The sequence below is a fragment of the Dreissena polymorpha genome, chromosome 3 (assembly GCF_020536995.1).
Source record: "Dreissena polymorpha isolate Duluth1 chromosome 3, UMN_Dpol_1.0, whole genome shotgun sequence".
In the NCBI taxonomy this organism is placed as follows: Eukaryota; Metazoa; Mollusca; class Bivalvia; order Myida; family Dreissenidae; genus Dreissena; species Dreissena polymorpha.
In genome coordinates, this window is record NC_068357.1 from 5486583 (window position 1) to 5558671 (window position 72089).

General features: G+C 35.0%; 2 protein-coding genes across 2 annotated transcripts; both read left to right on the forward strand.

Annotated features, from left to right (window-relative positions):
• The first annotated feature begins 11936 nt into the window (after nucleotides 1–11936).
• On the forward strand, nucleotides 11937–41197 carry LOC127875308 (probable G-protein coupled receptor CG31760). Its single transcript, XM_052420277.1, has 11 exons — nucleotides 11937–11950; nucleotides 17060–17212; nucleotides 24457–24627; nucleotides 24872–25036; nucleotides 33536–33668; nucleotides 34314–34640; nucleotides 35712–35786; nucleotides 36162–36271; nucleotides 37696–38049; nucleotides 40680–40785; nucleotides 40926–41197. The coding sequence occupies exons 1-11, from the start codon at nucleotides 11937–11939 to the stop codon at nucleotides 41085–41087; spliced, it is 1770 nt and encodes a 589-aa protein (XP_052276237.1). The 3' UTR covers nucleotides 41088–41197.
• LOC127872824 (uncharacterized) lies at nucleotides 29262–31080 on the forward strand. The gene is made up of 2 exons (XM_052416239.1): nucleotides 29262–30310; nucleotides 30511–31080. The coding sequence occupies exons 1-2, from the start codon at nucleotides 29566–29568 to the stop codon at nucleotides 31047–31049; spliced, it is 1284 nt and encodes a 427-aa protein (XP_052272199.1). The 5' UTR covers nucleotides 29262–29565; the 3' UTR covers nucleotides 31050–31080.
• Nucleotides 41198–72089: the final 30892 nt, after the last annotated feature.

Here is a 72089-nt window from a genome sequence, read left to right on the forward strand (position 1 = left end):
CACATAAATCAGTGAAACACCTACATCGTTTCCATGGTATAAGCCTGTCTGCTCAAAAGGAGATATTTCAAACTTGATGAATGGTCCTTCCCGCATGTATTCCGTTTTCTTTAAGTTCAATTGATCATTGGAACATACAGTGTTGATAAAAAGTAATTAATCGTTCCTGAACCACCAATGTTGTTGATTATTGCTGAAAAGATAATAAAAATGCAGCATTTTAATTTGGATAACCATAAAACATACTTTAGGTGATCACACAAGTAGCAGTCATTGGCATGTCATTTTCAGAATAGTAATATTTAAGTATTTGGGACATAATATACTTTTTTGTTGTTTGTTGGAGGAAAACATCATTACTTGGTCATAAAATTCAAATATGTTGTCCTTGATTTCCATGCATTTACAACACAATTTTTTCCTTGTATGGCATTTTTTCTTTTTCAAAATGAAAGCATTATGAGCCTGATTATGTGGTAAAATCACTGACAGGGTGCACTTTTCCTACAAAACTACTTTACTTCCATTATGAATAATGAAACTATTACTTGAAAAAAAAATGCATAATCCGTGTACCTTCCTGTTCCGAGCTTTGTGTTGATAGCAAAACAAGTCATTCCTTTCTTGAAAAGTTGAAGACTCTTCTTTACGTAGTTCTTCTTGAATGCTCTGTGCTTTTATAAGTACATACGTACAGCTCAGATCGGGAGGGTCAATAGCTGGGAGTTGGATTATTGCAACTATCTTCTTTACGTGGTTTTGCCGCACGATAACCCGTTCACATGGATACAGTCATCACACAAGCATAAATCCACTTTATTTCCCTTTACTGCTCACCAACAATATTAAATTTTGTGAGTGACACGGGTTCTAAACGTTATTCTTGACAGTGGTCAAAATTTTCAAGCGTTTGACATTCGTATTTCCAGGAATCGTTTTCTTCATAAATATCAACACTGCCATGCATTGATTATCATTAACTCCAGTCACATTAATATGAACAATAATACGAATTTTATTAATCTTTCTCTTTCAATATAGTAAATTGCTTTTTCTTTAAACGACCCAATCTGTCAGGTACAATGTCGGCCATATTTGTTGTCATTTTATTTAGCTTGCGGATTCCTACATTTAGTATTTCCTAGCGTATTTATAGAATATTCGTAGTTTTCCGCACATTCCCGGATAACGTTCGGAGTGATGGATATGTACGAAATAAGGCGATATTGCACGAAGTTCATGAGAGTGCTAATACCTTAAACAAGAAATATCTTTAAAAAAGATATACGGCGTTGATTGTGGTCGATGTTTATGAACGATCAAAAGTTATCCCTATGAGATAAAAAGTAGCGGATGCCTTTTTTCTGCGCAGTTCTTAGCTACATCATAAGCAAATCAATTACGGGGTGTTGCGCCAGATTTCGTGGCTTATTTTGCTTTATGTGATATTATTACTCAGATATCTATATTTACAGAATAGAAAAACACAAGAAACATGAAAATAAACGAGTGCATATAGGTCAGCCGGCAATACTCGAACCTTATTTAATTGCATAATTATAGTATAGTGAATTATTGTGCTCAAGCTTAATAAACTGGTCTAAATGGATAAATATTTCTAATTAATTTTATCAAAATTGGTCCTTATCATGCAAATGTTGAAACCATATTAAAAATCGATGATTGACATACCACAATAATATCGCCGAATATCTTTATTTAGTATCTTTCTGATCAAAACAGACTTCAAGTGCACAAAGTTTACGAGACGGCGTTTATATAAAGATTTCTGCAACTGACCGCAAACTGACCTTGATACCTTGCGGATTGGAATGCAATGCATTACAGTCACTACGTTATTGTCAGTAAGACCGGTGTAACACAATGATCGCAACCCCTTCTGCGAACTCCGGTGATGAACTGTATATAAACTCTGACTTTCACAAATGGCCGCGAATTGACCCGAAACCTCGCGAGTTGAAATGCAATGCAAGTAAGTACTAAATATGACAACATAGCCTTTAGTATAAACGCTTTTGTGATGGTAATTCTCTGAAAATAAAAGGTGAACGCACAAACTGTATTTATGTCGAAAATTGATTGTAAAACTGTTCTATATATTGAGCCTTTTCATTAGAGATAAAATTGTTTCATGCAGTAAAACAGTGTTACAAAGACGCGGATATGTTTCCAATGTTCTGGTGTTATACTCAAATCAGCCAATGGAATAAATGAAGTGTATTCATTCGTACCTAGCCGCGGGAAATTTTATTTGAGTATTATTGGACACTTACAAAGGTCAAGTCAAGGTGAAAAGCTGGCGTAATACATTTTACGCCGAAAAATGTATCAGTTAAAATTCTACTTACTGTCTCCGTAGACACTCGTATCTTTTCGGCCTAGACCGTCGAGTGAGGAACTTATTCTCGCATGAATATGCAAACAATAATAAAAACTATGTCGTAGCCAATGCTTAGCAATTTTGCTTCAATAATATTTTTTTACACGTTGAAGTAATGGACAAAGAGATTAGTTATATATGGTAGAGGCGATTTATACAAGAGTTAAAAAGGCATAGATTCTTAAGGGTATGTTTTTATTCTAACAAGTTTATTCCAATACCATACTGAGAATCATTACCTTAATACTTATATTATTTCAATATAAAATCTCAAAGCAAGCATTATATTAAAAACAAACCTCTTAACTGAAAAAAGTTTTCGCTTAAAAAAGCTGTTTAAAAAAAAATCATTATAAAAACACCCCGTGTTTACATTGTAAATCATGATCTGCATTTAAACAAGGGATGCAACTATGTCTAAGGAACTTCGATAGTGCAGGTGCGTAGCATGCTAACTAATCACACCTGTGCCCAAGATGCAGGACATGTTATATTACTTTATTCAAAGTACTTTTATTTAGCTAAAGTAAAAGCTATTAAAGACCGCTATTAATAATAGCAAAAATGTAGTAAAGAGAACGGGAGCACGGGGACTATATATATGATAAGTGCATATGGAATAAGACCCATTTTCGCATGACGAGTGTCATTAAAAAACTAATTGCGATATAAAATTACAATAATAAAGACGGTTAATGGGTGTAATTGTTGCTTGTTCTTCCACACATAGTTTCTGAAGATAATATATTACTTGTGTGCGAGCACTCTGCTTCTTGTACTAGCTGGGTGTTTTAAACTCTCGGAGTAAGATTTTTTTGGCCACGGCTTTTCTAGCCAGAGATTGTATTTCGAGTTTTAATTTGCGTTGGTTGTTGGTTCCCTTTGAAGTCAGCGTATAACTTCCCTTCAAAGGACCACGACCTTTCGACGGCACTGGGTCTATCGTGATTCCTAGGTGTTCATTCACAAGCGTTACGAATTTGTCTGTGACCGACACCGAGGTCAACGATTGAAGAATGGCCAGCTTTCGAACTGTTTTAACCACAATTCTTTGCATCGGCTAAACCAGAGACGTAGATAACAGAGATAAGCAGGTCGCCAAATATCGGCAAACTCTCGCACGTCGCGGGTTTCGGCGAGATAAGCGCGCAACTGTTTGTCGGTTGCCACGGTAGTTAACACGCTTATCAACATTTCTGAAACACGCTTTTGCGTTTCAGATTTTGCGATTTGAAACAAATAAACTGTTATGTAATATTAAAATGAGAATGTATGCGGAATTATCACACAATTGTAATGTGTCAATTAAAATAAATCACATGCCGCATCGTTGAATTTAGCGATTTTATTCGCCTCCAGTTTGAAAGAACACACACCATGATATCCGGTATTTAATGTTGGTCTTTGAAATACGATAAATTCCAATTAAGAATGGATCAGAATCTTACGTCAAACATCTAATAATTGGTTGTTTTAGATTTTTGTTTTTCATTTTAATTGCAGTGTTTAAATTTGATAAATCCGACTAGCTTATGTGTAGTATAATTTAAATAAAGCCCTGAACAAATTCGTCTTCTTATGGAGAGCATCTATTCTTGATCTGCTCTAATCGACTGTTTGTGTTCATTGTTCTCTTTAATTACCGCTAAATTCAATGCACGATTTTCAAGGGGGCCTGCGTATACGGGAGCTTACCGCGTTTAAGTGAGAAAGTTGTTGCAAAACTTCAAAGATGGCGTCGTTTTAGTGTTTTTCGTGAAGGAGTAGCGGATATTTTCACCCGGTAAGGCAGTTTATATTTCTTTTGAATGAATACGCCCTTCCGGCTCTCCGGTATTTGTGCTTCACTCGGTTTTTTGTTTCAAGATCGTAGACGTATGGATAAAAAAGTTATTGAAAGAAAACCGTTCACAAATCTGTTGTCTCCTTACGTGACGTTCAAGATATGGGATGTGCAAATATCATTTTCTCTTAAAATACACAGTATTGATGCACGTGTACGGTAAAATATAACTAAAACCACGATTATTTTATTTTTCCGATGCCGTTTTATCTCTTATAACTAATTTATTGCCAAAAACTATTGGTTTAACCCCTCTTTTTGGAACTTACTTCCCTTTAAGCACATTTGGGGACATGACTTCAAAATACACGAACTTTCTGTCGTGATTGAATTTACCATTGATATGAATGTTTTAAAGAACGTTTCCTCTGTTTAAATGTATACCTCTTTCATACTTTTCAAAGATACGAAACCTCAAGCTACATTACAAAAGATGAAACATAACTTGTATTGTTATAAACTGCGACATTATACGTGGGGAGCTTCACGTTTTTGCAATATACATGTACTATTAAGCAGCATAGGAAGGGATATTATGTCCTGATTTTATGTTAACTACTTACCGGTTCGGAATCCATTTTAAACTAATTGGCGAATGCACACAGCAGCGAATAATATGCAGGTCAAAAATAGATTTTACATCCGGTGATGCTGGTTTTGACACCCGACGCATATATACATTTATGAATGAAAGGCTTCATGAACGTTGACATCACTCTTGGTTACCAGAAAAATTCCCACGTACAGATTTCAACCGTCATTGTTTACAATCTATTAAGTGCACAAGTACTGAAATTTGTATAGCGTTTTTTTGAAGGTGTATGTCCAGCGCGTGTGCCGGGAAAGCAGGGCTTAATGTATTTCTTTGTTAAGCTCTATAATATTTATATCAAATCTGTATGAAAAAATGTCGGTGAACATTAATCCGGTGTTAATTTTTGAAAATATTGAGGCGTTCATTAGTTATGGATCTTAAACGGAGCATTAATCCGCATATTAAAAAAACACCGGGCGTATTGCATATTAGTTCGGAGACATGAAATTATTTCGAAAGAAAGCCATGAGAGGTTCAATTCTATATGAGCAAGTCTCGCTGCGCACGATTACGCTCTTGCTTCTCATATATATTTGACTCTTATGAATCTTGGTAAATACCTAGTGTTTTATTTTGCTTAATCTAAATTAAGTTATGCATCTATATGTACTTTAAGCAGCATACCATGACTTCCAAATGACCAACAGCTCTTTCATATGTGAAAGAGATTGACACGAAATACCTACCCATCTATAATAAAGTTTATATGTGTACTTCAATATTATAGTTTTATAGCATTTTATGTGGTGCAATATAAGTGTTTTCTTAATCATTTTACTGTAGAATTATAAAAATGTTGAACACAAAACCTGCCGACCAACTGAATCAATTTACCGATTTTAAAGAAGATGGGTTGTGGGGTGGCTGATGTACGAGATAATAGAATAGAATCAGCCTTTTCAGTAATATTTTTATTAATTAAATGTATTTTATGACGTGTCGACCTTATTCTGATATGAAATTTTCTTTGACCATTCTTTTACTGTCTTTTCAGATTACGAAGGTTAAAGGGCGATAATAAGTGCATCTTTCGTTGCAGTATAAAATTATGTAATTAGGAATTAAACATTAGCGGTGGACTGGGATACCATTCCCCATTCATGTACCACACGAGTTTAAATGTAGAATATGCAAGAGAGAGTCCTTAAACAGAGCCGGACTAAAACAGCAAATAAAACAAACGAACCAAACAAAAAAATGTACAGCTGATGTATTATGTGTTTTTTTGTTTGTTTTATTTTATTATTTCTACAAAGACAAGTCTGACATATAATTGCTATGAGTGCTACTTAATTACACGTTTTGTTCCGTATATGTCATGCTAGTTTCTCTCTTTTTTATGAAAATAAACCATTATGTGTGTTACGTCATTTCTTCCAACGATGTCTCTGCATACATTTTCAATTGTATTCAGCACTTACATACATGATAAAAAAAGTTTTGGGCGGAATGAATTCATTAATCATTTGACATATTAACCTACGATAAGAAGGCAATGTTAGGAACAAACGAAATAATCTTTCTATGTGAACCAATACTTTATTCCCCCAATACAACAGTCTTAAATATTATTTATTCACATATGTATAAAAGAGAAAAAAATACATGTATATATTGATCACTTCTACTGAAATCATATCGTGTATTGCATTTGCACAAATCTTTCTATCCACTACAAATTCACTTTTTGCGAAAATAATATAGTGACCAACTCAGAACTGGTTTAAAAGAATGTCGTCCAAAAGTTGTTACATCAAAGTCACATACATGTATCAGTATCGTTATGGTAAAACGTGTCAAATGCCATTGTATTTAATAAACAATTAATATTTAAGTTTTCATTAAAAAAAAACATCCACCGATATGCATCTTCTAAGCAGATGTCAGGTATTCCAAATTGCTTCATGTATTCCGAATCGCAACAATGGCAGTATTTGGTTACAGCAACCTTATACAAGTATCGAAACGGCTTAACTCTTTTCTGTTTTTTATTACACTTATATTTGTTTGATTGGTGGGTTTTCATGTACCTTTCGCTTTCTAGAGAGGTACACACTTCGTTACGCCGTCTTTTTTAATCTTGGCATCCTCGACATATATAACTGGCGTCTTGATATCTGTAAATAGTAAGCATTGTATTCCGTTTAGTAGGCATAGTATTCCGTTTGATGCATATTCAAACATAAGTATGTCCATATGTGTTAAAATAAACAGGTAAGGACTACACTGTGTTAATAATACCGTCGAATGTCTTATATTTTACACACACTAAATGTAAGCGTTAAGTACGCGATAAAACATACAATAATAAAAATTAATATTATAACAATTAATAAAAAAAGATAACTTGATTTCCTCAAGTGGAAATGATTTCCAAAACACTCGCACCAATGCGGAATTCATTCACGAAAGTTATTTCGCATAAAACCTTCTTACATAGGAAAGAGCTGTTTATCATTTGGAATTCAGGTCCCAAAATGCGCTTAAAAGGAAGTTTAGTTCCAAAAAGGGGGGTTAAACCGTTATAATTCGGCATTAAATGAATTAATAGACATAAAAACGCGTCGAGATAATAAAATAATCGTGATTTTTGTTATATTTTACTGTATACATGTACAAATACTGTTTATTGTGAGAGAAAATGATATTCGAACATCCAACATCTCGAAGGTCATGAAATTATACAACAAATTTGTCGACGGTTTTGCTTCAATAACTTTTTTATTCCGACGTCTACGGTATTGAAACAAAAACAAAACGGGAGCACAAACCGTAGAGACGAAAGGGCTTATTCATTCAAAAGAAATATAAATATAAACTGGCTTACCGGGTGAAAATATCCGCTACTCCATCACGAGTACACTAAAACGACGCCATCTTTGAAGTTTTGTAACAACGTTCTCACTTAAACGCGGTAAGCTCCCGTATACGCAGGCCCCCCCCCCCCCCCCCGGATTTTACCAGTTATAACATTACCACCTTGAATATATGTATAGAATAGAAATCTTAAGACCCGTATACTGTGCCATTCTCCGTAATTAAGCATATCGATCCAGTTATTTAGTTACTTTTCTGTGTCTCTTCACCATGTCTGTAACAGATTTTGTGTCATGGGATGACGAGGATTTAAATCTGGATTTACTTCTAGAAATACCGATTATGATGAATATTGTGAAAGTGAATTATGATGAGTATTGTGATTATTTTGTTCAGGACTTTACTCAGTCAGTTGTGTATGAGTGCCAAGAATGCAAAGTTAATGGAAAGAACATATGGATTCCGTATGTTGTAAAAAAAAACATAATCTAAACTTGAAAAGTATGTCCTTTTATGTACATTATGATATAGTAAAAGGAATGTGTCCCGGCTTCTACGGAGGAGCCTATGCAACCATTTTATCTGATAAAGTCTCTTTATAAACCTCTGTAGTAACAATTTTAGTTTGTGCAATTAAATAATGCATGAACATAGTTTTTACAGTTTAATGATATTTATCAAAACTTCATTATTCATGGACTATTCATGGACAAATATATCAATACACCTGGCATAACAAAACTTACTTAATTTATAAAACATAACACATATTAAGCAAGTTGTTGATATTACAAATAACATATTAGAAGAAAACAGCTAATATTCTGCAGTTATGCAGGCAACAAACATGTTAGCATAAAAGCCATTATCGTATGAGGCAGGGCATTAATGTTTCTGAAGAAAAATCATAATCAAATAAAAAATGTCATCATGGAGATTGGACTACAAATGTGACTAAGAGTGTTGACATATTTTTACTATTGCCATACAAGGAAAATGCCCTGTTGCCTGGCCATGTTTTTAAACCAACCGGAACCATTTTTGAACTTGTCCGAGATATCATTGGGACACATATTTTACCAAGTTTCATGAAGACGGGACAATAAATGTGGTCTCTAGTGTCTAACAGGTTTTTCTGTAGCCATATATAGGCATGTAAAGAAAAATTCCCCACCCCCTGGTAACCCCCTTTTTTTCAACCAACCGGAACCATTTTTGAACTTGCCCAAGATATAATAGTGACACGTTTTCTGACCAAGTTTCATGATGACGGACAATAAACCGGAACCATTTTTTAACTTGACCAAGATATCATTGGGACAAATGATCTGACCAAATTTCATTTAGATTGGACAATAAATGTGGCCTCTACAGTGTTATCAATGCAATTTTTTACGCCGCATAACACACGCCACACGACGGACAAAAGGCGATCACGAAAGCTCACCATTAGCACATTGTGCTCAGGTGAGCTAAAAGGCAAAAAGATAATCACTAGAAATTTGTTCCCACAAAAAATGGTCCTGAGCATTTTCCTAACCATGGACATACACAGTAGTGTGTCCTGCTTCATTAACACATACGTTCATACTTAAATATGTTTTGTCATTGCTTTGATATGAATGTAAACAGAGCATGTCCAGGTCTCTTGCGTGCGTATTGACAATATATGGTTTTGGATCACTTCGATTTAGAATGGAACACTCAACCCTGATAGACGCAGTGATCTCAACTTGACAGTCTCCAACGTCAGCTGAGTCTGGTTCTGTTGTTGACGATGACGAACCACAATGAGTTGATTTGTCTTCATACAGACATTTTTTTTCTAATTACCAGGTATTGTGTGGTATTAAGTATTACCTTAGCTAAGACACCTTATCAAATTACCTTCCGATATTATAAATTTATCAACAAGCACCTGTTTGAAATTAAATTCTTAGCTTTAAATTTCCTTGGTCACCGGATTAATATTAAATTATTAAAGTCTTATATTAATTATTAAATGACTCTTGTATCAAAACGAAATTTATACATTAAATCATATTTTAAATGATCAATTAATTAAAACCGTCCTTAACTTATAAAACTGAAGCACTCTTTAATTAAGCACATTCTTCAACACATTGAATGATTGCGAATGAGAATCAAGTTTACTTATAAATGTTTATTATACAAAAAGATATTTAATTGGGGAGGGCTAATATGAAACCATACTGTGCCTGTGCCTAGTCAACTTGAGATATATCCTGATAAGAAACATTTCAACACTCATATAGGTGACATAATTGGCAGTAATGTAGGGAACAATACACAACATTAGTAACTGGGGTCAATTTGACATCTGCCTTGGGAGATTGTTATGAATATTTAATAATAATCAGGCATATAACCATATTCATATTATACTTTAATATAAATTAATAAATTGTAATTTACATGCACAGGTTGAATTATATTAAATACTAGCCATAAACTTTGTCAACTGTCATCAAAATGCTTGAAATCAACATTTTCCCATAATCTTTGTCCTTGAATTGCCAGCATGAGCCCATATCTTTGTAACACATTTATTTTGTATTCATTTTTGTGTAATTTCAATCATATTGAAATATAGTTATTTATAAAAAAAGCAAGTTTGACACAGTCTTCAAGTTTTGTTGCAGAAAACCTAAAAAGCTGAATGAAAATGTCTGAAAAACTGGATCAATTAAAAATTGCACAATTCTGTTTTTTGAAGGAAAATCACAATGGAAATATGGGCAACCATAAAACTCAATCTGCACTGTAAAATAATTAAGTTTATGTTACAGGCCACCGTATATATTTTAAGTTTCAGTTGGTAAAACTATGAAGGAGTTGAATGGAAACTTTTTTTGGATTAAAACATGCACCTGCAACATGGGGTGTATAAAATATGGTGTATCTTTCTTATGCAAAGGAATATCACTATGAAACTGTAAACGCTATTTAAAGTACTATTAGCGCTTTTGAAAAATGTCAGTTATTATGTGAAGCAATGCACCCTTTTTTAGCTTTGGACACTCAAAATATGCAAGTTCTTTGCGGTAAATCTAAACGGCTGAATGCTTAATCTGAAAAACAGGATAAATCACCAATTCCAATATTTCTTTATTTAAAGGAATGTCAACATGAAAATATTGGCATACATAGCAGTTAATTGGCATTCTAAAATGATACCATATTTGATGTGATCCATAGTTTATATCTGATGTTTTAGTTGCTGCAACTATGAAGAGTTTGGATCTAAACAATTTTTGGGTTAAAGAAGTTAACTGCAAAGTGGGGTAAATAAAATCTGTTGTAATTTTCTTATGAAAAGGAATATCATAATGAAAATGTGAGAATATATAATTTACAAGTAGCACTCTTTAAATATATAAGTTATGATATGATGCGATGCACCCTTTTTAAAACTTTGGACACTCAAAATATGCAAGGTTAGTGCGGGAAATCAAAACGACTGAATTCAAATACATGAACAACAGGACAAATGAAAACTTGGATAATTTCATTATTTAAACGAATATCGAAATGTAAAGGAGGGCAGCCTTAAAACTCAGTCTGCACTTTAAAATGATACCATTGATGATATGATCCATAGTACATGTTGTCAATTTTAGTCGCTAGAACTCTGAATAGTTTGGATAGAAACAGCTTTTGGCTTAAAGCGTGCACCCCCCAAAAGGGGAAAATAAAATCTGCTGTAAGTTTCTTATGCAAAGGAATATCACAATGAAAATATAAGACTTAATAAATTACAATTAGCACTTTAAAAAAAATATACGTAATGATATGATGCAATGCACCCTTTTTTAGCTTTGGTCCTGCAAAATATGCAAGGTTTTGCGGAAAATTAAAACGACTCATGCAAATACCTGAAAAACGGGACAAATTCAAACTTGGATAATTTCATTATAGAAAGGAATATAAAAATGAAAAGATTGGCAGCCTTAAAACTCAGTTTTTTCTTTAAAATGATACCATTGATGATTTGATCCATAGAACATGTTGTCAGTTTTAGTCGCTAGAACTATGAAGAGTTTGGATTGAAACATTTTTTGGCTGAAAGCATTCACCCACAAAATGGGAAAAATAAAATCTGGTGTAATTTTCTTATGTAAAGGGATACCAATATGAAAATATGTGCAAAAAAATACAATTAAATTAGCACTTAAAAAATATCAGTTATGATATGATGCAACACACCCTTTTTAAGCTTATGTCACTGAAAATATGCATGCTTTTTATGGAAAACCAAAATGGCTGATAGCAAGTATGTAAAAAATAGGGTAAAATTAAATCTTGCACAACTTCATTATTTAATTGAATATTACAATGAAAATATAGGCAGACATAAAATCCAATCAATACCTTAAAATGATACCATATATGATGTGATCCATAGTTTATATTTGAAGTTTATTCGCCATAACTATGAGGAGCTTAAATAGAAAATCAAATGCATCGGCCAAATGGGGTAAATAAAATCTATTGTAATTTTATTATCAAACAGAATATCACTATAAAAAGATGTGAATTCATTAAACCGAATCAGTACTTTTATACAAAAATCAAATTTAATAATATCCAGGCCATATTTTCTTAGTTCAATGTGTCACAAGTTTACTGAATTTGGAGCAAAAAGTGTATTTTCCGAGAAAAACGTAAAAATGCAGTAATGCTTGTAACGATTCTTACCGTAACCCCCAGTGATGTTGCTTGTTTACTGAACTGGTCTGGTGAAAACATAACCCAGCAATTAAAAAATAACATATTCAGTCAATGTCAACAAAGTAATCGCTCTAAATTCGCTCTTTAGTTTGTAGCTTTTACCCGCTTCGCAAACAAAATGGCGTCGTCTATATTTTTCTTCAAGTCTCGCGAAATCCCGTAACGTGTGAGAACTTTGCACGCTTTATTATATAACATAGGCGACTTTCCAATCTCTCTTATGTCTCTAGCTAATCCAATTTATTTTTGGTGTGTTAAGTACAATTTTGTATAAATTGATAAGCCCTGTATAGTCAGATGTTTTGCGCTAAAATAAAAGACAATCGAATGGCTATTTTACTTCAAACCCTGGTGTTACTTGAGTTTCATCTTCGTATTTACACCACATGAACATGTGTTTTATTTATACCGAAATGTACAACAATTTTAACAGAATCATTATTTATTAGACATGTCATTGAACAACTAATTTGCGTATTTGAGATTGTGTGACATCCGACTCTGGCTTCTTCTGTAAAATGTATTTAATATAGTTAAAAGCATATCGTCTGCATTGAGATTTAGACATCAAACAAAATGTGTTTTCTTATTCATTACTTGTATGTGTCTTGAGATAAAATTATTAATTAAGCCTATGTTGCGCCTGTTAATGCCTTTTACCAGTAGTGAATACCCTTAATAATGTATAAATTACAATACAAACTAGCGCGTTAAACTTGCATCAGACATATTTTGCAATTAGAAGAACGCTCGATACTGATATCGCAACTTTAATGAGTTCCTTGCAAATAAAGCCAATCTGCGTTAATGACATATAATCTAGGATTGGATACAATGCATGTTGGTGGAAATATTAATCTAAGAATTCCATTCAAGTACATTAAGAAGGAATATTGCTTTAACCCAAGAATGTCGCATACTACGTATCCGGTGTTCATCCAACCAGAGAGTTATAATTGGTCGTTGCTGTGTGTTTTATTTTGGTTTTTAGCATAGGTGCGTTTACGCACCTATGCTTATGGTATATACCACATTTCGAAAATCCACATCGATCGGTTGCCCTTTATGAAGCCTTACCTGATCAAAAATCAGACGAAATATCTATTTAATTTAGTATATGATCATTCTTACAATTTTTTTTGGGAAACGTTTTTCTAACGTTTTCTTCCAAGAATATTGCTGACACCGTTTTTAGTGAATTTTTCTAAGACCGTTTTATGTTAAAAAATCTTTTTATAACCTAAAACAAATTTCGTTCGTAAAACAATTCTATCTGCACTATAAATCTCAATCTCCTACGCAGTGGCCTCCCTTATACTAGAAGTTACTGACCGGGCGAAGCAAGGGAAGTAACTTCTGTGAGGAGTTTCTATAAAAATCTGCATTCAGAAATCTGTAATCAGAACTCAATCTGTTGTGCACGTCTGCATCTAACGCTTACCACAAGTTTTACGACAAATTCTTGACGCAGACGAATAGGGTAGCGTCTATTTTCATTTGTGAAAAGAATAGTTCGATACAGATCTGTCCGTGCTTAAATTTTGAAAGGCTTGGGTAATTAATTTTCATAAGCGTTTCAAACACTGATGTAAATGGAAAGATTATCTATTTAAATAGTCGGTAATTGTTTGAAATTATTGATTTGAGAAATTCGCGGATGGCGATATCGAACTTCATTATACCACGTGACGCCATTCTTCCCTGTATCTTGCACCTATGCTTTTAACGCCATCGGCGCTCTCGTTATGTAACGGTGCTTTATAAATGTATAATTTTATCTGGAGTCTGTGCGAACTATGAGATTATATGGCGCAAAAACTGGTCAAACAACAATACATCATTGACCTTTGAAATTTTAGTTCAGCCCTGTAAAAGCTTTCGTTTTTTGTTTTGTCATAATGTAATGCAGTTTTCATTTGCTGTTATTAACGAAATTGTAGGAATTGTAGTCGCATTTGGTGATATATTTAGGCACCTGTTTTTCTTATTGGTAAGCAATACACCAAAGATATTTAATATAATCATGGTTGATCATTGCACATAAAAACGTTTAAACATTTGCGAGAGACAAGTATCAGATCAAACGCGGTGAAATGCATTGAAAACGTTTAAGAAATGGTACAGAAACACTTTGCGTTGCGCCATAGTAGCAAAAATATAGCATACACGTTTTAGATTGAATGGTTATGTGGTATTCAACAAGGAATTAATATTTTTGAAAGAATTGTACGTGGTTCTTACATGTCCAACGGCTTGTTGTCTTCGATGATTATAGACATATTCACATTTTTGGGGAATACTTCTGTCAGAAGAATTCCTGTACATTGTAAAGTAACTTGCAATTCCGTAAGAGCACACTTTCAAAATCTTTTATTCACCATATTTGTATATTAAGTTGAATCAATACATATTTCCTGTTGAACAACATCTAATTGGATGAAGGTCTCTTAAATAGTAGAATGTTTTACAAGAGCTGTTGAAAAATATTTTCCGACCGGCCTATTGAAATCAAGTAATTGATTGGTTATATCTATCAACGGTGAACATAATCAATCGATGAGTGAGAACTATTAGTCTGTTAAGTGCAAGAGAACCGGTGCTTTACTTTCATCACTCAATATTGGATTCCACTAAATGTTAAGTTGCTCTTTTAACTGAAGTTTTAATTGGGTAAAAGAGGGTTTGCAAAATAATTATACTTAATATAATACAAGCTTCTTTTGAAAATGATGCCGCATGTGTTACGGTTTAGATAAAATGCGTTATTTGTATCATATCATTAAAATAATCATGCAAATGAACAATCCAGAACATGTTTTAAATATCTGTACACAGATGAAACGTAATTATTATATTTGCGTTTATTTTAAAAGATTTGTGTTAATTTGTCGATTAATAAAATTCACAGCAACATAATGTGTTTGATTCAATTTTGTGATTTTTTTAGATAAGTGTTTTTGTCCGAACCTTGTGCAAACGTTCAATGACTCGTAAGTATAATATTTTTACACATGAGATGCAAAGTCATCACAAAAAATATTGGAAAAAGAAGTGTAATATGTTGTGTAAAATAATCCGTCCTTGTCTTGATTAACTGAACCGTGATCGGCAGTTTTCAACACTGTGTGCTTTCAATATTACACTATCTTAAAATAGTTATCACAACATCCTTGAACCATAATGTTTTTTATGAGAAATCAATAAATCATACCTCACTAAGGTAATACAGTAAAATATCGGGGACCGTTAGATTCTTTTAATTGCAAACGATGCATGGCAACTTTCAAAATCTGACGAATAAAGACCTATTTATAAATCATGAATGCATTCGCGTTGCGACAATATTTGGCACAAATCGTTTGCCATTTAGGGAGTAGATCCCGCTTATAACATGTATTTTATAACTTACCTTCTAATGAAAGTTGTTTATTGTAGTTGTAAGTCGTATTGACAACGAAGACCTGGTTGAACAAGCGTTAGAATACGTTTTTCGCATGAATGCCGCCAATTGCCACGAAGGAACTGGTGCAGTGTTGGATTTACAATTCGACGTAAATGTTTGGAACCAGTACACAGACCCCGCCATACGGTAAACTAGATATAAAACCTGCGTTTTGCGCTTATGTGTGTGTGTAAGCGTTATATTGGTGGTGTTTAATATGAATGTCAGGTTGGCACAAACAGGCGTCCTAAGCGTAACAGACTTATTTGGTCAACGTAATAGTAAGTAACGAACACCAAACTGCGATGCAACATAGCAAGGTGTCTGTGAAAGTCAAAATATTATATGTATGCATTATGCAATAGCATTGTTTTGCAATACGCATATTTCACGAATTTAGCAACTAAATGTTATGCACCAACAACGCCCTGTTTCAGTAGTAATTATGATTTATTTCAATTGTAGTTAGAATAAATGCATTACATTCGCCGATATATTAGAAACGCATAGTGAAACAGAAACAAAAACCCGAATCAAATATAAAATAGTATGTTATTTCGTCAATAAAGGATCATTAGTACCTGTATAATTTATGCTTTCTAGATTGTATGTATTTAACGTATAAGATGCTATATCTATATTTTTCTCATTCTGGAAAGTTGAAATACTTTCTGAACTTTACACAGGTGACTATTTCAGCAATCGGAAATCGTACAAAAAATCTATATCAAGGTTAAATGTCATTAATTGAAAAGTGACGAGTGTACTTATTATGAACATTTACCAGACAATTTATAGTATAAAGCCTTGACGCATAAACTTTGAAAACCTTCGACTGGTACAGAAAAGCATTAGCTTTTATTTTGATCGTTTGGTTTTACCTGTAATTGCGGTGATATAACACGTTGCATTATTTGTACAATGCGTTTATTTTCAAAAACATTTTTGTTCGTTTCAAATGTATATCTCAGCACTGTAAAGAAAGTTCTAACAACATGATGTTTATGTCTGAAGAAATACAGGTTTAACTCTCTGAAGTCGTACTGTTTTGTAACAAAATGGATTTCATAAATAATTAACAAGCTTTTCTCTAGCGAAAACGTGATACACCCAATCGTACTATATATTAATATGTTGTAATCGTGAATACTTGTTGGCAGTTTCAGATAAAAAAGAATTATTGCATAATATTGACACCTTGTATTCCAGAACAGCGAACCTGTTGACTAAGATTCTGGAGAATGACAATGGGTCGCTTGATTCACTTACAGATGACCTATTCTTCATGATGGTCCGAAACAACGTCCACGGAAATTCCCTCATATTTGGATCGGCCATTGCCATAGAAAGTCACGTATACAGGTAAGTAAAAACACAGCAAACGGGTGCGCTTCTTTGAAATGTATTATTACAATTTCGAATGCCAATCATTTGCACGTTAATTATTGCTATGGTGGTAAGTGTGACAAATAAATTAAGTTCATGTCATACGGGACGCTTATTCCCATGTATTATCATACTCAATAAAGTAAACATAGAGGATATTTGTTTGATGTCGGAGTATTAGGTAAACTATTTTTCGCAAGTGAAATTATTATTATTATGATTATTATGATTATAATAACTATTATAATAACAATTATAATTATTATAATAATAATAATAATAATAATAATAATAATTATTATTATTATTATTACTATTATTATTATTATTATTATCATTAGAAGAAGTAGTAGTAGTAGTAGTGGTGGTAGTAGTAATGGTATTAGTAGTAGTAGTATTAGTAGTATTAGAAGTAGTAGTCGTAGTAGTAGTAGTAGTAGTAGTAGTAGTAGTAGTAGTAGTAGTAGTAGTAGTAGTAGTAGTAGTAGTAGTAGTAGTAGTAGTAGTAGTAGTAGTAGTAGTAGTAGTAGTAGTAGTAGTAGTAGAAGGGTAGTCGTAGTAGTAGTAGTAGTAGTAGTAGTAGTAGTAGTAGTATCAGTAGTAGTAGTAGTAGTAGTAGTAGTAGTAGTAGTAGTAGTAGTAGTAGTAGTAGTAGTAGTAGTAGTAGTAGTAGTACTAGTAGTAGTAGTAGTAGTAGTAGTAGTAGTAGTAGTAGTAGTAGTAGTAGTAGTAGTAGTAGTAGTAGTAGTAGTAGTAGTAGTAGTAGTAGTAGTAGTAGTAGTAGTAGTCGTAGTAGTAGTAGTAGTAGTAGTAGTAGTAGTAGTAGTAGTAGTAGTAGTAGTAGTGGTAGTAGTAGTAGTAGTAGTAGTAGTAGTAGTAGTAGTAGTAGTAGTAGTAGTGAAGTAGTAGTAGTAGTAGTAGTAGTAGTAGTAGTAGTGTTGTAGTAGTAGTAGTCGTAGTAGTAGTAGTAGTAGTAGTAGTAGTAGTAGTAGTAGTAGTAGTAGTAGTAGTAGTAGTAGTAGTAGTAGTAGTAGTAGTAGTAGTAGTAGTAGTAGTAGTAGTAGAAGTAGTAGCAGTAGTAGTAGTAGTAGTAGTGGTAGTAGTAGTAGTAGAAGTAGTAGTAGTAGTAGTAGTAGTAGTAGTAGTAGTAGTGAAGTAGTAGTCGTAGTAGTAGTAGTAGTAGTAGTAGTAGTAGTAGTAGTAGTTGTAGTTGTAGTAGTAGTAGTAGTAGTAGTAGTAGTAGTTTTAGTAGTAGTAGTAGTAGTAGTAGTAGTAGTAGTAGAAGAAGTACTTGTAGTAGTGCCAAAATAGTAGAAGTGCCAAAATATATTAATAACATCATAATTAATACATATATAGATTTGGTATCTTCTAATAAGCTAATTATTATTTTTTATCCAAACTGTATTACAATTATTATAATGTTTAGCGCGCATCAATTTATCCATTTTTCCCAAAATGTACTTATCATGCATAATACTAATTAAACAAGACTATGTAAAATATAATGTAACATATGAATGATCGAAACATATTATTGATATAAATATCAGCGCATAATAAAAACTTATTAGGTATCATGCCAATATATGCAATAACTATTATAATTTATACTTTGAATGACATGTATCATTGTTGCTTATCGTAATGAATAAATGCTTTGTGTTGAGATTGTAGTTAAATAATGAAATATTTGTTTATTTTGGCTAATATAAATTGAGCCTTGCTATCTATCGAGACCTTATTTTCGTCTTTCTCTGTAGTAAATTTCCTTTATTGTTCTTTTTTGTCTGTAATGAACTTTGGGTTAAGTTTAATACTGCTATAGGTCAACACGATACGGAGTGTTAAGCTTATAATATATACGATTGTCGTAGATACTTGGAATACACATAAACAAAAAACCTGTACTTGTAATTACAGTTATAAGTAAACACATATTTATCGCATACTTATTCGTAAGTCATTCTTATACTTATTTTTCATTGATAAGAATACTCAAATTAAACGTATAATACAATTAATTTTTAACATGTCAAGCCTATTATATACGAGGAATAATAAAGATATATGTATACTTTTGTCGTACTATGAATCTTTTTTGTTAAGAAACAATCATATTGATGAATATTTACATTGGGCAACAACAATCTCTCTTCTCAAATGAGACACCGCAGACAATCCGGACGACTCCAATTAACCCATTTATGACAAGCGTCTAGAAAAAGGCCTTTGCAAACAGCGTGGACCCAGATGAGACGCTGCATGATGCGGCGTCTCATCTGTGTCTACGCTGTTTGCTTATAGTTATTTCTGTAAGAAATATTCTAAATATAGAAAAAAGTATACTAGACATCCCTAATTTTGGAAATACATTCATCCAATTTAGAAGGATGGGAGAGTCCACTAGGCATAAATGGGTTACATTTCATTGACGTTGTTGATGTCGTGTGTTTTTCATTCACTGTTAAGCGTATAATTATGCAATTTAAGTGCTCGTTTATTTAAAGAGGTTTTTAATATTTTTTTTTTAATAAATGGTTATAATACGTGTAATAAATTATGTATCTATTCAAATCTTCACAAAGTGTTTGATTCTATTTTGTTATTCTAATTCCGGGTTGTCTGTAACTGAATATTTTAGAGTAGCACATAATCCTTATTGGGGTTTGTTTATATAAATTAAAATATAAATTAATGCAATAAGCTTTAAGAACAGCTGTATTTAATTGTATATGAAAACAATACGTATTTGTCATTAGATTATTAACATGATTACACTTTTATTATACTTTACCGCCAAGTTATAAACACAACGTGGTGAAAAAGGTAAACATGGAAAAAGCATATTATTAATGCGAATGAAACCTTACACTTAATAAAAAAATTAAGTAGCCCACTCAAATGTCATTTTAATACTCGTGTATGGAACGCCATTACTGACTTCATATGACTGTTGTCGTTGTTTGCAGTACACTAATCATTATTTTCAGTGGAATATACATTATGCTTTGTTCAATTTTCTTTACGTTCGGTACATTCGTCATTATAAGCATTAGTTATAGCATTACGCGAAGTAGTAACAACATTATGTTCTGTCCAAACTTCTTGACGTTCTGTACATTCGACAATATGTGATGTAGTTACATTATAACGCACTGCAGCAATATCATTACGTGCTGTGATATATTCTTTATGTTCGGTTCATTCGTCATTATGGGCTGTAGTAACAGCATTACGCACAGTAGTAACAGTATTAAGTTCTGTGCTAGCTTCTTCACGCTCGGTACATTCGTCATTACGTGCTGTAGTTACATCATCACGTGCAGTAGTCACATCATTTTTTTGTGTGCAAACCTCTTTATGTTACGAACATTCAACATTATGTGCAGTAGTTTCATCATTACTTGATGTGCAAACGTCTACACGTTCGGTACATTCGTCATTATGTGCAGTAGTTTCATCATTACGTTCAGTAGAAACATCATTTCGTGATGGGCAAACTTTATTTACGTTCGGTACATGCGTCATTACGTGCAATAGTTTTATCATTATGCGCTGTACTAAAATAATTCAATGCCGTCCGAACTTCTTTACATTCGGTAAATTCAACATTATGTGTAGCAGTTTTATCATTATGCGCTGCGAACACGTCTTTACGTTCGGTACATTCGTCATTACGTGCAGCAGTTACATAATTATGTGCAGTAGTAATAACATTACGTGCTGTGCAAACTTCTCTCCGTTCGGTACATTCGCCATTATGTGCAATAGTTACAATGCGTGCTGTTATAAAAACATAACGTGCTGATTAACTCTCATTACGCATCATTATGTGCACTTAGCTATAGTATTACGTAGACATTATAGACATTTGCAATAAAAATCATAGTTAATGTTTATGAAGTTGTTTGTTTTATCTTATATTTATATTTTGAGATGTTAGACCTTTAGAATTACCCAGCCCAACACATTTTTTTTGTCAATGTGTGTAACTAAAGTCTTTGATTTATCTGTCTTGACACTTTGATTAATCTGTTTTGACACTTTGATAAAGCCTCATCAGGAGTGTGTATGCTTGATTGTAATACCCATTAATGGCACGATCCCAACCAGATTAAATTTCGATTTTTTAATAAATGTTTTTTTTTTTCTCAATTAAACCATTGTATTTTATTACATTGATTATCCCATCCAACGTGATTAAATAAGTAATTGTGATAATTTAAAATTCTAAGAATTCAATGAAATTAATTTATCGAATTCAATATCTGACACAGTACTTATATTAAAAAAGTAACCTAATAATATTATTTAAAACACATGCACAATTATTAATTAAAAAATACTATATTTTTCAATTTTATATGTTGTAACACAGTTTATAGAAAAATACATTGGTTGAATTGCATTTGACAAAAATCACAATGTCATCTTTCATTAACATACTACATTTTATTATTTTCACGTCAAAATTGTGTTGCAAAGTCAAAATTATAACCCCAAAAGATCTGCTAACAATTTATTTTCAAATATGACAAAAGCAAATGACACTAAAATCTCATGTAAAAATATCGGGGTGAATTGTCTTGGGATGAATTGTCTTTCGGGGTGAATTGTCCAAGGAAATCAAATTCTGGGGGTGAATTGTCCAGGGGGTGAATTGTCTTAGGGTGAATAGTCCAAGATCCTGTTTCACACTTGCGGGAAAATTACGTCATCCGGTGTCTCGTATAAATGTTCCCAGAAAGACCTATCCACAGAACGAAAAGGCGTAACTACCAAGCATAAAGTCGTTTCTATCAAACGTAACGATGTAACCAGTACGCGTAGTGGCGAAAGTACCGAATACTACGGAATTTGCACAGCACGAAATTTTAAAACTACAGCGCGTGAACATATAACTACAGCGCATAATGATAAATATACCAAACGTAATGTGGACAGAACATAATGTTGTAACTACTGCGCACAATGCTGTTGCTACTGCGTATAATAATAAATAAATACCGAACGTAAAACTATTCGGACAGAACATAATGTTGTTACTACCGCACGTAATGCTGTTACTACTACGCATAATGATAAATGCACCGAACGTTAAGACATTTTGACATAACTTAATGCTATAACTACCGCACGTAATGCTGTAACAACTGCACATACTGACGAACGTACTCAACGTAAAGACGTTTGCACAGTACGAAATGATGTAATTACTGCACAAAATGTTGAATGTACCAACCATAAAGACATTTGATGAGAACATAATACTGTAGCTACTGCACGTGGTGACGCATGTACTGAACTTAATGAAATTTGCAGAGCAAACAGCGAAGCTGCTACTGCGCGTAATATTGTAACTACCGCTCTTGATGAATGTACAGAACGCCAAGATCTTTGCACAGAAAAGAAGGAAGTTTGCACAGAAAATACAACTTTGTCCACGGAACGTAATACTGTAACTACTGCAAGTAATGCTGTAACTGCCGCACACATTGACGAATGTACCGAACGTAATTAAGTTTTGAAAGAACATAATGATGTAACTACTGCACGTAATGCTGTAAGTACTGCACGTAATAACATATGTAAAGAACGTAAAGAAGACCGAAACTAATATAAAGTCAGTTATGGCGTTCCATACTCGTGTCATCACTTGAGTCACAAGTATACAAGCAAAAATTACAATGAGACATTTGAAGATCTAAGTAGCTATCCGACAACCGACTGCCCAGGTCCAATCAGATTTTAACTAAACGACGTCTCGTTCGACATTTCAATTTTTGATTTTCTTACATATCATTTTACACCTGAAATGCTTTCACCGACTCCAAAATTAAACCTTCTCTGAGAAAGCAAAATATTTTCAACCAATTTTGTTATGTACGAATTGTTTTAAACTGTTAAGCCGGTAAAAAAGTTTTAATATTAAATGAATTAATTTTTACGTCCACTACAAATCCGATTTTAACATACAAATACTTGTTTTTTTTTTACTTAAAAGACACTGCAATTTGAATGCTACTATTTATTTTTGAATTTTTACTCAAGTTTGCTGCGATATTAATTTAAAGTTTTGATACAATCATCTTAAAATGCAAGAAGCAATTGCTGTTTTTCTTCAGGCTAATCAGGGACAACACTTTCGCTGTTAAGGTATTTTTCGTTTACAGAAAGTCTCTTCTTAGCAAAAATCCAGTTTAGGCGTAAAGTGTCGTCCCTGATTAGCCTGCGCGCACTGCACAGGCTAATCTGGGACGACACTTTACGCACATGCATCCCCCTTTGCACAGAGCACGGCTCATATGTATTGATTGTACCGCGATCTGTGCATTATGTCAATCATGTTTGTTGGGCGCACTTGTAATCCCGTTCAACCTGCTTAGGATACAAATATACCAGCACACCTTTTAGAAGGCGTGAACATGTACTGTCATCGTTCCTGATAGACGTGCACGTACTTTATATTGGAATGAACGTTTAATTAAATACGGAATACCGTTAGGCAATTGTGGTTACACATAAAAATCCAGGGGGCGAGAATGCGAGAACGCGAGAGTACGATGACGAGAATGCGACAATACGATGACGACAGTGCGAACATACGATGGCGAGAATGCGAGAACGCGATGGCGAGAATGCGAGAACGAGAGAGTACGATGACGAGAATGCAATAAAACGATCACGACAGTGCGACTATACGATGGCGAGAATGCGAGAACTCGATGGCGAGAATGCGATGATACGATGGCGACAGTACGATATGACAATCGCATGGTCGCCATTGTACTATCGCATCGTTGCGTTCGTATTGTCGCACTGTCGCAGTGTCGTCATCCTTCTATCGCGTTCTCGCATTCTCGCCTGCGCGTTCTCGCAATGTCGCCATTGTACCATCGCACTGTCGCCATTGTATTTTCGCACTGTCGTCATCGCACTGTCGCATTGTCGTTATCGTACTATCGCGTTCTCGCATTCTCGCCATCGCGTTCTCGCCATCGTATTGCCCCACTGTCGTCATCGCATTGTCGCATTCTCGTCATCGTACTCTGGCGTTCTCGCATTCTCGCCCTCTGGATTTTAATGTGTAAACACGATGGCACTTACGGTATTCCGTAATTAAAACTTGTGATGGAGACAATAGCTATTGTAGCATGTAACTGAATGAGTAGACCAGCAAGATAGTCTGACTATACGAAGTGTTTTCTTCTTTTCAGCAAGTATGCTATATTCTGTCCGTATGCGTACAAGAAGAACGGAACAGTGCGTTCACACGATATCTCCATATTTTATGACTATACGCACCCAAACACAGAATGGTACAACAAACTCAAAATTAAAACATGGAGAAACGTTACTACTGCAGTTGATGGCGTAAAATACAGAGGGTACATATTGCTTTATATCTTGATAAAACCGTTTTTATTCAACAATAGTTATATAAAATATACCATAGTTGGAGCAGTGCATCCACATTGCACCGTGACACGTGATAGTCCGTCTTTAATGAACGTAGAACACAAATTGTGTTTGAACAGCTGACAATAGCCTTTTATACACAATCAATCTGATTCCATTGTAATTATATATTAAATTTGATATTCATATCGGTTTGTTGACAAAAATTTAAAGGGACGACAACACCAGTCTACCCGAGGTTACAGAGATGTTCCCGGTTGCTGACATTGCAGATGGCCACTGGACGAAGCCTTATTTCGACTGCGGTGGAGGCGACATCTGGATGGTCACATACTCTTCGCCAATATTCTTTGTGGTTGGTGGTACGCCGATTTTCAAGTGAGTTTAATTTGCTTTGGTTGTAGACCTTTATCTGTATTCAACAGTACCGTAATAACGTTTCGGAAAATAAAGATTCGAAAATCTATTTTTTAAATATAGAAGTCCGCAAATGTAGAGACATTTTTTTTTTTTTTTGTCAATTATTGTATTAAAATAATTAAAATGTTTAAGTTGTACTCTTTCCCTCCCAGATATTAATTTAATACAAATTTACATTTTTTTCAATCTCTTACCTTAAATTTTATATGTTAAGTAAAACAATTAAACATACTGCTTCCTTAATACAATATCATTTCAAATGCTGTTTGGTTAAACATTTTTTTATTACCGGTATACATACCCAATAACGCAAATGAAATGGTCAGTTTCCCGCAGGCATTCATATGCCAGGTTTAATAACCTTAGTCAGGTTGTAAATACATACGATCGACGGTTCATCAGATAGACTAAACCAGGGCAGAAATCTGGTAAAAAAATAGCTGTAAAATAAAGTGTTCGAAACTTTAGTGTCATTAATTATGGACAAAAACCAGTATATCCGAAAAAATTAATAAAAAAAAAACAGCATAACTATTTTGGCTTAAAAGGAATAGTCCGAAAATTTAACTTGTCCGGAAACTTATATCGATTCCGGTTATTATGATACCGATAACAGTTTATTCACTACAAAACATTAGGGTCAGTTGAGAAAGTAGCAAGCAAACCTACCGTGTACCGAACATACCGTAGTCATATACAGCTCTGCTTGAGCAGGCGAAGCTGAATATTGGTTTGATGTTATCGGCGTCAGACGAAACATGGTATACTCAGACTATATCAAATAATGCGTGTCATGACGGACTTCTTTTCTTATTGATCAAAGCGGAAAAGCACATTCAGAGCATCTGATTGCGCAAACTCAATTGCGACCATCATCCAAATATATATTTTATATTTACGTTTCAGATTAAAAAAATCGTTTGAACAGAACAGTTTATTTGCGACATTAGCATTATAGCTCACCGTAAAAAACATAAAGCAATGATTAATACACATGCGTCAAAATATCAACAATTGTTTATGTATTTGTAAAAAAATTATAATTTTTGAAAGGATGTAAAATGTAGGAGAAGGCTTTTAATTTTTAACAATGTAATTATGACAGATAAAAGTTGGTAAGAACTAGGGACTACAACTGTACTTGTATTCAATGATATTGATCAGAGTTATACGTTTTTAAGAATTCGCAGTTATATTTTATGTATTTTGCGAAAAAATTTCATGTTACTCGTATATAAAGAATACATTGTTGGTGCCGAGATGGAGAAAGTTTATTCCGTGAGGCTTAGAAAAAGAAAATATTTTTCTTTTTCGGGCCGAACCGGATAAACTTTCTCCATCTCGGCACCAACCATGTATTCTATTTATTCTTCTTCATGCCGTTGCCACATTTTATCAAAGACAAATGATACATTGACATAATTATATAATTATTCTTGTCGAGCCTCCTACATGTACACAACATTCCAGACGACCGAATAACTACCGATTGTGTCACGTAAAAAATAGTTCCACTTTAAAACTGTTCCTTTATGAGAATTAGAATGAGAAGACATAAAAAACTAATCGAGAATGTGATATTTTTCTTAGGAAAAAAAGAAAAAAATGTAGCAGCAAAACAAATACTAAGTTTTATTTACCCGAATGACAACTTTAATCCATGACTTATAAGAACAAATTAACAACGATATACACATCCATTTTCTGTTCTTTCATCCCTTTGTCGAAATCCATTTTCTGTTTTTCCATTCCTATTATCGAATTGTATTCTAAACCACACTATTATTTTCATAGCGTTTGTATCGAATGCTATCCACTCTGACCCAAAACCCGATTTACGAAATCGTTATCCTGCCGTAGCGAATTATTTTATTCCTATCAAAATTAACAATTATGAATGACAAACAACCACTCCGAAATACGTTTATGATTCGTTCGATGCGTTAAAAAATACTGTTAAAATTACCATGTCAAAATTGTTGTCCCTAAATCCTGAGAGAAACTAGATAGTATGTTTCGTTTGAAAAATGACGTCACACAAGGTACGTCATAAATTGCGTAATCAAGTAAATGAAAATGATAAATACGGAAAGCTGGTTCTGTAATATATTTTAAAGAAGAAAAAAGGATGATAGATACATGAAATAAAACAATAACATTCATGATGAGTACCAATAAATTTCAAAGGTCAAATATAAGAACATGTTAATCGTCACAGCGCGCGTAGGAATACACTACTTCCTGTTGACCGGGGATAGGAAAATTTATTCGATCCTGCTTTATTTGGTCAATGTTTGCTACAGAAGCAGGAGAAAGATATCTATAGCGCACGTTATTTCTTTGACAGCATTAAACATGTCGGCGAGTAAACAATCACGTGTTTATGCCCCTTTTTTAAACGATATTTCGGCTGTTGTCGCCAGCTCACAGGAAGTCTTATATAACAATTATATAAGTATACCATAGTAGTGAGACTTTAAATTCAGGCAGTATACCTTACCCAAGGGTATGAGCTTTTATGATTGGCTGCAACGACAAGAACTGTGGAGAGTAAACTGTGTTTTAAAGGGATGAGTAAATTCACTTTAATCAAACAAAAAATAACATGAAGTTGATAACGTAACGAAATGAATTAAGAGCATACAGATATCATGCTAATAACAGGTTGGTTTCGAGTATCGCCTTAAGTTTTTAGAGTGCTGTTCATTGAACGATTATATTAATAAGATTGCAAGTGCTCTTAAAGAGGGTATATACGATTTTTTTTATATGTGTTTAATTGTAATATATTCATAAAATATGTTACAATAACACAAAATAGGCAAGAAAAATTATACATTAAAGCCGAATTTCATAAAATGCAGCAAAGACAATTTAGCGCCCCGAGCCGATAGTGACGTACATATTTTCCTACAATAACCGAAGCATTCGTCTTTGTATTATAAACCGTTAAACTACGAGGGGTGTTCCAGAAGTTCGTGGATTTTCGCTATAACTTATTAGTTTGCTGGTAAAAGTCAATGAAATTTACATATTATACAAACCAATTATCACGGACTTTATATATAAGCTAAAAATGCATGAATTCCATAAAGCGCGTTTGAAACGCGTTGCCATAGAGACCTCAGTAACGACATGCGGCGCACGCGTGTATTTTATTATAAGTATGAGCGTTAAGCGAATTTAAATTTGGTTTAAATGTCGTTGATAAACAGAATTTACGGCAAATTTCACGTTACAGCGCCTAAGTCCTCCTTACAGCCCGGATTTGGCCCCTATGGACTTCCGCGTCTTCCCGGAAGTTAAATCACAGTTGCGCGGTATTCGCTTTGCAAGTAAACAGGAACTTACAGTTGCAGCAAAGCGAATCGTGTTGTCTTTTGACGCTGACTGGTATAGAGACACTTTTGACAAGTGGGTTTCCCGACACATAAAGTGCATTCGCGTTGGAGGTGATTATGTGGAAAAGATTTGACAGTTGTTAACTTCATAACGTCATTGACGTTGAACAGAAACGTTACACGTGCGTCGGTGTGCGCATTGTGCACATGTTTAAATCTCTGATATATATTTATTGTTTTATGTATTTCCATGACATTTGGAGAGTAGATTTGGAAAGGACGAAATATTCTCAACATGCTTTGTGTTTGTCCATTTATGTTACCAAATGAAAGTTATATTGAAAATCCACGAACTTCTGGAACACCCCTCGTAAGTTTAGATGCACATCGTACATGTATGGTATACATGCTGGCGAATTTGGCTGCATAGCCGTTTTCAATTTCAGATTAAATATCTGGCTTATTTCGCATTTTTCGACACATGTTCTTCTTAACTTTTATTTTAATTTATATTGAAATATATATATAATAAGTTGTTTACACCGTTTATATAAATTCATAAATATTTGACAAAATCGTATATACCCGCTTTAATGGTTTGATTACAAGCAGAAAAGATGCATACATAGCGTCACGGCCTTTTCTCTTTATTATACGCATATTTTTTTTGTTTAAATGCATACCATTTGGAAGCATTTAACAGTTTAAACACATAAATAAAGATAAGTTATGCCGTGTTCAAAATGTACCGATACTAATATATGTTGTCTTTATTCATCGACCTTTATTCGAGTTTAAACGTAAACACTTTCAAGCAGACGCACATACTTGAAACATACTTCAGCGAGACATGCTTATCGCAAATCCCAAGAGTATCGATTTTACAACACGAACTATGTATATGCTATAAATAATCATGAATGAATACGCATTTCGGATGTTTACAAAGCATATGGCAAGTTTAAGTTTCAAATCACGTTAGTGATTGTATAACCGTACAAAGTATTTGAAAGAAATTACTCTCCGTGTTGACTCATTGTCATATTTCGCAATGTTATTTGCGGTTATGTCCACAAGTGCATAAGTCAACAACGGAATATGTGTTGTGTTTTAAGTCGTTTAAGTGTCTATTGAATGGATTACTAGATGGATAACTCGACACAGTGGAAGACTTTAACCGATGAAAAAGAGGACAGATGTATCGTAGAAACCCGTCAAGACACGGGGGACAAAAATCCTGATATTAAATATAGAAAAGATGACGATGAACGAGAACGGGATTCCACAAGAGATGACAGATTCGTCGAAACCGATGATCACCCTGAATTTCTGCAAAGTCGACAGTTTAAAAACATGAAGCCGTACTATAGTGGATCAATTCTAGACGACCGAAATGCCGAAATGAGAAAGTCAATTTATTATATCAGACAACATTGGGACGACTTTGGCATCTTTACAAAATGGCTTAAGGAACTGTTCTTGAACGACGAGCCTATTGCATTTAAAGACAAAACAACAGAAGAAGACTTTGAGAGACTATTTTCAAGGCAACGCAATTGGATGACAGAGGAAAGTGTACACACAGAACCAGTCAGTTTTGAAGCGATCCGCTTGTATACCTCAGACGAAGGGTATAAGCGTATTTATAAACTTTGTAATCACGTGTTTAGGGACGAACATTGCTTGATTTCAACGAAAGAGATACGTAGCGTTGTATTCCTTATTGAATTGATTAACATTGATTTGTACAATTATTGTTTGCTGCACTCTGAGAAAAGGGATTATCAAGGGACGGTATATCGCGGAATGGTTTTGAATGAAATGGATTTTGAACAGTTCAAACGCCTGCGACATGCACCTTCAAGCTCTCGAAACATTGCAGTTCCGCTGGGTAAGACATTTATTAAGCCGAATAATGAAACAAACACACTTTAAGTTATATACAAATATGCTAGCGAACGTAAAGACTGATGAATAACGTAATGTATGGGTAGCGTGCCGCATTTAGATTTTTAAAACATAACAAAAACCATTTTAAAGTTCATAGAATATATTTAAGCTCCATATCATGTCTATAGTTATTTGTTTCAGTACTCTTCTCAGCAAGTTTTGATGTAGGTGTCGCACGGAGATTCATTAAACATCGGCTGAAAGAAGCCAGCAAGGAGGGTTTAAAACTGCAACCTGTCGTATACAAAATAAACATAATAGGACTGAAACCCGAATTCATTCAACACTTCAAAAGTAGGTTTCCGAAAATGACGCTGACCTCCATGGGTGCTGTCGACATTCACGAGATTTCGCGGCACCCGGGAGAGAAAGAAGTCATCCTCCGAGGACCTTATACGTTGATTCTGGACATTTATGATGACGAGAAGGACTTGGTTGGTGTACCATGCAGTGTTCTGGAGGCATTGGTGATCACGTCTAATCGGGATCACATCACAACCTCCCAACCCGGGCCCGACGACGATTTAGCTAGGGATATGTATGGTGCCATGGTTATCGTTACCCGCAGCGAATATGCCGTGCAGTATTGTCGATCCAAGGGCTTGCACCGAGATGAGTCAGATTTTCAGGACATTCTTGAAAATGCAAGAATTCAGCTTGATAAACTGTGGAATTTATGATTTCGTTATTAATAATAAAGAGCAAATGTGATTTATAAGAACTTTACTTATTTATGCTATACAAATATGTGGTTAATGAAAGTAATAATGGTCCATCTTCTAATGCGTGTACTGTTTTGCATTTCGTCTTTGTATCGACACAATATCACGCACATATCTTATGACATGTTATTCCGTAATGAATTAAGGATACTCATTAATAATCATAATGATTGTGTCAGGTATTTACACGCAATTTGTCCATAAAGACTAGGTTAAATATAGTAATTTGTTAATGAAATAGAACTTGTCGTTGGCACTTGCTATCCATGCATTGCCTTGATATTTTTTACTAATGAGCACGATGCCCGTTTTTCTTAGTTCTAATGAACGATTGCAAAATCAGTCATTGACATCTAGAGTGTAAAATAGTGCAGGCACTGTTTTTATAATGTTCGCTTTCCAACTTCTTAAATTACCGTATATTCGGTGCAACAGAAAGAAACTGCCAAAACTACGTTACTTGAATTAATCCACGAGATAGAAAATTGACGTTTTCAATAGATTAAACGAAAATGATCTAATAAAACATATGTTCAATTGTACCATAATTTAGGTTAATATACAAATACTGCATATGTAGGTAAGATTGTTTCACTAAGGTGTTCGGTATAAAACGCGCGTGACTAATGGTATAACCTGGTCGCCCATGGTTCGATTCCGGAGAAGAAAGAATGTTTTATCTACATAATATGCGATTATAAATATCAGCTTAAATTCACGGATTTAATGATCTGTAAAGAAATTATGTTAAACTTGTCTTCAAATATACTATAACAATTTGACATGCAGACGGTCGGACAGACGGGCGGGTGGGCGGTCCAGAGGGCGGGCGAGAAGGCAGGTAAGTCAGCAGACAGACAGGCAGGCAAACAGACAGAAACACAGACAGGCAGGCACACGGACGGACAGATGGGCGGACGAGTGGGTGTGCTTGTTGGTCGGCAGACAGACAGAAAGCTACTTTTTATTTTTGAAAAAAGTTAGTTTTGCTTAAGTTTACGTGATATGCGAATAACTATATAGCTGTGAGCTCTTTATTTTTTAGCTTTGGTCATCAATCAGTGACGTAAAGTCCTTAAAATTGAAGCTTTGAACAATTAACATCGTTTAATCTATTTTTTCCAAACAATATATATGTTACGGTTTACAAATCATGATTTGGTTATCACAGTATTTGTTGTTGTTCTTTAAAGAAAGAAATTACCTCATTCTCTACATGATTCATAAGGAAATACAACGGTGACTCCCCATACACTGAAGCGTAAGGCCGAAACATTAATATCAAACATTAATACGAAAAGTACAGAAAACACCAATCAAAATCGATATACCTAAATATGGGAATAGTCATGAATATTTGGATACGATAATACTTCTTGCAAAGTACGTGCTTCAGAAACCTAATCTCGGACAAATCTTCATTAATGTTAATCTTGAGGTTATTTCGTCCGATTAATCACGAAAGCGAATAACATGTCTTAAACGTACCCAATAAAGAGCTCATTAGCTATTTTCTTAATGGGTGTCCTTTCATAAAAGGGCAAAATTGCGACATTTTCAAAAGAAACGGGAAATTAGATAACATCAGCCAATATCGTGCGTCTTACAACAGATCTAGATGCAATCTTTCCAAAGTTATTTTTTAAACAAAGACTTTCAAATTAGCCGTCTGGTATTATGAAAAACTAATTAATTTAATCATGTTAGAAGTGCAGTGAACATTGATTTGTTATTAACCAATCTAACGTTGAAGCAAAATGAACAAATTGTAAGGAACTTTTATTATTATTATTATCATCAAATACTAGTAAATTATCAACAATAATATTCCCGAGGTATTTCATACATTCTCGAGTAGAAGGTTTCTTATTTACTATTAAGACAATAAGTATGGTGAAGGTATCATACCAGGTTTTCTCTTTCGGCCAATTAAACTGAAATAACACTTGATGTTTTACTAAATTCAAGATATTCATATGACGTAACATTTGCAACTTAATTTCATATAACTATTTATAGTGTTTGTCCTGATTCAGGTGTTTAATTTGCAAATGTTAACTTTACATTAACAACTATATTGGAAAGTAATAAGGTAGTTTTTTGCGAAACACTATTACGGTTAAACCTCAAACTGTCTTATTATTAATAATTTAGTGTCATATGCTTCTTTCACAATCAATCGCCTCATTGTGTTTCCACATGAAAGAGACCAACAGACTTCTTAATGCAGCTGTAATATGGTCATATATTTATATACCAAAGTATTCACAGTACAATAACTTAAGAACAGTTTCGTGTTTAATGTGTCTTTGTGTGTGCGCATGCGTGATTTTTAAACTAAGATATTTACAAAAGAAACAGCAAACTAATTAAACGTTATCCGGGGACTGACTCAAGAGGTACATGTATATTTTATATAATTACACTTTTTTGTGTTTTTACAGAGGCGTTGCAACTATAGACATCGAGTTGACACACGTTGATATTAACCAGTGCGATGCTGAAGAAAAAGACACCAACAAAGGTTCCGGTCTGGACGTTTTTAGAGGCACACACATGTGCCAGCCTACAACAGAGGTGATTTGACTTCAATTTGGCACACCTCAGTCGTCAGTATTTGACTCAAGAGACATAATTTGGCATGCGTGTTTATATTTTCTTTATGTATAGGATTATATAATTAGAAACATTTCATACGCGTGTTTGATATGTGATTACTCTTGGGGTAAGGGTCAGATTCGGCCAGCCCAAAATGTTTGTATTGACCGATCTAAGGCAGTGACTCCAGTCTTGACCAATGCATGTTTAGAATAGGTGATCGGTTATAAAAGTAGTGGATAAAAACAGAAATTGCTCTTATGATTATGTTTCTGGATTTGCATTGATTGGTTTGACTCTTTAAATAAAAATTGGTATAAAAGGCAGAAACTGTCGGTTACGTACACGACAGAAAAAATACACACAATTGTAAGTGGTAAATAATACAGCCCTATTGAACAAAATTGTGTATGTACAATTTGATATAGGCCTAAGGACAATTTTTGCTTAGCTTTTTTAAAAGCTAGCGACTAAAAGCCTGACACGTGTGTATCTTTTTTTTCAAACGAGAATTTCAAGCGAATATTTCAGATACGAAATGTGTATTAATATATGCAAAATATAAAGAAATATGCTTGAATTGAAACCAACCATTATTGGTAATATTTAGCACTTATTTTTTAGTGTGTCCCAATGTATGGACAAGGGTTCGAACCTGGGGCGTACTACTGTCATTGCAAGAAAGGCTACTATTTCCCGAACACGGCTGAGTCCATAAAAGCATACACTGGTGTTAATATCGAAGGCCACTTTAGAAGTGTCGGTCATTTTGATGACGTCACATTTAGATGCGTTGCGTGCGCAGCTGGATGTGACACGTGTTGGGATTCGTCACCTTGCCTGCATGAACGTAACAGAGCACTCGTGATAACCATTTTGCTTTTGAATTGTATAACAGTTTGTGGAATTTTGGTTATCGCCATATTGACGTATTACTACAGACATGAAATGGTGAGCCAATTTGTGTACAATAAATAATATAGTTTATGTTATAATTAGTTAAAGGGGCCTTTTCACGTTTCGGTAAATTGTCAAAATTGAAAAATGTTGTTTCAGATTCGCAAATTTTCGTTTTAGTTATGATATTTGTAAGGAAACAGTAATACTGAACATTTATCATGCTCTTAAATATCCATAATATGCATCTTTTGACGATTTCAAAACCCGAAAATTATAAAGCGTTGCAACGCGAAACGAATTACTTATTTGGAGAGTTCTGTTGTTGTCGTTATATTTTGTGAAACTACGAGGATTGCGTATATAAAGTATAAAATACATCTGACATTGTATCCGGAAGGATGGCCGAGTGGTCTAGGTCGTAGACTTTTTACTCCAGGACTCCATAGGTCAGTGGTTCGAGCCCTGCTGAGGGTTACCTTTTTTCTTTTTTTTCTTGTTATTCTTGATTTTTTACTGGAGCTTTTTATATGCAATGTTTACATTTATCAATATAAAGCATTTAATGACAAACTTCAAAACATGCCAAAATCTGTGAAAATGCCCCTTTAAATTACGCCATAAGCATACGCGTGATTCTAACAGCCTTACCTCATTGGGGTGAACATTTTTTGGCCCGTTTCAATAACGTTGTACATAAACAGAAAACACACATATGCTCTCAAATGGAAATTGTTTAATCTGCGTCATCCCGATTGTGTGTTGTAGAAAAATGAGCACTTGCCCAACAGTATTACAGAGGACAGTAGTACACGGCAAACGTAAACGCGAAATTAATAAAACTGGGCTGAAATTACATATTTATAATTATATTTAATTTAAGCTTGTGTGGAAAAAGAAATTTGAAACAAGATTAAAATAGCTGGAGGAAAAAATACTCGGTTAACAATCTTTATGTTATTACTTTGCAATTTGTTTGTTACTTAAGTTTGAGTGCGACACAATTGTTACATTTATCAAAGAGTTATTACTTTTAATGTTTGTGTGTCCATTTCAGATTCACATGTTAACTTTACTGCCTGAAGGTGGTTAATATTGATTATCTGATGTTTCTCTTTTCGTTCATTTCAGATTATTAAATCTGCAAGCCCAATATTTTTAGAGTTATCTTGCCTGGGCGCAGTTTTGATTTGTATCCAGGTAAATAACTAAATTACAAAAAAATCAATATGTTAAAGCTCAAAGCTTACTTTAAGAAACGCAACATGTGTACATAATTGACTTAATATTTCGATTAGGTAGTTTTAGTTTTGTAAACAGGATATCAGAGTCAACGATATCATGACGTGAATAAATAAGACAAGCAACATTTAAGTATCATACACTATTTAGACGCCACTAGTTGGTAGAAATTTTGTGATTTAAACTTGTTTGTAGACTGGAAATAACAAATGGCCAACTGTAAGCGTTCTGTTCTTGATGCCCCGGTTTTACAAGTTTTAAACATGTAATGAAAAAAATGGATTTCAGAATAGGTCTATGCTACTAAAGCCTTTAGTTATTTCGTTTTCTTAGAATTTCTTCGAGTACTCAGACGCCACTGTCGTTTGGTGCAGCGTGCGGATCTGGCCTTTGCATGCTGGCTTCTTTGTCCTGTATGGTTCATTGATTCTCAAAACGTGGAGGTATTCATAAACGTTTGAAATATTTTCCCAGTATAAAAACATAGATGATATATTAATACATATTTACTTTAATTATCTTGTCCATTATTATGTATTATTATTCGCATGATACTTATGTTTTTGGATACATACGTTTCTTTAAAGTAGCGTTGCTGATAGTAATAACCAATACAAAAACACGAATGTGATATTAATCAATCTCTAGTTAAATGTGTATTCTTGGACATAAAAACGAAAACTGCATTTAAATCGGCAATGTTTTGACAAAATACTGGCTAGAGTTAGCTCCCTGTAGTAATCTGCTCCATGTACAATTTTCTCATAGTATCGGCCCTTCTAATTGGTTGCTCAGATTTGTTGCTATGCGCATGTGCTTGTTCTAAAATAAGTAACTTAATGAAAAAACGAAACTATTGCTCATGTTGATCTTAAAATATGTTTACATTTTATTCAAAAATAAGTGGCATATTAAACATTTGATAAATCTACTATTAATCCATAAAGAAACTAACGTAATTGTGTTACGCAATTAAAAATCATAGCATCACCCTGGAATAAATATGACCTACCTTCCACCGAACACCTGAAGTCATGAGAATGATCGTAATAATAGTCATGGATAGCCATCAAATAAATTACAACTTCTAACAATTGAAGAAAAAACAACAAACTTTTACAGCACTTCCTGAAGATTTTAAAGGCACGATACTATGAGGAGGACCGATACTATGAGAGTAAGGGATAACCGTGATTGTGCATTGTTGTTTGATTGAAGTTTGAGAACTGAAAGACATATTGATCAATTGTTATTATTTTTACTACCTCTGTATCAAACATAAAGATTGATGAGGAATGAATAATCAATTTTATTAGTTTTTTTAATTAGTATTTACAGGTAAAGGGTGATTATTTATGCATCAATTTTCAATTTCTAAACATTTCCGTACTGAATCAAATCTTATAAAAACAAACACTTCAGTCTTCAGATTGGCAATAACATAATGATTGATGACGCATAAAAGTATGGCTATACAAATGTGTTTGACATTGCTCATTGTTTGCAATATTTTTAAACTCTTTACAAATATAACATAAATTTAGCGTTGATTACATTCTCGCTTATAATGTCATACTTCCTGACTTTCAACTGAACGACTTGGCAGTGTGTGTGTCTCATATGTTCTGTATTTAAGTTACTGTTGAACCATATTTCTCATGATCACTCAGGATGATACAAATCGTAAATGTGCATAGCTTATTACGACCTCGTTTAAAATGGTTAACGATAAAAATTAGTATGATTTTTTCATCGGTCAGTGGTGATAATAGTGTTGCTGATGTTCTAATGCTGAAATGGTAGGTTTATACAGAATTTAGAGTGTGTTTTATTTCTATTGTAAGCTATTTGTTGTTTGATCAAATAGGATTTCCATGATATTCACTGTGGGCACTCACAAAAGGGTTCGTCTGCCAGACCAGGTGTTACTGCAACGCTATGCCTTGCTGGTCTTCTTGGTGTTAATCTTTCTCGCCGTCTGGACGGGCACGAAGTCGCCAACCGTCGAGGTGTTGGTAACATCGGATAACCTGAAGTTCCACTACTGCAACTATGGACCTTGGGAATACGGGATTATATCCCTTGAAATCGTGTTTCTTCTCTACGGTGTCTATCTGTGCTTTACCGTCCGCCAGGCGCCCCCTCATTACAACGAAAGCAAACATATCACGTGGGCAACGTACAACGCTATCATTTTGGGAAGCTTTACGTCGCTATTGTCGTGAGTGTTTATATCCATTTTTTGTTTTGCCTTTTTTACGTCGCTCTTGTCGTGGGTGTTTATATCCATTTTTGTATTGCCTTTAATGTGAGCAATATTTCGTTTGTATGAGTATGATCTTTACAATGCTTAGGATTCTATATCAGTTTTAATAGGAGATCAATTTAATTCATATTATTTTAAAATGAATTTTATTTGAAACTGCATCCTCATACGAGTACATCAGGACTATGGTATAATAAGAATAATCAACGAAATTGTCGTCGCCGACTTTTAACACTTCACTTGATGCAATTTGATAAATTCAGAAACTAGATCTACAGAGATAGCTGATGCGGCTGATTGGAACACAAGTATTTTCGCGAGTAATCACAAGTCATCAAGTGTATAAAAATCCTCAACACTTAATATGAACTGTGAAGTCAAGACAAGTCAAATAAATAATTTTAAATAAATCGGAAGTAATGTATTGATATACATGTATCTGCATTATTAACAAACTTAAAAGTTTTAAGTTAATTTTATAACCCTATACTATTTGTCTTTTAAATGTCATTTAACAAGAAAGAAGAAACCGAGAACTGGTCCGATTGATATGTTTGTAGCTTTGAACAAAGCAATCTCATGTTAGCTTGTGATCTCCTCTCTCCGTCTTCCGTTCTTCGTATTTAACCCATTTATGCCTAGTGGACTCCCCATCCTTCTAAATTGGATCAATTTATTTCCAAAATTAGGGATGTCTAGTGTATCTATTTCTATATTTAGAAAATTTCCTACAGAAATTCCTTTAAGCAAACAGCGTATTAAGCAACATGCGGCGTCTCATCTTGGTCTACGCTGTTTGCCAAGGCCTTTTTTTCTAGACGCTAGGCATAAACGGGTTAATACGTCAACATTTAGATTATAAACACGTTGGAGGCCATGTATATTACAAAGTCTTCATTCGGAATAACATCTTAGACGTCAGTGGGGTAAAGCACTTCGTCAAGATAAAAAGAAGACCATTTTAACTTTTTTCGACGTCACAAAATCTGCCCACACAAAGTGAATTTTTTCAAAACAGTTGGCTCAATATAAATTGCTCTGCTGCAATGAAATTGGCTTTAAACGATCGGGAGAGTTTTGCCTCGAGGCTTTAGAAGAAAATAGTAACTGAATATATACGGAATATTACGCTAGTCAATTGTTCCAAGAGGTTGTATTACTCGAGTGGCTTGTGTGATGACGTATCACACGAGAGGCGGAGCCTCGAGTGTGATGCGAAATAGCACAAGCCACGAGAGTGATACAAACTCTTGGAACAATTGACTAGCGTAATATTCCTTTTATTATATACAACAACTAACGAAAACAGTTAACAATTGTATTTTTTACTTTAACAAAACTGACAAAACAATGGCTAAAACGGTACGCCATAGAACAGTTTATGTAAATTAACCTGTAAACATTCGAACCGGGAAAACACAGGTTTCCGACACGCTTACCTTAATGCCATCGTTAATCCAATGTTTATAACAATTAAGTTGACAACTTTAAATTTTAATCCGATGTTTATAACAAAAACGTTGAAACGATATGCACTTACACTTCTATTTCTTCCATGTCTTTATCGAAACTTAGTTTTAAACCACACTATTTTATTGTATTCCTATCGAAATATACATTTATGCATGATAAACACACACTCCAAAATACGTTTTGAATTCGTTCTATGTTTTTACAAATAGTTTACTGTTAAAAAACACCTCGTCCGTCATGTCATTTAATTCCAGAGTTTAGATAAAACCATCGCGTTTCGTCACATAAATGACGTCACACGATATACTACGTAATATATTTCGTAATATAAAATATTTTCGGTGCGCGTAATGTGACGTCATTAAATGGGTCGAAGTAGTCCGGCTAGTATGGTAATACGGAATTGGAAACAGCGAGTAGCGTAATACGGGATTTTTATTTCAACGATTGATACAACCTGTATTTTGTAAAAAGCATTAAAGCAGGTATATAATAAAAAGCAGAATTGGTATGAATCAACCTCCTCTGAGGATTTCTGTCATGTTCAATTCTCTCAAAGTGATTAATACACCTAAATATACCAGGGGAATCACCATTATATTAGCCATTGTTGCAGGTTACGTATAAACAACAACGTCTTCGTACTTTTTGCAATAATTATTTCCTATCCAGCGTCCTTTACATGTATTATATTCATGTTCCTTTACTTGCTAAGAGAATATTGTTATTAACAAACTATCATTAGTTATGTGCAGTTTGTTGTATAGTCCATTCGGATGTATATACTCGTTTTAATCATTCAATTGTTGTCATAAGATCGTCTAAGGTAAGTACAATACGTATCTTGGAGCGGAAAACCTTCATATTAAAACACACAAAGCTATGCAAACATTCCTAACTAATAATGTTTCTACCATTATTCAGCGAGCGTGTCTTCGGTGATCTAACTATTGATTATTTGTAACATGTAGTCAATTTCTTACAATATTTCAAAAACATACTTATGTCGTAACATAATGTTGCTACAGATCCTAGATAAGACAGAGCTAAGAGAGTATTTCTACGAAGGACCAATGGCAATTGTAAAACACTTCATGTTTGTGATGTTTCAGGCGTTTATTTATTTCGGTGCTCGGGCCTGACCTGATGCTGCTGTTACAGATGCTACAGATACAGGTGTACACGACGATTACCGTGTTACTTATATTCGCTCCAAAGGTAACTTTGGAGTGTACTGTAAATTTTTAGTTTTAATAGGTCAAATGTCTTGCTAAATTGATAATTCAATTTATTTGAAATGAACCCATTCAACATTAATAGCATTAAAAAATCTTCGTCGTATCTTGTATATTTTTCAGTTTCATGCCTTAATCAAGAAAACGGCTGTGGAACAACAGATGCCAAACCAGTTTACAACTCAACATACAATGAAAACAATAACAGGGCGGACGAAAAAGAACCAGATTTTACCGATCATATACGTATCAAAAGCTCACAAGGGGACCCAAACTCTATACTAAAATATTTTTTTCATTCTTTAAAAAAAACGAGAATCAGATTAATTGGATAATGGTCATGTGCATAAAGTAGTGAATATGTGTTAACGATTATGATCACGCGAATCACAGCTGTTACGAGTTCTCCAAATGTCCACCAATCGTGTGCTATTGCTCCAAAACAATTAACTTAGCTTAAGCAAACGCAGCCAAGATAGTTTCATGAACATCAATTCCTTACCGTATCTCTTAACGGAAGCTCAAAAACTGTTCCTATTCCCTTAGCTATGCATTAACAAGTTATTCAACCTCGTACTCTCAAATTTAAATCATTGCACTCGTTGCTGTGAATACACTTCTAAGAATACTATACAAGTGGCATTTTAAGTTTACACAGTTCAAAACTATGTCATTTTGATTAGACAATTATGCCATCAAACGGCGCATGGAACACAAATATTTTTAACTCAACAACCTTCACGGAAAGTCGTAGCGTTTGATGAAAAAGTTACTTGTATTGAACTCTGGAAACTATAAAACTAAAATTAAAAAAGGATAAGCAGAATACGTACGGAACAAACCGTAAAGGCTCCTGATGGTTTTAACTATTAAAGTTTCTTTTTAAATTTTTGAACGTGACGGAAGTGAAAATATTATATTTTTAAATTCACGCGAATAAAAATCTCGAGTGATAGAGTTTAATTGTGCATTGACATCTCTCGCAAAGCACAATTTGTGTTCGGTTTCAAAATGTGTTGTCACTTGAAAAACCCTTTCGTGGTTCTATTTCTGGTTTAAAATCATATATGTGGATTGGTTTTTGCCTTCACACAAATCCTGCATATACATTTTATTTATTGCAACACATTTTTATAAATGTAATCATGGGCAAAATGCGCAAGGAAACCTAAAAGCTCATTAAACTGTATTCATGTAGGTAAAAATTAATGAGTGCGAGGGCTTTTAGATAATTACAATTGTGCATTTTTACCAAATGATCCGTGTGTTTTGTGGGCGTTCAACTCGTTGTTGTCTGGTACTAATTATGGTAACATAATAATTGAACATACACAACCTTTTGAAATAATACGCGTGATTTGTTGTGTACACCGTTAATGTAACTTACGGTTAACAATATCCGTTGAAATCATTAGCATCTATCTAAAAAGCATTTGCAGATGCTCTCACCTTGGAAACTAATGGTTAATCAACTGAAAACATTTGTTTATGAATAAAAGGTCCACTGTCATGCCCATAATACGAATCTTGAATATGTATCAGATGGTTTTCAAAGGGTCATTAAGATATAAACGTCCAAACCACGTCCTTGATGCTTAAAACATCGCAAATGTGATTGAATTTTTATGATCTTTATCTAATTGGACATGGTCAGAGAGTATCGATATGACGATTAACCCAACTTGTATTCATATGCGCAAAAGTGAAAGAACATTATAAATCAGGGGGCGACAAGCATTGGCTCGTATTACACAGCTCATTTTCTACAATATGAAATTTTAAATCGATACAATAAATCAAATTATCGAATAATTAGGAATTATTCTCGTGCTTTTGTTAAATTGTGTAAGTAAAATATTTAGTTTTATTTAGCATAAAATGTCAAAATGTGTTGACAGTCCGGATGACCGAATAATTAACGCCACCGTTTCTATTTATCATATGTTCTGTAGTTATGGTTGTCGGACGTTTGAACATGACAGCAACACAGTGTTTGTGTTTAAGTAGTACATTATTATTGAGGTCGCTGGAAGTCCTCGAAAGGATGACTTGGATAGCGAAGACGAAAGAGCATGGTGTTATGAAAAAGTTGAGCGGGGTATCCATCCAAGTCGCAAATGAGTACTCACTTGAATGAGAATCAGACATAGTAAAAGCTGTTTTTAAGGCGATTTTTGCACATCACTACAAGCTCTGTTTTACTTTAGATTCCATTCATGTTTGTTGACGATCTATATTACTTAGCAGTAAATATCTGGTATCACCTATATACAATGTGCTTACATCGGCTTATTCAAGAGGGCAAACTAAATATATTATGTAAATAACTAGAAACGAGCTGAAAATATTTTGTAATTGTTATTGTTTCTTCGTTTGCTTGCCTACGGTGTAATTGGCTAATTTATCAAAATGACACTAAAACTAGCTGATGCGCGTATATTACGGATCAGGTAATATCGTCATCTATTTTCGCCGTTCTCCTATTTTCGCCGATAACACTTGGTTCAATATAACCTATATATCGTCGCGCGAGATTTCACAGTTGACCTTGTCCGAGAATAAACATCATTGTCACGGATGAATACAGGGTGATTTAAAAAAAATGGTCATCCAAAATAAACAGATGAAAACTAACCTGCAACAAAATGCAAATTTACTTAATGCCCTTTTTCGTTCCTGTTACGTTCTATGTTATTATTTAAATAGTGTGACTTTGTTCATTATCTTACTTGTAAAATGTGCAGCAGAAACAGTATGACGTCACATTGGCACGATATGTCATTTTTTGTCAGCATATGTAAAGCCCGTGAAAAATGCGTGATATATCTCTTTATCACACCTCATGATTTACAAAGTCTATTTTAAGGCACCTCGTTCGGAAAGAGGCAGCTACCGGGCCAGTTATTCACACGATGATCTTACAAATGCGTTCAATATGTGTATTGAACAAGGGCTTCCTGTTGAGAGGGTTGCTTAAACGTTCGGTATTCCGATAGACACTTTAATTGACAGAGTTCGTGGAATAATTGACATAGACACTGTGAAATCTGGCCCATCCCCTTGCTTTGATATCAAACAGAAAACTTTGCTCTTTAAACATATTAAATCAATGGCTGAAATTTGGATGGGTTATTCTCTGGATGGATTATGCCGTTCATCTGAGAAACGTATGGGACAGTGTCTGATTCCGGCTGGTCCAATACCGACACCCTATCCTTAAACCTTGTACCTCATCTATGAATCATTCAAATGTCTTGGATGAAACTCATTATGAAGCTGACACCTCTGAGGACGATGTCGACGACTCTGAAAAGTGCTGCGTGTGTAAACTGTTCACACACAGAACTTAAATACTGCATTAGTCTACCTTTGGTAAAATGGGCACAATGTGACATTTGTGACAGTTGGATGCATCTAACATTTTACACACATGTACAAGTATTTAGGAGGGGTGATCAGTTGTTGTGCCAAAAATGTGCAAGCAAAGAAGAATAAACAGTTTTAAAATTGTAAATAAAATACAAACATAATATTTTGACACTTAATTTCGAATAACAGTTAAAAAATTGTACATAAAATACAAACATATTATGTTGACAGTTAATGTCTAATATTTACCTGTGCTTACTGTTACATTACTTGTTGAACGACCCCTATAAACCAGTTTATGTGTAACCGGCGAAAATAGGTGACGTGACTAACACTGATATTTATTTATAGTGACCTGTAAATGGATGTGTTTACATATTGAAGCCATGTAATAACTCAACAAAAACACTAAATTTTTGTTGGTAAGTAGTCTATATTCCTCTCAATTTTTTTGTTTTTCAAATTGTTTGTATTCGTTATTGTTAAAAAAAACAGTTTTTTCTTACATTGGCGAAGTTCACGTCTTTTTTTCTGACTTAAACATGTGTGTCTGCTGTGACCATATATAACAGAGGCCTTAAGCTATAAGATGCACATGATATTGTTTCATAAGGAGTTTTATTAAATAAATGTTAACTTTCTCTAGTAGGATAATTAAACAATTCAGGTGATTTTCTACTATGTAAAAAAGGCCGTAAAACGGACCAGATCTCAAATCAAACGGACCCTATCCCAAACCGAAATTATGAAAAAAAATCACAATTTCCAAAAAAAAAAGAAAAACAGAAATTGTGTTGAAAGAAGTGTCTTATGATTATTAGACTCTATATTATTTTCTGAACGACGTACAAAATATATAACCATAATTTATATGATGATTATCCAAAATGGCCAGGAAAAGACCTCTTGTGTCAATATTTGTTGATAAAAAAATCACAATTTGGTCGTTTTTGTCGATAAAAATTTCCCAATTTGCCACTTTTATCGATAACAAAATCCGAATGTAACCAGACTCATTTTCCCTAAAAATGGCTGTAAAACCCCCTGCGATTGAAGTTTATATTTATTAAGTAATATCGCAATGTTAAATATACATGAAATACTGTATATGACATCAGATAATTGCTGAAACAGTAAAGAATATTTTACAAGACCTTGCAGAAATTTCTCATATTTGTTTTGAACTTTCATTGATACTATCCCTTTTATATTATATGTATTTAACACAATTTACCAAGACATGCACTTGCATATAATTATTCCCTTTATTTTTATGTGTGAAAAGTAACTGACACATGTTGTAGAGGGAGAATACCTTGTTACGTTTCCGCTTTACAATTAGTTTATTTGGGCATTTCATGATTTTAACAGTCATGTTTTTTTATTATAAGTTGTAGTGCGTTCTTGCTTCCTTAAGCATATTTTTAGGTTCATATATGTTTCTTCTTCTCTCTTAATGATATAGTTTTCGATATAAAAGTAATTTTTATAAATGACACAACAGCTTTCTCCATAATTTATCCAGTTTTAGAGGGAACGTATCTTGTCAAATGGTTTCTTATTCCTTTTAAAGTTTTATTAATCGTTCTTTATTTTTATCTGTCAGTGATTGCTCTAATACTTTAATTTTCGACATTGAGAGACTTTCATTTGTTGGTATATATTGTGATATGTGTGACTTAATTTTGCTTTGTTAATTGTCTTACACGTTTATTTTCTGATATTGGTATCTGGTAGGCATATGTATGTGTGAAGAAATAAATATAGATTTACATCTAGTATTATACGGTTGCATTGTATAAACAAATTTAAAGACTCGCCCACGCTGAAGAAGGTAAAATGTTAATGGTTAATGATTAACCATCTTTAACGTAATTAATGTAACAAGAAACGTCGACATTTTACGCATTAATTGTTAACCTCAATGAATACTCTGCCTATCATTTGCGCTGATTTCTAAAGCGCATTTAATTACTGGTAATGGTAGATTCGTAATTTTCAAAAATGTTCGAGGAAACGTTGACAACTTACTTAATAATGTTGTACGTCAATTGAATTTTTGCGTATCATCAGCGCTGATTCTGTAAATGTCCGTAATTAGTTGTAATGGAGTTCACATTTTTATACCGCGAAACATATTTTCTTTGACCCACAACGATTATTATATCTCTGAGACTTAATTTTTACCAATTATGTTCTCCATATTCAGGCCCATATTCTCGATACAACGATTTTAATTAACAATTCACATTTTCAAAAACTTAACCAACTTATTTTTACTGGCCGTAATAGTAGGTGCTTGCGGATAGTGAAGCAGGTGTCCTCGTGGGTTTCAATACAGCTTAACAATATAAAACTGCGAGTGCAAAAGATATAACCAATGTGTGTCCTTATGTAAATATATACTGACTTATTTTTTTTATTTACAGTGGATTATTTGCGAGTTATTTTGCGACAGGTTCTCATTCATCGTTTGCACATAATTTGACCATGTGTTGGGGTGCTGTTATTTGCTATAGTAAATGAATGGAAATTCAAGATGCTGCATCTAAAAATAAAAAGCCTTTTTATTTATCTTAACTTATGTTTACTTTAAAGGTATTTTTTAATTGTCGCTCTTGCAAGTAAGTTAAACTTAATATTTTGTGAACAACTACAACAGTTACTTTTAGAAAGAAATGTATTATTCACAGATTAAACGCAATAAAACATGAGTGATCCTGAATTTGAAAATGTGCATCTTTTTTTAACATAAACTTGCCCATTACATTAATAACCGTCTTGACGTATCCATATTAATTTATGTTTAATTAACCAATTCATGCTGCTCAGGTTAATCTAACTTTTCTCCCTCAACTTCGCGTTGCATATTGTTGACGTCATATCCTCAATGAAACGTTTTCGGGATAGTAAGTTTGAGTGCAACACATTCATAGGCCGTGTTCTAAAAGGGAGTCAAGATGTATGGGACAGGACGTGTTGGAATGTTTCGATCTGAAACCTGGGTCCGTTCAATAATGTATCCGCTTCCATTTTCGAGAAACAGGCACCTGCCATCCCAGTTGTAATGATTTTGATAATTAAAAAAAATAATCATAACTATATTGATAAATGGGTTCCGTAGCGACGAAAAATGTATGCACCAAATAACATAAATTGAGTAAAAGCTCTTCAATAAAAATATTATCATTTATTTATATTGCAGGTACGTGAGTATGTCAATACATATAAAGCAGTAACAAATTTGTTTATCGATTTTAATAAAACAATTAGTAATATAACCACTGTTCATCCTATTTAGGTAAGTAGAAAGGACCTCCTGGCAATCTTCCTTTTGTTGCGAAAGTAGGTAGAGATTATTCTGGATCCAATATTCTATCCGAAAAACAAATTTTGAACGTCTTGATTAAAAATTGACAAAATAAATACATAAAATAAAACGCATTGATAAAGGGAATATGAACGTTATTTCAGTACGTTTTATCAGAGAAAAATAGTAGATTATTTGGTTATAGAAATAAGTCAAACTAAAATCTTGAGCCTGCGTTAACTTAAACAATTTTAAAGCTAGGTTGATTTACAGCAATATGAACGCAATTAAGATTTTGTCAAATTGCTGGTGTTGCTTTGGTTGCAGATGCTGTTGTTACAGAAGCAATTTAAACTAAAATATGGATAATTTAATAACTCAAAAAAGTATGAGAGTTAGGTAAGATACACTTGGTTCTTGGATAAAGAGCTAAACGAGCAATACGAACATTTCTTCAATATTGTCAGTATGTCCGTCCGTACTTCCATTTTTCTACTCGAAAATATGGATCCTGAGATCACTTGGAAAGTATATATGTGTGTCCTGTGATGAACTTTATGTTGTGAGTAGTGGACTAAATTGGGAATAAGCACATTATTAAACTTTTATTTTATTCGTCGGACAACAATGGTGGTTGCTAAGGTTATTTAGTAAAGAAAAACCAATGTCTAGATACTGTTACAGCTAAACTAGTACTTATGTTGGGTTGATGAAACTCAGCATTAGGATAGTGTGCCATATGGGGAATATGCACTTAACAAATTTTTTATTGGGATATAATAGCACTCGTAGTTTACAAACCACCGCATATTATAACGACCTCATGTAACAAAAAAATAATTATGAGCATCGCTTTGTAGCTGCACATGTCGTTTGCTTTTCTCACACAATACATCTTGAATAGTTGTATTCATGCTAAATACCATTTAAAAATCGATGACCCTTAATAACTATCTGCGATTTGAGGCTTTTTTCAGTATATCTTATATAAAGTCCATTTAATTTGCTCGGAATGCCCATTCCATGCGTAGAGCATATAATTTACTTTTTAGAAGATGAATAGGTACCTTAACCACTATGTTAACACTAGGCTAGAGCACCTAAATTACACCTAAACATTCTGACACAATTATGAGAGGGCTACTTTTCAAACATACATACTGATTTGCGAGTACTTTTCATGCAGCAGTATTTACTGGACGTTCTAATTATTTCGTGTATAGTAACGCTTAAAGGCACTTTGCTTCGTCACAAACTGACAGACGCTTGTTTCCTTGAAATTGAAAGCAGCATTCGTTAAAAGTAAAGTATTATAGAAATTTCGTCGCAATTAATTCGGACCTCCGAGCGAGGGATATTATGCATGCGCAAAGTAAATCCATAATTTTAACCCGACCAATGTGCTTGAGATTTTCGTTCGCCTAATACAATAGGGCAGATTTCAATTAGTTTTCTTACAACCTTTTATTCAAGAAAAAGCTGATGTGGTTCACACGCACTAATTATTTAAATGATTGATTTTTAACATTAAAGCTCGATGCTTTTTGTTTTATACACTTATTTTAATTGCTCGCAAAATGTAAATAGTAAAAAGTTAATGAAATAGACACAAATATCATTTAACATTATATATTCACTGTTTGGATTTACTCCCTTGAAAAGAGCTATCTTTGACTGCACGAAGATCTATACAACAAGAGCTGTCTCCATAGGATTACATATGTCCCTAATAAACGCTTTGATAGAAGTTATTGAAATGCACTAAGTGACCCCTTGACCTAGTTTTTGATCCGGCATGACCCATATTCGAACTTGACCTAGATATTGTCTAGATACAACTTCTGACCAAGTTTGGTAAAGATCGGATGAAAACTATTTGAATTAGAGAGCGGACACGAAAAGTGTGACAGACTGACAGACTGACAGACTGACGGACAGTGTGAAAACTATATACCCCCTTTTCTTCGAAAGGGGGCATAAAAAACATGTTTATTTATAGGTCTTTGTTTGTACTGTTATTTGAAACAAATACGCAATTTATTTGCACACGCAAAAGACGACATTTCACCATCAAACTTATATTAACTTTTTTTTTTCTAAGAAAAGTATCGTTTAATCTCTAATTTCTTTCAAATTACTCAAATTGCATAAATGTCCGGAAAATACTCCTGTACAGTTCAAAACTACCTCCCTTTAAAGATCCCATATACTGCCCTCATACATACGCATACGCACATCAACAAACATTTTGTTTAAATTCGCTTGAAGATGACGAATCCTGCATATATCAGTGATTTTTTTTCATGGCATATGTATGTACAATTCGGTCGAGAAAAACTCGAAAACTTGTAAATAATGTACGCGGAAAACTAATTTTCTGATATCATAAATTCCAACATTTATCAAGCTGAAATCTTGCATTATTAAGGATTTCTTGAAAGTCAGAAGCATCTTTGTGTAAGCCCTTCGATTGGCAATATTGCACGGCATATTCGCTGCGTGTAACGGTGACAATGGCCGCATACATATCCCTTGCCAAATCATCTTCAGGCCCAGGTTGGGAGGTTGGGATGTGATCCCGATTAGACGTGATCACCAAAGCTTCCATAACGCTGCATGGAACGCCAACCAAGTCCTTTTCGTCCTCGTAAATGTCCAGAATCAAGGTATACGGCCCTCGGAGAATGACTTCTTTCTCTCCTGGGTGCCGCGAGGTCTCATGAATATCTACTGCCCCCATAGAAGTGAGTGTCATATTCGGAAACCTACTTTTGAAGTGTTTAATGTACTCTTGTTTCAGTCCTATGATGTTTATTTTGTATACCACAGGATGGAGATTCAACCCCTGCTCTTTGGTTTCTTTAACCCGATTTTTGATAAATTTTCGCGCGACTTTGACATCAAAACTGGCAGAGAAGAGCACTGAAACAAGTTTCATCCGTTCAATGCCCAGTTACAGATTAAACATGCATAATATACAGCATACATAATATAAATGAAATTTGTGTTTGTCATATTTATGCAAAACATTCTTAAATACAAACAGAAAGTTATTAATCAACATTTAACATTTAACTTTCGCTAGCATATCTGTAAACGAATTAGAGTTTGATTTCATCAATTCTTCCGGTTTAAAAATGGCTTACCCATCGGAACTGCGATATTTTGGGAGCTTAACGGCGCATGTCGGAGGCTTTTAAACTGTTCAAAATCTAGTTCATTCAAAACCATTCCACGATAAACCGTTCCTCGATCTCGTTTTTCAGGGTGTAACAAGCAATAATTGTACAAATCAATGTTAATTAATTCAATAAGAAACACTGCGCCTCGAATCTCTTTCGTGGAAACCAAACTATGCTCGTCCCTAAAAATGTGGTTACAAAGTTTATAAATACGCCTATAACCTTCGTCCGAGGTATACAAGCGGATCGCTTCAAAACTTACCGGTTCTGTGTGTACACTTTCCTCTGTCATCCAATTCCGTTGCTTGGAAAATAGTCTCTCAAAATCTTGTTCTGTCTTTCTGTCTTTGAACTCCATGGGCTCGTCACTCAAGAATAGTTCCTTTAACAGGTCGGTAAACGTGTTATATTCATCCCAATGTTGTCGGATATAATAATTCGACCATCTCATGGTGGCATTTCGTTCGTCCAGAATCGACCCGCTATAGAACGGCTTCATATTTTTTAACTGTCTGCTTTGCAGAAATTCTGGGTGATCATCATTTTCTACAAATCGCTCGTCTCTTTTGAGATCTCTTCCTTTTTCATCTTCATCATTTTCAGATGGAACATCGGCGTTCCGTTCGTCAGTGTCTTTATTGATTTCATCAAGATCTATGTCCGCTCTTTCAGCTATGTTTTGTTTCTCATTTGTTTCGCCTTCCATTTCGCTATTATTTCAACATAAACTTGATTGCCACAAAACACAACCACCACTTCGCTCTTAAATTATCAACTTATTTCAAAATAATAGTGTCACCAGTCCAATATCTAAGATATAATTTTAATGGCTTTAATACTAACTTCAAGCGTATACCTGTTATTGATTTTTACTTGCACATAGTATTATAAATACCAATAGGTCATTGATCCATGTAATATAAGAACCACTCTTTAAGCTATGCGACGATAATAATAACTGTGCCTTCGACCATTAATAAACACAAATCAATATACGTTATAGCGCGAGTTAAATGTCAAAACCCACACTGATGGTTGCAGTAGTTTTCTAATACATCGGTGTCAATTGTTTTCATTATGTTGAAATATACTAACCTAGCATTTTGTGTGCGTGTGTCTGTTCATCCATCAATATCTATTATATCTTTATTAAATGAATGTTCTGTGATTGTTTAAATTAATAATTAACCAAACACGACAAATAACCGAAGAAATAATCAGAGAACTAATGTTAGACAGCCTACAAGAGAATCGTTTTCTTTCTACGTTAGTTTTGGAAAAGGTCTAAGGTAATTACTGACCAATAACATAATTGTTCGCATAAGACAGCATTAACAGAACCAGCAGCATCAACGACAACTCCTTCTTTTCTCCATGAACCTCTCTTGATAATCGGCATCGCGAAAACATTATTTCGATTTGATTTATAATGTTTGTTTAATACATAAGTATTGCTCACGCATATGGGACTGTGTACTCATGCGGCCTTTTGTATAGCAAGTATATGCCAATTGCAATGGTAACAAACATATAATGGGGTCCTAGTAGTAACAGTTACAATAACTATCATCTAGGCCATCTTGTATTGCATGAATGGAATGAAATCGTAATGATATTAATATTTATATTAACACGGAATATCTTCAAAATATGTATAATTTCTTGTTCACTGTACTGCTCATTGATTGGGAAAAGGACAAAAAAAAGTTTTTGTTTTAAATTCATTAAAAAGATAATAGTGAAGATAACTGTTTTAAATAACATAGTTAACACATTATCTTAGTTCTTAATTCGCTGGTTTAGTTATTTCAACGAATTCATGGTAAGTCAAATCGAACTCGTCTTAATGCACTTAACAGCTTTGTATAACTCTTTGGTTGGTGTTGTTTAACAACTACGTGGATGAAACATTACAATTATTTTCACTTCCAGATACCGCATGATCATAAACAATAAGTTAAAAATTACAAGCTGTGTGAATTGTAAATAAATCTATCTTCACACCCTCACGCAGACGACCAGGGTTCGATCCTCATACGCGCTGTAAAATTGTTAAATGCTTTGAAAATATTAATATATTAGATATATTATACAATAAAGTTCAAGTAAGAGAGAAATCAATAAATGAACGTAAATTAATACAAAAAAAAAACAGTTATTTAAATAAACAATAAGGATCTAAATTGGCATGTATGGTAGCGCTGAAAAATATATGCACCAAATAAAATGAAACAATATGAGTAGACTCTACAATAAGTAATACAACCTCTGAGCAACCCATTAAGGTAAGTATTAAGGAACTCCTGGCATTCTTCCTATTGTTTCGAAACTAGGTGTCCTTAGCTGGATCCAATATTATATAGGAAGAACAGTTTTTGAACGTCTTAATTAAATAATTACTAATTAGTTAGTTAAATAAAATAAATAGAATTGATTCTGGCAAAATGCTGAAAATATTATTTCAGTATGTTTTTATAAGAGAAAAAATGTGGTTTCTTTTAATTATAGACATAAGTAAAAACTAAAATCTCGAGACTGCGATAACTCAAACAATTCTAAAGCTACATTGATTTAACGCAAAATGAACATAATTATTTTTTTTCGCAGAATAACTGGTGTTGCTTTGGTTGCAGATGCTGTTGTTACAGAAATAATTGGATGCTAAAATATGGATTACTGAATAACTCAAAAAGTATAAGTGCTATGCTATGGAAACTTGGTTCTTGGATAGAGGGATAAATGGGCAATATGCACATTTCTTCAATATTGTCAGTTTTTCTTCCGTCCATACTTCTGTTTTTCTCCCCAAACAATCTGGATCCTGCAATCACTTGGCAAGTATGCAAATTAGATGAATACAATTCATTTGTGAGTAGTTGACTTTATTGGAAATATGCACATTATTTAACCGTTCTTTTATTCGTCGGAACACGGTTGTGTTTGCTTTGGTTAAAGCAGCATGGAAAAACTTATTTTTTGATGCTGCGACAGCTAAACTAGTACAAATATTAGGTCAATCAAACTCAGAATTAAAATTGAGGATTATATGGGGAATATGCTCTTTAAAAATGTTAACTTGGATCTAAAACTAAAAACGTTCGTAGTTTACAACAGAAACCGCATATTATAACGACCTAAATGCAACATATAATTATAATGAGCAGCGCTTTGTAGTTGGATACCATTTGTTTTTCCCAATAAATACAGTTTGAAATAGTTTACTCGCGCTTTATACCACTTAAAATATCAAGATCCTTAATAACTATCTGCAATTTGTTACTTTTCAATGTATCTTATATACAGTCCATTCACTTCGCTTTAAGTGTGAACTCCATGCGTGGAGCATATATATTTTTTTGTATTAAGATGAATAGCTAGCTTAATCATTTTGTTAACTCTAGGTTAGAGCGTCTACCGAAATAACAGCTAAATAATCTGACACAATGACACAATTATTAGACGGCTACTATTAAAACACACATAAATAATTTACGCCAAAAAAACAATTTTCTGATATCATAAATTTCAACATGTATCAAGCTGAATTCTTGCATTATTGAGGATAACTTGAAAATCAGCCTCATCTTTGTGCAAGCCCTTTAATTGGCAATATAGCACAGCATATTCGCTGCGAGTAATCGTGACCATGGCCGCATACATATCCCTCGCTAAATCATCTCCGGGCCCGAAATTGGAGGTTGTGATGTGATCCCGATTAGAAGTGATCACCAAGGCTTCCAGGACGCTGCAAGGAAAGCCGACCAAGTCCTTCTCATCATCGTAAATGTCCAGGATCAACGTAAATGGCCCCCGGATGATCTTTTCTTTCTCTCCCGGATGCCGCGAGATCTCGTGAATATCCACAGCACCCATAGAAGTGAGTGTCATATCCGGAAACCTACTTTTGAAGTGTTTAATGTATTCTTGTTTCAGTCCTATTATGTTTATTTTGTATACCACAGGATGCAGATTTAAACCTTGTTCTTTGGCTTCTTGAAGCCAATGTTTGATAAATTTCCGCGCGATATTTATATCAAAACTGGTTGAGAAGAGCACTGAAACAAGTTTTAATAGTTAAATGCTCTGTAATCGATGGAGAAAAGATAAAACATAAATGACATTGGTATTTGTCATATACACAGTTTTAAAATAAATACATTTAGTTTTAATCAGCTTTTACTTTCTATAGCATATCTGTATATAAATTAGAGTGTTTTTATATTATTATTCCGGCTTTAAAATGGCTTACCATTTGGAACTGCGATGTTACGGGAGCTTAACGGTGCATGTCGCAAGCTCTTAAACAGTTCAAAATCGCTTTCATTCAAAACCATTCCACGATATACCGTTCCTCCGTTTTTCAGGGTGCAACAAGCAATAATTGTACAAATCAATGTTAATCACTTCAATAAGAAACACGGCGCTACTTATCTCACTCGTGGAAATCAAGCAATGTTCGTCCCTAAAAACGTTGTTACAAAGTTTATAAATCCGCTTATACTTTTCGTCTGAGGTATACAAGCGGATCGCTTCAAAACTGACTGGTTCTGTGTGTACACTTTCCTCTGTCATCCAATTTCGTTCCCTTGAAAAAAGTCTCTCAAAGTCTTCTTTTGTCGTTTTGACTTTGAACTCGATAGGTTCGTCACTCACGAACAGTTCCTTTAGCGAGGCGCAAAACGTGTTAAAGTTCCAACTCTGTCGGATATAATAATGCCACTTTCTCATTGTGGCATTTCGTTCGTCCAGAATCGGACCACTATAGAACGGTTTCAAATTTTTTTAACGGACTGCTTTGCAGAAATTCAGGGTGGTCATCATTTTCTACGAATCTTTCATCTCTTCTGGCATCCCGTTCTTCTTCATCTTCATAATTTTCATATCGATTATCGGCATTTCGTTCATCAGTGTCTTCATGGATTTCATCAATATCGGTGTCCGCTCTTGCCTTGGCATTATTTTGCTCGTTTGTTACGCTATCAATCTCATTATTAACCCATTTATGCCTAGCGTCTAGAAAAAAGGCCTTGGCAAACAGCGTAGACCCAGATGAGACGCCGCATGATGCCGCGTCTCATCAGTGTCTGGAAGAAACATTCTAAATATAGAAATAAATATACTAGACATCCCTAATTTTGGAAATAAATTGATCCAATTTAGAAGGATGGGAGAGTCAACAAGGTATAAATGGGTTAATTCAACATGAACTTAAATGCCACAAAACACAAACAACACTTCGCTCTTAAAATAATAAAATTTTATCCCAATGGCTGTAATGGTTACTCACATGTACTTTTCTGATTTTTATTAGTACTTGTACAGTTTATTATAAATACCAACAAGTGTGAGATCCATGTAATTTAAGAACCACGTTATACTTTTTGAACACAGAGTAATTGTGCCTTCAAGCACGAATTCAAGTAAATCAATATATAGCGCGAGTTAAAGTGATACTATGGGTATTGTTCACACTGTTGAATTGAGCTGAAAAGAATTAACAGGTGAAAATAGTTAGTTAAAATGTGGTAACTGACCAATTATCTTCAACTCATCTTGCTACCATTTGTTTATAAGAACAATATATTATATTCGATATTTTACATGACTCACCTAGTCCTCTTAGCTGCAATGAATTATAAAATAAAATTGTGTCTTTGTGTCGTATGAACGAATCTGCATGAAAACTACATTTAAACTCACATCGTGCATCGAATCATTTCTGTCGTCAGTTGTCAAAACGAAAGTACGGTTGATATAAAAATGCATTATTTTTCTATTTCCGGGATATTGTTTTAGTATGTTGATGCTTCATTAACAAATATATGTGAATATGAAGTGAAAACACCAAAAATAAACAAGGTTTGCGATAGACACCTATAAACATAGCATATATTGTTAGATGCCAATAATATCACTTTAAATATCAATGCCCGCGAGGATGATTTCGGTAGTTTTAAAATACATCGGTGTCAATGGTTTATAGAAATATTGATTTATATTGTGAATTGCAATTTCTTTTGTACCGTTGCGATTAGAACATCCGCGTGTAACTCAAAGGAACTTCGTTCGAACTTCATATGCGCTGATAATTGTTCAATGCTATTTTTGTATACGAAACATACCCGTAGCCAGGGGGGGGGGGGGGGGTGCGTTGGGTGCGTTCGCACCCAATCTTTTTTGACAAGTAAACAAATCGTACTATAAGTTGCAACCAACTTCATTTGACGCAAAAACGGTTATTTATTTTTTCCAGGAACCCAGTGAGTCTTCGTATTTGAGCATTAAAATAATGTTGTATTCAATATGCAACCGACAGGTCACCATACAATTAATTTCTCGATTAAGTCATTCCCAAGATAGCGCGTGATTTTTATTTACAATTTTTAACCGTAGAATTGTTGAAATCAACAAAAGTTTTGACAGCAAAATTTGAGAATATCTAGGAAGCCGGTCCCCGCAAAATGGAATTGGAATCTTTGTTATAAATGGATATTTGTTTTCTGTATAATGCATAATTATTAACCTGTCACTCTAATCCGTATAAAATCGATACTTGTTTATAGATATTTGATACTAAATGATTGTTTTGTAATTTTTGTCATCGTTATTAATGTCTGTTAAATCCATCACTTTAATAGGTATCATAACAAAATGATGAAGCCACGACTTATAACAATTACACATTGTGCGCAGCATTTTCGACAGACTGCGTTGTCTTTTTGTTATATCTTCATACAACCATTTGCGGATCCCCTAAATGGTTTTCAAGCAACAAAAATATCAGCTATGCTCAAGACAGGCTAATTTTATTGTTGAATGAAAATAAAACAAATCATTTCTACAAAGCAATGTAGCTTTTTTGTAGTTTACCAACACTTAATGGCATCTGTTATGCTCCACATACATATCTTTCCACAATGCTTTAATTATGTCAAACTTGACACTAGGAATATCCTACTCTCAAACAGTTGTTATAATGAATTTAAAACGTTATAACATATGATCAGGTGGACGTTAACGTTTAATGTCCATCAACTGTGACGGATCTTGAGCATATAGTGGGCAAATAAGTGCATCTGTTTTCTTCGAAGTCCTGGTATACATTGTTAAGGACTTTGAGACCAGAGGGCCAGTAGTTTGTGGTTATAGGGTCTTAATGAAGCCTTAAGTGTTATATTTTTCTGAAATTCGTTTAGAAAAAAGATAACCTATGTGTTAAAAATATTTTTAACAAAATTAAAGTAACCAGTCATACCATTTTGATTTCTTTTTACTTTTGATGCAGATTAGAGAAGACCCAGTTTTGTTAATCAGTGTTTGTTGTACAATACACTATTAGCACGTTTAGAGCAATGCTAACCCTCTAGTACTTTCCATAGTAGCAGACAAACAATTGTTTTGAAAAAAAACAAGTTAAATATTTCCATTTAATTTGCTCGATTTATGAATGGTAGAATGTTGGAATGGTGAAACACACCAATTTCATCAAGATTCCAAGATTCCAATACATAATGATATTTTATACCGTTCTCATTGTTTGATTTAACATTCTATAAATTTGTTGTTGCATCGGTGAACAAAGTGTGTGCACGTATACTAGTGTCGGGTTAAACATCGTATAAAATGATGTATATCCGTGACTGATCAACAAAGGTGGTTATTGAAAAACGTGGTGGGGAATACATGTATGTTATATCATATTCATGTCGATCAGTCACTGAGTATGGTCAATGAAAGTGAAATTTCATATAAAAATGCGCTTTAACTTCAGTCTCTAAATGCAGTTAAAAAGTGACCAGAACGCAGTAGTTTACGGTTCATTTTCAAAATGTTCTAGGGGGAGGACCTCCAAGTCCAAAGCCCCCGATTGCAGGAGGGGGACATCCCCTCCCGCACATACCCTCTTCGCCACTTCGTTGCTCAATAACAATCGTCGATGGCAAAAATTCGCACCCCCCTTTCCAAAACCCTGGCTACGGGCCTGCCGCAATATATTTTAAGTAAGAGATATTTCAATCAATAACCGTTAATTAATATTTAAACAACTCAATGCGTTTACTAATTATTAAGGATCGAAATGTGCATATATGTCCAAACAAATGTACCAATTATCCATAGTTCGAGTCTATTTTCAGAAGGACTTTTCATAAAAGAGAGTATATCGTAATCCTGTGAGTTTGTTGGCCTCATTTAAATTCATTTTAAGATTTGTGGCTTTGCAGCTTTAAAGTATATTTTGTTATCTTTGGTTTTGAAACAGAAAATGTGAAAGTATTAATTTGTCAAGCGTTTACACTGGTTTCTATAAAATTGAGGGAGCATGACTCTATTTTACCATGTACTTACCAGGCATACAACTATTATAATTTATGGAACAGCGACTTTACACGTGCTTATAATAAAAAAAAGCATTAGTTATATTTTTTGCAAATAGCAGTGAAAAATATTTGACAAATTACTGCTTTAAACAGTAAATAAACAAAGTTGAAAATGAATGTACTTTTAATTGTTTCACTGCAAATTATTTTTCTTTATCCCCGAATTAATACTTTAAAGGGGCCTTTTCACAGATTTTGGCATGTATTGGAGTTTGTCATTAAATGCTTTATATTGAATAATGTAAACATTGGATCTAAAAAGCTCCAGTAAAAAGTCAAGAATAAAATTTAAAAAAAGAAAAAAAGTAACCCTCAACAGGGCTCGAACCACTGACCCTGGAATCCTGGAGTAAAAGTCTACCACATAGACCACACGGACATCCGCGCTCGTACAATGAAGGTCGTATTTTATACTTTAAAAAAGCAATCCTCGTAGTTTCACAAAATATAACGACAACAGAACTCTCCAAATTATTCAATCGTTTCGCGTTGCAACGCTTTATAATTTTCAGGTTTTTAAATCGTCGAAGCATACATATAATGGCTGTTTTAGAGCATGGTAAATGTTTAGTATTACTATTTCCTCACACATATCATAACTAAAACGAAAACTTGCGAATCTGAAACAACTTTTTTTAATTTTGTCAATTTACCAAAACGTGCAAAAGCCCCTTTAAATGCTACGAAGCATACAAGTGTCAGGGCTCAATATTTTTTCACTGATACTTTTGTGATGACATAACGTTATGATTGTCACGAAAAATTATCCAGGTTATGTCCTTAAAGATGGCGAAAACCTGTGTAAAGTAATAAAACTACAAACATATCTGTAGGTGAAGTGTTTAGCCGGTAGATAAATTGTTGTTTGTTTATCTTACCAATTTTCTAAGTACAAAAAGAGCCCTTATCTGCTAAAATGTAAGTCAGTGACCTCACACAGGCCCGTAGCCAGGGTTTTGAAAAGGGGGTGCGAATTTGTTCCATCGACGATTGTTATTGAGCAACGAAGTGGCGAAGGGGTTATGTGCGCGAGGGGATGTTCCTCCTGCAATCGAGGGCATTGGGGGTCCTTCGTCCTGGACAATTTGAAAATGAAACGTTAACTTCTGCATTCTGGTCACTGTTTAACTGTATTTGGAGACTGAAGTTATAGAACATTTTTATATATTTTCACTATCATTGACCATACTCAGTGACTGATCGACATGAATATGATATAACATACATGTATACCCCACCACGTTTTTCAATAACCACCTTTTTTGATCAGTCACGGAAATACATCATTTTATACGTTGTTTAACCCGACTCTAGTATGCGCGCACACACTTAGATTATATATACTAATGCAACAACAAATTTATAGAATGTAAAATCAACAATAAAAACGGTATAAAATATCATCATTTATTGGAGTCTTGGAATCTTGATAAAATTGGTGTGTTTTACCATTCCAACATTCATAAATCGAGCAAATAAAATACTTAACTTTATTATTTTTACTATTTTTAACAAATTAGTTATCTTTTTTTCAAAACGAATTTCAGAAACATAGACCACTTAAGGCTTCATTACGACCCTATAACCACAAACTACTGGCCCTGTGGTCTCAAAGTCCTTAACAATGTATACCAGGACGTTGAAGAGAAAAGATGTACTTATTTGCCCATTATATGCTCAAGATCCGTCACAGTTGGTGAAAATTAAACGTTAACGTCCATCTGATCATATGTTATACCGTTTTAAATTAATTTTATTATACCTCACTTTTTTCCACAATGCTAAACTCCCATAGGCTATCGTGACATAGAAATACTGTCAGACCCAGTGGGAAAAAATTTACTGTCCAAAAAATACTGTCGCCCGCTACCTTAGCAATCACGTGCCACCAGCGGGAAAAAAATTACTGTCAAAAAAATACTGTCGCCCGCTACCTCAGCAATCACGTGCGGAATGGTAAAAAATTATACTGTCCCATTCGCGCATGCGCAGTTTTTGCATTTCCGTTGTATTTGGATAATTAAAATATCGATTGCAGCTGAAACTGTGCTGTAGAATAGATAATTATATAGCTAATAACAAAAAGTTAGAACGATATACACTTCCAGTATCTGTTCTTAAGGTGTTATGCATGAAAAACACACAATCCGAAATACGTTTTGGATTCGTTCGATGCTTTAAACAAATATTTTACTGTTAAAAAACCACCACGTCCATATTGTTGTCCCAAAATGTTTCGTCACCGAAATGACGTCACACGAATACGTCATAAATTGCGTAATCAAGTGATGAAAGTAAAATACGGAAAGCTGGTTCGGTAATATATTTTTTAAGAAAAATTGACGACTAAGAAAATTGATGGGATATACCAATTACTAGGTCGGTTCCGAATAAAGCGAAGTTCGTTTTGCTCGGCCCGAAAATCTGAACCACTCAACATATTAATGGTTGTGTATTGCTGAAATTAAATATAATTATTGAATATTAAAATTGTTCATGGTTCATATAAATTGTTCATGTTTGAATAGTTTGTTTGGTATAATAAAATTAATATTACATGTCTGACAGGTTGACAGTAAATTTGTCAACTTTCGGAAAAATACTGTCAACCTTGGCTTCGCCTCGGTTGACAGTATTTCCTCAAGTTGACAAATTTACTGTCACTCTGTCAGACATGTAATATTTATATAATAACAACTGTTTAAGAATAGGACATTCCTAGTGTCAAGTTTGACATAATTAAAACATTGTGGAAAGTTATGTATGTGTAGCAGAACAGATGCCATTGAGTGTTGGTAAACTTAAAAAAAAAGCTTCATTGCTTTGTATTAATGATTTGTTTTCTTGTCATTTAACAAAAAAATTATAATGACCTAAGCATACATGTAGCTGATATTCTTTGCTGAAAAACCCTTTAGGGGATCCGCAAATGGTTGTATGAGGATATAACAAAAAGACAACACAGTCTGTCGAAAATGCTGTGCACAATGTGTTCTTGTTATAAATCGTGGTATAATGCAAAGTTATTAATTAATGACTTATAAGTCTTCGGCAATAGTCGAAGGGTGTTCTTTGATTTCAGTCAAGTAAAGATTCAGTTGAAGGCGTATAACATCAACTGGAAAAGAGACGCAGCCAATGAATGCTAAGAATTAATTATTTATAAGCTTTAAAAATATCCTATTTAGTTGTAACCAGGGCAATGGGATATTGGAACGAGGCTGATTTAGAAAGCACCCATACAAGTATGCTAAAACTATGCGGTTTTACACAATTTGTATGACCAGTGAAACCAAAAAGCTTTCTGTATCGTAAGTTCCCGGAAGCTGACATAACATTCCGTTAATTATCATCTATAATTTAATTTCTTTTTTATAAGATTATGTGTGTATTCAAGTCAATAAAATTGTTATCCAGCCATTTAGAAAATTGTCGAAAAAGGTTATTGGACTGGGATTTCAACCCACAATAAGTAGGCTACTTCATTTTGTTATGATCTCTATTACAGTTATAGACATTATTAACGATGACAAAAGTTACAAAACAATCATTTAGTATCAAATATTTATAAATAAGTATCGATTTTATACCGATTAGAGTGCCTGGTTAATAAATTTGCATTATACAGAAAACACATATCAAATAATGTCGATTGCATATTGAATACAACATTACTTTAACGCTTAAATACGAAGACTCACTTGGTTCCTGGAAAAAATAAATAACCGTTTTTGCGTTCAATAAAGTTGAGTGCAACTTATAGTACTTTTTTTAAACATTGGGTGCAAACGCACCCAACGCACCCCCCCCGGCTACGGGTATGGTCACACAACATCCTTTACGTTTTAAAAGTCTGTAGAAAAGGGGCAGAATCTAAATTCAGGTCAGAGTTATTGATAATTGTTTATTATGCATTCACTTTTTTGCGAATGTTTACATCTTCATATCGATGTATTAACACGCATTTGTATATGGATACGTGCACGTTTCAGATCTTTTTTACTTGTATTTTTTGTAAAAATCAGTCCTTCAAATAAACAATACTAAACATAAATGCATGTAACAAGTTACAATGTTCTTAATAAACTACACTGAAGTATGTGCTAAACGAATTATATGTAAAAACACTGAATGAATAATAGTCGCTAACTAGCTTACGTAATTCAGAGACGTAGATAACAATCTACGTCCCTGCGTTATTAAATAAGAGACAAATTGAAGCGTATTGCTAGGACGTTACTCCACCCATTCCGTAATACAAAGTGTAATGTAAACAAACACTCGTTATTAAATTAAAATGCTTATTATCTAAATAACTTGTTTTGCACAATATGCATAAACATCATATTTATTGATTTCAATTAATGTCTATTGCGTAACTAACGTTTTTGTCATTGTATTGTATAATATTATTGTTCACGCTTGCATCTCATTCATTCAGTTAATCAGTTAATCCGCCATTTCGTATTACGTTCATTGGTAGATATTTTTATAATAACGGTCGTTACATGTCATTGACGTCACGCCCGAAAAAGTATAAATAGCGGATTCGAAAGTAAACAACTTTCAGTTTTGAATACAGATTTAAACGTTAAACATCCGGACACGATAGAATATTTAATACAAGAATAGGATTTTAATACAGAATAAGATGCAGGTACGAATATTTTATTATTACTTGTATATGATATTTTTGGATGTATGCTTTTGTTGTAATGAAAATAATGTTGTGACGTATCCAGTACGGTACGGGCGGGTATAGTAAGTACGGGTTTTACCCTCACTCTTGCGGAAGTGGGGTATACAAATTGCTTTTCACGGTCTCTTACGATCCAGCACTAGACGAAGCAAGACGTGTCCTCAGTAATAGGTATATCCCTAGCCCTGGCCTGTTTCTACAGTGTAATAGTTATAATTCCACTAGGTTTACTTTATTGGCGACGAGGTACAATTGGAAGTTACTGTGTACAGTCGGTTTTGATAATTATTTTTCACTTTTTTCCAGAACATCCGGTTAGGTACGTTTTGAAAAGTGGGTGGGGAAATTGTGGGTTTGAAAATAATTAGTTGATTGTACAGCAGTTTCAAGGTGGGGGTTAAGGTTTAACACTGTAGTAAGGAGTATCGGTGTAATTAGTTAATTAATAACACGGATTTAAGTAGCCAGGGAGTCTGTCAACAGTAGTAAAGGGACAGTGTTGGGAAAATTGTAGAGAAATAAGTGAAGCCAAGATATTTAAATATTTTGTCCATTTGTTTAAGCTGTGTCTTTTAGTCACGCTGAAACCATTTAACTGTCAAGCTGTGTCTTATAGTCACGCTTGGTCAGTGTATTTGTGAGGTCTAAGTCTGTCTAGCAAACCGTTTAATTGTCAAGCTGTGTCTTATAGTCACGCTTGGTCAGTGTATTTGTGAGGTCTAGCAAACCATTTAATTGTCAAGCTGTGTCTTATAGTCACGCTTGGTCAGAGTATTGGTGACTGATAGTGCAAAGGTAAAAACCTTAGTGTCCGTAAAGGTGACCGGTGGCTGTGAAGTCCTACATCCAAATATCCTTTTACGTATCCTTTCTTAAAAAACATTGTTTGGGTAATATTAATTTTTTCTTGCAATAAAAGAAATTTACACTTTATTGAATATTTTGGTTTGGTAGTTCAATAAATAAAACAGTAGTAACATTGTTTTGTGTGTTGGTTACATTTAATTGGCCCTGCACTTGTTTCTTCAATAAAAATGTCTATCAACGTGAATACGGCATCTGTGCTAGAATTAATACAAATTCCGGGAGTCGGTGAGAAAATTGCTCCCCGTATTGTGGAATTGCGCTCCTCGTATGGGTACGTCACCAAAGAAGTGCTGCATTTAGCCTTGCGAGGCAAGATGACGTCAGAAGTGTTAGCCATGTTGGACTTTTCTGAGCCAAAACCTGCATCTCGAAATTTGATGGATTTTGAAGGCTGGTCTATGCATGAAGATCTGAATGCAATGGCTGCAGCACTCCCTTCATGTCCTGTGCGCTTGAACTCCATACCTGTGTCTACGAGTACAGGACTATCGGTATCAAACACACAGTCGTCATGGATAAACACGACTGCCCCAATAATGTCCTCGTGGGCGAACCCGCCATACAGTAAGGTATCATGGCCTGGTTTGTTGACACAGACTAAACCAATGGTTCGTCATTACAGTCCTGTGAAGTTTGAAGATGACCAGGGTCAACGTTCGTGTACGGGTAGTTCAAGAACCAGCTCATGTTCTCCGGTTCGGACAAGGAAATCAATTGGTAAGGAGGAGTCATCGGACCATGAATATGGGAAATTAGGGAAGTCTAGCTCTCGCAGTGCTGAACAGTACCCAACACCAAGTTCTAGAAAACATCGGGACAGTGAACAAAGTGATGCGGGTGGACCACGGAAGCGGACAACCGGAAGTGAATGTAAAAATACTGCAGGTGGTAGGTCTTATAGATCACCATCTCCAAGTAGATCACATTCATCAAGGGACAGCAGAGAGTCTAAAAGCCACCGGAAGGGGACAACCGGAAGTGCAAGTAAAACTACTGCAGGGGGTAGGTTGTATCGATCACCATCCCACAGTAGGTCAAGGTCACAGGAAGACAGAAGAGGTTCTTCACGCAACCGGAAGCGGACAACCGGAAGTGCACGCAAAAGTACTGCAGGTGGTTGGTCTTCTAGATCACCAGCTTTCAGAAGGTCAAGGTCACAGGAAGACAGAAGAGAATTTTTACGTACCCGGAAACGGACAACCGGAAGTAGGAAAAGAACACCTGCAGGTGGTAGGTCTTTAAGATCACCATCATCCAGTGGATCACAGTCACCAGAAGATAAAAGAAGGTCTTCACGTAGTATTCGGAAGTCTAAGACTTATAGCGACAAAGAGCACCGGAAGTCACCAACAAGAGATGGAAGCAAAGATAATGGAAGGACTTATAGTTCTCCATTATTATCATCTAAAAACCGGTCGACAGTTACACCCAGGACAAACGGACGACAATCAAGAAGTCAAAAAGTAAAGGTGCATAGATCGTCGTCCAGTTCTGATTCAGATGGAAGTGTAATACCACGTAGATGTCCCTCAGTACACATGAAAAGTAAAAGGAACACAAGAAGGGCACATCCACGTCGGTCATCAAGCTCAGACTCCGAATCGAGGTCAAGGTCACATAAAGAAAGAGGTTATTCTCACAAACGTAGCTCTCGAAGACAGGGTGATCCTCGAAAACATCCGAAGGCGTTGCGTTATGATGGGAAAACCAGTTGGCTATCCTTTAAGCGAAAGTTTGAAAGTTTTCAAAGGGTGATGAATTGGTCGGAAGACGAATGTAAAGATTATCTGTTGTGGAGTTTAGAGGGCAAGGCTCTTGACTTCTTCACTATTACTACAACAGAAAATGAACGCTATTCATTTCGTCGTTTAATGAAGTCCTTGGAGTCTCGTTTCGGTACCAAGGAACTTCGTGAGACGTCGAAAGCTAAGTTCCGTCAGGCGGTTCAAGGGCATGAGGAGTCGCTGGAAGACTGGGCTGACCGTGTGCTTACTTTAGCCACACCAGCGTTTACGGACCTTCCAGAAGACCATATGCGGTTAGAAGCGATTTCCCGGTTTTGCCAGGGTTGTAATGACAGAGAGGCAGCCAAGCATGCTTGTTTAGAAAATCCTTTAAGCATGGAAGAAGCTCTCGACCTGGTTAAACAGCACCAATACATATCGCTGGCTGTAGATGGCAAAAAGAACAGACGGGGCCGAGAAGACGTTTCAGTAAATGTGGTGCAGGCATCTTCAGAGGCAAAGACAGAAGAGCTTATAGCATCTGCTTTGAAAGAATTTGCCAAGAAAATGAACATTACCCCGCCTTCAGCCGTGGTAAGAGAGACACAGCCTGGTTGGAAGCCACAAAGATGGGTGCCTTCAGCCGGGGTAAAGGAGACACAGCCTGGTGGGAAGCCACAAAGATGGGGGCCATGTTTTCACTGTGGAAGGATGGGTCACCGGAAGAGAGATTGTATACAATTTCAGGAATTGTTGAAGAAAAAGGATATAAGCCCGAACGTTTAAACGACAATGGGCTGGACGGGAAGACCACACGTCCGAGCCCACAAAAGTGAAGACTGATGGTCTACCAAAAAGGTCGGTTGGGAAGAGAGAGAAAGGGGCGTCTTCTAATGGCAGGGTCTGTGACTCGCCAAAGGTTTTCAAGTAATCCCAACAGATGATATCTCAGCAAAAACACCAACAACATCAAAGTATAAAGAGCGTTGATGTTCCTAAACGACCAGTTAACTGTGGACCACAAGTGAATCAATCAGCTGTTACAGATTCATGCGGTAGGGTCTTTGACTCGCCAAACATGTTAGAAGTACCAAATCAGGCTGAGGAGGGGAGTAGTCAGAACAGCACACAGTATACTCCGCCAGTTTCAGTAAGAAGTCCTGTAGGTGGGGCCTGTGGCTCGCCTACACGGAAAAAGCAAATGCAGAAGGATCCAGTGAGTCAACAGGAAATACAGTCCAGTTTGCGTCAAAGTGACGACGGTAAAGATAAGGAGTCCACTAAGCAGGGGACAAGCTCCGGAGGGCCAAGTGACTCAATAAAGATATGCCGGGTACAGGCAGGTTCTTCTGTAGTGCAAATCACGGTTGGTGATTTATTACTGAATGCAAAGTTGGATTCGGGGGCAGAAATTACGATTCTTTCTTCAAGAATGTATGATAAGTTGAAGAAAGCTCCGAAAAAGGTCCAAGATGTAGTAATGCAGATGGCTGACGCAGAAACGGCTCTTAAAGGGTTCATAACAGCACCTATAAGTATGAAATTGGGCAGCCGTTGCTTCAAAGAAAGGATTTATGTGGCCCCAATCGTCGATGAAATGCTTTTAGGGCATGACATTTTGCATCATCTAGGAGTATTGTTAGATATGCAATCAGACACGTTGATACTGGATGGGGAAAGAATACCAGTTAGCTCTAGTTTCAAAGAAGGGAAGCCGACGGTGGCTAGAGTGATGTTGAAAAAGAGAGTGGTGGTGCCACCTTATTCGGTGGTACGCTTGCCTTGTAAGTTAGATGCACCCATGCCCAGTGACTACGTTGTCGAATCGTTGGGGACACTTAAAGTTCTGATGCCAAGGACAGTTTTGGCAGCCAACAGGGATCCATTGGTGTGTTTCATCAATGTTAAAGAGACTTTTGCAACATTGAGGAAGAAAACGTTGATTGCAATTGCTTGTGAGGTATTTAGTTACCTTGAAGGGTCACAAGAACCTGATGTTTCTTATAGTAACTCAGGGTTAAATGTCTCCGCAGTAAGTGAGAACCAGTTAGGGGAGATGAAGACATCTTGTTATCAGCTCCCAACACTAGAAACAGATGGAAAATCTAAAACTAGCCTTCCAGAACATCTTAAAGGCCTTTATGAGTCATCCATTACATGCCTCAATGAAGAACAAAGCCAGAAATTGTATGCATGCTTATCGGAATATCAAGATGTCTTTGCACAAGATGATTTCGATTTGGGAACTTTTACGGGAATCGACCACAAAATCGATACCGGAGATGCAAAGCCAATTAAGCAGCGCATGAGACGAACACCGGCTTGTTTTATAAATGAGGACGAACGGCATTTAAGATGCTAGATGCAGGCGTTATTCAAGAGTCTGTTTCTGATTGGGCGTCATCGCCAGTTCTCATACGGAAAAGAGATGGTTCGGTCCGGTGGTGTATCGACTACAGAGCCTTAAATGATGTGACTGTTAAAGATATATTTCCATTACCGTTGATTGAGGATTGCCTAGACACCCTTGCGGGAAACCTGTGGTTTTCAAAATTGGATGCAAATTCCGCTTATTGGCAGGTTCTGGTCAATCCTGAAGATCGAAAGAAGACTGCGTTTGTGACCAAATATGGGTTGTTTGAACATGTGCGTATGGGTTTTGGAATGAGCAATTCTCCCGCCACATTTTCCCGGGTTATCAACCTGGTATTGCGTGGGCTTACATGGAAGACGGTGCTTGCGTTCCTAGATGATGTCGTGGTCCTAGGTCAAGATTTTTATAGTCATTTGAGAAACTTGATAGACACTTTACGTCGATTCAGACAACACGGTTTAAAGTTGAAGCCCCGGAAATGTATTCTCTTTCAACGGGAAGTGGAGTTTTTGGGCCGGACAGTTACCAGTAACCAGCTGAAGATGACTTCAAAAGATATACAGACAGTTGCGGAGTGGCCCGTTCCAGTTTCATCGAAAGATGTAGAAAGGTTCCTTGGATTGGCTAATTACCATCGTTCATTTGTTAAGGACTTTGCACAATTGGCTCAGCCTTTATACAATTTAACAGGAAAGAATAAATTTCGGTGGTATGAGGAAGAACAAGAGGCTTTTGAGGCATTAAAGAAGGCACTTACTCATCCGCCAGTATTGAGCCTTCCAAACAGTAAAGATCCATTTATTTTGGATACAGATGCTTCAGACGTGGCCATTGGTGCTAAACTGATCCAGTTGCAAAACGGGGAAGAAAGAGTTATTGCTTATAGCAGTCTGTCTTTAACCCCAGAACAGCGAAATAATTGCACAACCAGAAAGGAACTATTGAACATTGTAAGATTTACCAGTCATTTTCGGTATTATTTGCTGGGGCAAATGTTTACAGTGCGAACAGATCATTCCAGTCTGACGTGGTTACTGAAGTTCAAGGATCCCCAAGGACAGCTGGCTAGATGGATTGAAGAGTTGTCCCAATACCACATGGTTATTCAACATCGGCCGGGTAAGAAACACGGTAATGCAGACAGTTTATCCCGAAGGCCTGATGATCTGGTTCCCTGTTCGTTTTACGTAGCGGGTATTCGTCCAGAGCACTTGCCATGTGGGGGTTGTCATAACTGCAAACGTGCGGATGAGCAATGGGGTAGTTTCACTGAAAATGTGGATGATGCAGCTAATTTGTCCAATTTCACAAATAACCAGGTGAAGAATGTTTTGGTGGAAACTGTATCAAGTACAAGTCCCAGTTTCAGTGTGCAAGTAAACGACAATGGTTTAGTCCATAATGAGGATTTAGGATTGAGTGAGGCTCATTTTGATATCATCAACGTGAGTGATCAGTGCATTAAAGTGTGTAATGAAAAAGGTGATGCAAGAAAGTACTGCAGAAATACCTACGTGTTGGGGTTTTACCCTTGAAGAACTACAGGTTGAGCAGAGTAAGGATAAAGATTTGACCATTATTATCGAGTGGCTGTTAAAGGGCAAAGAGCCTGATGAAGGAATTTTATTCCTCGCCAGTCCAGAAGCCAAATACTACTGGGTGAATAAAGAACTGTTCCAGTTATCGGATGGTGTGTTGTTTAAACAGAAACTGAGCAGTAAAGATTTGGAACTAGTGGTACCCAACAGCCTTCAAGAACAAACGTTGGTGTGGCATCACGATATACCATCATCAGGGAATCAAGGTGTGGCTAGAACTAAAGCAAAGTTGAAGGAAAAGTTATTTTGGGTAAGATTGTCCAAAGACACTAAAACCTTTGTGCTAACCTGTCCCGTGTGCAATAAGAATAAGAAGAACAAACACTACGGGAGGGTCCCAATGACTATGTATCAGGCTGGAGCCCCGATGGAGAGAGTGCACATTGATTTCATTGGCCCATTACCCAAGACCAAGCGAGGAAACGAACACTGCCTGATGATGGTAGATCAATTCACGAAATGGGTGGAATGCATACCACTACCCTCACAGAAAGCGGAAATAACTGCACGGGCAGCAGTCGACGAGTTTTTCTCTCGATTTGGGTTCCCTTTACAGTTGTTCTCTGATCAGGGGCGTAATTTCGAAAGTAAACTGTTTGAAGCCTTGTGTAAAGCACTGCATATCCATAAGGCAAGAACGACACCGTATAGGCCTTCTGCAAATGGACAAGTGGAACGCTTTAACAGGACATTGATGGATGCTGTGAGGTGTTTTTTGGGGAAATCTCAAATGAAATGGGATCTGCATGTGCAACAGATAGCTGGAGCAATTAGAGCCTCAGTTAACAGGAGTACTGGTTTTACCCCAAATATGCTCATGTTGGGCCGAGAAGTTACTACCCCATCACAACTCATGTTTCCAAATGTGCATGATAAACATGAGGATTGTGAAACTTACGTGGCAGATTTGGTTAAAACCATGAAGGAAGCTAATGCGTCAGCTAGGTCCACATTGGAGACTTCTCAGAAACGCATGAAACATTATTATGATCTACGGATCTTACAGCGCCCATATTCAGAAGGAGATGTAATATATCTTTTAGATACTGCAACTCTGAAGGGCAAGGCTCGTAAGTTGTGTTCACCTTGGAAAGGCCCAGCGGTTATCGTTAAGAAGTTGTCGGCTTACCTGTATCAGGTACGCTTGCGCAATTCTGTATCGATAGTAAACCACGATAGGATGATGCCATGTAGAGATCGGAGCCTCCCAGAATGGATTGCCAAAATTAAAAGGGGAGAGACATCCTGAACTCCAGAACAAGAAAGTGAAGTGGATAATAAAGAGTTCTGTGTTTGCAGGAAGCCGTATAGCGGTAGATTCATGATTCAGTGTGATTTCTGTGAGGAGTGGTATCATGGATCATGTGTCAATGTAACGGCGACAGAGGCGCTTGAAATAGATAAATACAAGTGCAGGGCCTGTAAACAAAAATGTTAAGATGCTAATTTAGAATTTCTGTTTCAGATTCTATCAGCAGATATGGCATCAGCTAAATCCACTAAAGATTTTCTGTTGGTAGCTGAAGACTACCTTAGTCGTGGTCAGGTGTATAGACCGGCAGGAGAGGTTATCAAGAAACTGGCATTGTGTCCAAGTTGTTGTGGGGGAAAAAAGGAAGTGGAGCGTTTATTGGGAGTGGTTAGCCGGATGGTAGCTCTGGTGAAATCACAGTCAAACAAGCCTGGACGGCGGAACGTAAAGCCTAACACCGCTTGGCTGAAGGAAACTGCACAGTCACTAGAGACGTACCAGCTGGTCGGCCGTGATTGGATAAGTTCTCATGTA

Excerpts from the sequence above, each read along its gene's own strand:
- LOC127875308 (XM_052420277.1), top strand. Across the intron at positions 24,628-24,871 it reads GATGGCGTAAAATACAGAGG|GGACGACAACACCAGTCTAC; the intron begins GTACATATTGCT and ends AAAAATTTAAAG. Across the intron at positions 38,050-40,679 it reads AGCTTTACGTCGCTATTGTC|GCGTTTATTTATTTCGGTGC; the intron begins GTGAGTGTTTAT and ends GTGATGTTTCAG.
- LOC127872824 (XM_052416239.1), top strand. The coding sequence starts at position 29,566 with ATGGATAACTCGACACAGTGGAAGACTTTAACCGATGAAAAAGAGGAC. Across the intron at positions 30,311-30,510 it reads AAACATTGCAGTTCCGCTGG|TACTCTTCTCAGCAAGTTTT; the intron begins GTAAGACATTTA and ends TATTTGTTTCAG.